Source organism: Mizuhopecten yessoensis, unplaced genomic scaffold, assembly GCF_002113885.1.
Source record: "Mizuhopecten yessoensis strain PY_sf001 unplaced genomic scaffold, ASM211388v2 scaffold716307, whole genome shotgun sequence".
NCBI classification, from domain to species: domain Eukaryota; kingdom Metazoa; phylum Mollusca; class Bivalvia; order Pectinida; family Pectinidae; genus Mizuhopecten; species Mizuhopecten yessoensis.
Genome location: NW_018480051.1, coordinates 278,420 through 350,508, shown reverse-complemented (window position 1 = coordinate 350,508; position 72,089 = coordinate 278,420). Strand labels below are relative to the sequence as shown.

Genomic DNA, 72,089 nt, shown 5'->3' with positions numbered 1-72,089 from the left:
AGTAAGCCTATATTTGGTCCATTAAATAATTAGGGTGTATGGGTAATGTGAAGACTAAAACACAACCAATTTAACTTATTTATACTGTGAGAGTGGGCTTTATTTACTTTATTTTATTTACATGCATTATTAGCAAGCCTGCAAACTCTCCCCCAGCGTTGGGAGACTCCCCCAATCATGCCCTTTTGGGGGAAGGGGGGGGGGGGGGAACTCCCCCTCAAGGCATTAATCCTTTTAATAAAAGCCAAAATTCCCCCATCCCCTCTCCCAAGACACACCCACCCCCTCACAGGAGAACAGAACTCCCCACAATGCTCTCTCATCTCCAGTCATGACCAGCAACTGAGACTATATATTGATAAACTTTGTCCTCTGACGGAAATAAATATGTTAAAATAACCATGTCTTGTCATCCCTCTAGCGACTAACTTAATTTTTAAACAGATTTTAATTTGACAACCTTTATAGGGAAGTATGGGAATACCTCAGATGAGTTCGAATTTGAGGGTTCTAAGGTCTAGGTCAAGGTCTATGGTCACTGTTGACATTGATAAGAGTTTTTCGCCGTGGATGGTATTAAAGGAAAGGCCAGAACATTTCCTATTCAGGAAAAATAACCAAAACAGTCTAAATTCCGTATTTTACAAGTTTTCTGCGCAAAACTCTGGGAATGCATCTTTAATATGCTATGCTTATACTGTTTTGCCTTAATGAAATGTAAAAACCTGCTTAATATCATCAATGTAATCAGCACAATGTTATTCGGAAATTCTACTTATTTCTATTTCCAGGTGGTTAGGAGGACACGCCAAGCGAAAGACCCCGGAATCAGAATAGCACTAGTGTCATCACTAATTACCTAAAGGAGAAAAATGACACAGAAACCAACATACGGCAACAGGAACTCCAGCTAAGGAAGGCAGAACTGGCATTACAGAAAGAGCGGTTTAACCTAGAAAAGGAAGAAAGGCAGCAGCAGGCCAAGATGATGGCAGATCTGCTTAGGGCATTGATTAATAAATAAAAGTAGCTGATATGTATTTATTTGGTTATTGCTATCAGTTTGTTAATAAGACACTGTTACTAAGTCTGTTAGCCTACTAAAGTTGTTTACAGTGATATTGGATTGCGTCCACGAAAATGTCTAACTGTCAATAGTTCTGCATAATACCTCAAACATTTGTAATGGAAAATGGAATGATGTATTTGATAGCACTTTGAACGAGCTTGATTGCACTTATTCGGCCGGGCAACTTACACTGAAAAAAATGTAATTTATTTGGATCAAATCTAATAAATGTAGAAAAATTAACCGTTAAGTGTTTTTTGGAACTCAATCCAGTATGACTGTAAAAGCTATATAATTTCCAATGTTTAAAATGATGAAAGTTCTTATTTTGCACTTTAATGTTTTAAACGTTAAACAATGACGTGTGACATGCGGATCTCTGGCGTGCCTGTCTCATGCAGTGACCTGGACTCCCCCCCCCCTTTCCTGGATCGAACGACATCCGAGTTGATGGGGATTAAAAACTAGGCATCAGCAACTTCAAGTCCACCTTTCATTTGTGAAGCTAACTGCCTACCTGGTGTCATACAATTATACGAAATGTTGTTTGCAAGCTAAATTTTTAAGACATTGTATAGTCCATAAGCTAAAATACATTCATAAATTTTACTTTTGTTGTACATATACGTATTAGTAGAGTTCCCTCAATGGGGTTCCGTGACCACTTTTCCGGGACCATGGTCTGAAAGTTGATTTTGGTCAATTTGAGGGTGCTGATCAAAATGAGATGGGGTCAACCTCGTGAAAATGTGGGCTAACTCGATCAGACGCGAAAATTCAAAACGGCCGCCACCCGGCGTCTAGTATATCATAAAAATACATATCTTTGCTTCTAGATGTCCGTTTCAAAAGATTTTTGGGTCTAAATACATGTTTTGAGGGTCAGGGATTTCATTTATTAGCACAATAACTCGATAAAAGTAAGGTTTTTTTTTATTTTGTTGCCAAAAACCAGGTTAACCGCCAGCTGACTGCAAAGGAAAATACCAGGAAGCCTCCCTTAATGGTTTGGATGCAAAGATTTCATCTTTAACCATTGTAAACTAGATAAATTCTTGGGGCAACCTTGTATGTTTCTCGGAACAAGGTCACACGCCTAGCTGGATTTTTCAGTGCAAAGCTTCGCAATCGCCAAGTCATTTGGCTACCCTGTAAAATTGAAGCCTTATCCATTGCCACGGCCATAAAGCACTTCAGTCCCTACATTATTCAGATTGATCATCGTGCTTGTGTTCTAACTGACAGTAAACCCTCGTGTATCAACATTTTTATCCATGGCCAGCAGGTATCAGGTATCTATCAGGCATGTTGCAGGTGTGGTCATTTTGCCTTCCGACTTTGCAAGTCGTAATGCCCCTGCCTGTGACGATCCTTCCTGCCAGACTGTTCATTTGTACGCTTTGCTGAGGATTCTACTGTTAGGAATGTCAACATCAAGAATGTTCAAGATGGCATCTTTAAACTACCGTTTGCCGGGAGAAGTACATGGAATTCAATACAATCAGAATGTTCTGATTTGCTTCGTGCCAAAGCTCATCTTCGTCAGGGCACCCGTCCACCAAAGACACTTACAGGCATTCGCGATGTCAAACGTTATATCCAGGTCGCGTCAACTGCCAAAGACGGTTTGATGGTAGTAAACGTTCCATTACTCCCATCCCGCGAGTGTATCATTGTTCCGCGGAGTGTCATTGATGGCCTGTTGACATCATTGCACATCAAGCTTGACCACCCTTCCGCCCACCAACTGAAGAGTGTTGTTCATCGATATTTCTTTGCTTTGGACATGGACAAGTTAATTGACCAGGTCACTCGAATATGTCATCAGTGTTCTGCCCTGAAAATGTGCCGCATACTGTAATACCACAAGAAAGCTCATCCCCTCCAGAAACAGTTGGTAGCACGTTTGGTGCTCCGCGAATGTGTCATGCATCTTGCACACAGGGGAGGCCGTCCTTAAATGACCTTAGCTGTTAATAGGACGTTAAACAAAATCAAACAAACAAACAAACAAACAAATCTTACACTGTCACTTCTCTGATAGAAAACGAGCAACGCGACACTCTCAGAGATGCCCTTCTCCAACTATGCGCAGAGTTACATCCCCTAGACCGCCCGTTTGCAGTCATTCGAACAGACCCTGCTCCTGGGTTCGTGTCCTTGTGCAAAGACAAGCTTCTGCAACATCACAGAATAGCCATAGAGGTTGACAGGGTTAAAAATAAAAACAAGAATCCAGTTGCAGAAAAATGTATCCTCGAGCTAGAAAATGAGATCCTACGTCAAGACCCTGGTTGCCGTTCTATAATACCTCTTGCATTGTCATTGGCTACAGCTCGAATGAACTCATTCGCAACAGGAGCCTTTCCTCTAGAGAAATGTGGACTCAAAAGGTTCAGTTTTTCAATGTTCAAATACCAGGACACAGACCGTATCCAACGGCAACACCACTCTTTGCGAGCCAGTAACCACCAGTCGCGTGAGCTGTCAAAGTGCCCTAGTGGTTTATACCCTTCGTCCCATCACCTCAGCATTGGAGACCTGGCGTACTTATATGTTGACAGAAACAAGACTAAAGCTCGTGACAGATACCTGGTCACCTCTACAGATGGGGAATGGTGTAACTTCTGTAAATTTGTTGGGTCACAACTGCGCAACTCATCTTATCGTGTAAAACAATCTGAATGCTATAAAGTACCCTCATTTGTTCCAAAGAATAGACGTATTTTACAGGTAACAAAAGGTCCCTCTAGGTCCCTAAAAAGTCCTTCTATGTCCCTCTAGATACCTAAAAAGTCCCTCTTGGTCCCTTAAAGTTCCTAAAAGGTCCATATGTCAGTCCCTAACAGTCCCCATCGGTTAGGAGTATATATATAGTGAGTGAGAAGAATTTTCGACGCTTTCAAAGGCACACGCTCAGATAGATCAGTTCAAGAAAGTAGCTCTAGGGAGTAGGAATACTTTATGAAAGTATTTGGATGAAAAGTACCTGAATCAGATAGCTTGGAGATGTAGGAATAATTTTGCCATTAAGATGAAAGTATTTATTTGGATGAAAAGCACTCGAAACAATGATAGCTCAGAGATGTAGGAATAATTTTGCCTTTTAGCTGAAAGTACTTGATAATATGTAAATCAATAGGAATACTTCATGAAAGTATTTGGATGAAAAGTACTTGAAACAATGATAGCTCGGAGATGTAGGTATATGTGTACCATGAAGATGAAAGTACTTGATAATATGTAGGTCAAAACTAACGCATCTAACCACACTCGATATTTGTTATTCATGAGATGAAAAAAATAGTAATTGATAAGTGAAACATTCCGTATCTATAATTATATACTGTAGGACAAATAGGTGTAAAGTAACGTACACAACCACTTTCTATTCACTTTTCACTGGACAATTAATGACAGTAGTACTGCTACAATGTGGCGTGAAAAATTTCAGCGATCTCTAATAATCCTCCACAAATTAGGACTACATCGTGATGCAACTCTACATAAGGAGCTTAAACTATGTGTGGCTACACATAGAGAAGATATGGATGCTCCTGTTTATGAAAGGGAGCATCATTTGATAATGAAGATGAGAGAGAAAAGACAAATGCTTTCCGCTACTATGATCTCCGAGACGCGTCGATGGGTAGAACAGGTGTGTCTGGAAGACCATATTTCCTATGAGGAAGCGGTAGAGCTCCTGTTCATACGGCATGGTTAACAAGAGAGACAAATGACTGACGGACGGACGGTTGACTCTAATCCAGCCTGACAATATATGTCAGACAGTCCAAAGCCTGTAAAATCACAACTATCAGTTGTGATAAATGGAGATGGTAGTCAAAAGACATTTTCACACATTTTCTCTTGTTTAGGATATACTCAATCCTCATATTACTTTAAGTTAATTACATTTAACACATAGCAAGTGTATCATTAACGTACTGAACCTTATGACATTGCTATACGAGAGAGCAGTTTTATTATCAATCAGAGAGTGTCAACTTTGCTGCTAATGATAACGACTGTGTTCTTTAGATCAATGAATAAGTAGCATCTATATAGTACAGGATCAAGTTGCTAACTGAATCAAATGCGTACATCATTTTCATACATCTTACCCATGTGTACCAACATATGTATATGGGTTGGGAGTTATACAAGTATACGACACTGCCTAATACTATTAAAGAGAGTGGAATCTTATAAATATATATAACTGAATCGCACAAGTAGATCCTATCCTTAATAGTTGCATTAGAATGATAAAACAAAACAACAGTTTCGAATTCAATCATTTATTTAGTACAGTAAATAAAAAAAGACAAACATTTTCCTGTATATGATGAATATGTATCATATATAAAATACATCTTAAGCATTGGTATAACCCCAATTTTTTTTTTAGATAATTTAAACATTGATACAATTGCACTAAAAAAATGTTTTAAAATTATCACAACATAAAATATATCTTAAGCATTGGTATAATCATATAAAAAAAAGATAATTTAAACATTGATACAATTACATTATCCTGAGTATCTTTTTCAAAATTTTCACAATATAAATATATCTTAAGCATTGGTATAATCATATATAAAAAAAAGATAATTTAAACATTTATAAATTCACCAAAAAATAGCCACATTATCCTGAGTATTTGTTTCAAAATTATCCCAGTAAAGGTACATCACTGAACTAAAAACAAATAGACACATTACCTTAAGTATCTGTATCAAAATTATCACAATATAAAATATATCTTAAGCATTAGTATAATCATATAAAAAAAATGGATATTTTAAACATTGATAAAATCACATTAAAAATTAGTCACATTACTCTAAGTATCTTTATCAAAATTATCACAAGATAAATATATCTTAAGCATAAGTATAATCATATAAAAAAAATAGCTAATGTAAACATTGGTAAAATCACACCAAAAAATAGTCACATTACACTGAGTATCTGTATCAAAAAAGTATTATGTGTTGTTGTAAATATGAAACAATAACTAAAAAATAGACACATAAATGTTTTTTGAAAAACCAAACCGCAGAAAATCTTAAGATACACGATTTCTTAAGTTGTAGGGGCTTCTTCTAGTTGTCCCCTCCATCTCCACTTCCACCTCCACCTCAACTAGAAGTTAAAAATAGAAACAGTTTTAGAAACATTTTTCAATAAAAATGTACTGAACAGAACCATTCATATATTCTTACAAGACAAAATAAGCAGTCTATCTTCAAATCAATTTTGATTGTTAGAGGAGAGGGATGTACAACATGATGTGAAGGTACTCTCCAGTTCCTCTCTAGATTCGAAAATTTTAAAAGAATAATTAGCAATAATGTTTAGTGTAACACAAGGTATTAAAATATGAAATAAAACCTAAGAAATATAAACATTTTCTAAATACCCTCAAATGAATCTTCATCCTTTACATCTGCTTCATCTAAAATGTAAATGTAACTTGAAATAAAACTATATACATGAATAAATATTATTCAAGACGTTGTAAATCACATCATCATCAATGATCATGTATCATTTAAGAACATCTACATAAAAAATCTAACTTACCTGTTGTTGGAGGTATGGTAAGATGAGGCAGGACCTCATCCATTTCGATATCCTCTAGAATTTAAATATATGAAGATTTGAATATGCAGACAAAGAGACAAAACGAAAGTGTCCTTTATAGAGAAGTGTCCTTTATAGAAAGTGTCCTTTATAAAGTGGAATGTATATTCAACAATTTAAACCAAATGTGAATAAAATGTTATTGCAATATGTATAAATCTACTCAGTTATTATATTTAAACACTAACAAATATATTAAAACAAGATTAATTTTCAATATTCATCAGACAAAAAAATGTTTAAAATAAAATGGTATCTTCTATGATAAGTTTGACTGTAAATACTCTTTTTAATAGATATGTGGTTTGAAAATAACAGAAACGAATCATTATCAATTGGAGATATGTGTATAAGAAATTAACATACCTTCATCCTCATCCTCTTTGTTTGTGACTGTGAATAGAAAAAGTAAAGGATTAAATTTTATGAAATCACAATTTATCATTTTACTTAGACTTTCAAGTCATCCCATATTCGATATCTTAAACGTCTGCGCCATCGCAGCATAGCTGCCATAGCTAGAACACCAACCACTACAATTGAATTAGTACAGTTCTATTATTGCGTATATGTCTAAAAAATATTTACTTGATTAAACATAGGTATATTGCTGAATTAAAAATCATGTCAATACAGTAAGTGATTGTAGATATTGATCGCATCACCTAACAATTATTCGTTATAAATGTAGTACAGTTATTAAAAATTTAGTAAAATTATTAATAAGTATGAGATGTTAAAGAAAATTATAAGTACCAGCCACACATAGCACCACCACCATCAATATAGCAAGAATATTACTGGTATGACTCGAGGAGGCAGGAGGAGCTTGGCTCAAAGAGGCAGGAGGAGCTTGGCTCGAGGAGGCAGGAGTAGCTCGACTCTAGGAGGCAGGAGGAGCTCGACTCGAGGAGGCACGAGGTGCTTGGATCGAGGAGGCAGGAGGAGCTCGACTCGAGGAGGCAGTAGGAGCTTGGCTCGAGGAGGCAGGAGGAGCTCGACTCGAGGAGGCAGTAGGAGCTTGGCTCGAAGAGGCAGGAGGAGCTTGGCTCGAGGAGGCAGGAGGAGCTTGGCTCGAGAAGGCAGGAGGAGCTCGACTCGAGGAGGCAGGAGAAGATCGACTCGAGGAGGCAGAAGGAGCTTGGCTCGAGGAGGCAGGAGGAGCCTGGCTCGAAGAGGTAGTAGACTCGTTGAAGGTGTTCTAAACATTAAGATCATCAAATTACAATACAGTTTAAACAAATGTCTCATCTTAAATAGCTTTGATGTATTATATTATATAATAAGTCTTATAAAAGCGTATGTACTGAGGACGTATACATTTGCTACGGAATTTATCTACATTGGAATCCATACCGTTAGTATTACTTTAACGATCATGTATCTATTCTAGTGGTACGCATCCACTACTTATATAGGACCATACCGTCGTTATTACTTGCTAGATCTTATATATATATATATATATATAAAAAACATGATTACAAACAAGCTTTCTTATATAGACATAACTGGGAAAAGATTCATATAAACCAAGCCTACTTCTCATTATACAATACAATATTAGTAAAGTGTGAAATAGATCGGTCAAATAATACAGAAACGGACTCCGAAATCCAGCACCTATAAGCATTGCCATTTTATATACTTACACAGTTCATAACCGATCCCTCCATGAGAGCACACTCCATCGCCTCTTGAGAGTATATGTAAACCTCAGGAGTGTAGCTCCCACACTCCCCCACGAGACGGTCCTGACTTCTCCATCTCTTTATAACAATCATCATCTGATTGGGGTGTGGCGCGCCACAGCACAGGGAGGATGGTGGACCACAGCATAGGGAGATTGTCTTATTCCTTCAAATCAACCAATCGAAATTCATAGTGCATGTAAACTTCTCCGTAGACGGCTGGTCGTCTCTGACACAAGCGGACAAGAATGGCGTGTTAACGCATCCCTGCACCATCAACAGAAACGACAGACTGATCATGGTGTTTGTAATACAACAGATAAAACTATCGTTCTATTTATGTTTAAACGTCGTTTGTGGTACTATTACAACATGAATTTTTAGGAATTTAATATGATTGTGACAGGTCAAGAGCGGTGATAGGTCAAGAGAGATAACTCGGATTTGTTTAATCAAGATACTTTTTTGTTTGTTTGTTTGTTTGATTTTGTTTAACGTCCTATTAACAGCTAAGGTCATTTAAGGACGGCCTCCCCTGGGTGCAAGATGCATGCGTGTAGTGTATGTGTGTGTATATTGGGAGGCTGCGATATGTTCGTGTTTGTCTCCTTGTGATAGCGCGAAACTGATGCCGACTTTATAGTGCTACCTCACTGAAACATTCTGCCGAAGACACCCAGCAGGACGCCCCACCCGGTCACATTATACTGACAACGGGCGAACCAGTCGTCCCACTCCTAATTTGCTGAGCGTTAAGCAGGAGTATAAACTACCATTTTTAAAGACTTTGGTATGTCTCGGCCAGGGGACAGAACCCAAAGCCTTCCTCACAGGGGCGAACGCTCAACAAATGGCCAAAAGTGAGGCATTGTCAAGGGAGACATTAGGAAGAAGAAAGTTATTTAGAAAGGAGAGAAGAGATAAGGTCCCAAATTTAGTCGCCTCTTACGATCATGCAATTGGGGGCAGCAGGTACAATTCTTACGCCCTACCTGCAGGGACTAATCAAGATACTAGCACTAACGAAAAATCAACATTAAAAGTACAAAACCGGCAACACTCTACATTAAAAGTACAATCATAAGGATACTCCTAATTGCGTTTTTAAAATAAAACACATTCAAAATGTAAATTTGCTATCATCACTAATTAAAGAGGAAATGCTAGAAGGCATTATGTTAAAAAAAATGTAAATATTCTCTTATCTGTATCCATTGCCTAACATCTATTCTTTTTAATGAGGGTCAGATGTGTGAGAAAAAATGATTTCATTACGATTGTCTAATGTATTTCACTAAAAACACGCCTTAAAAAAAACACCTTCATGTTCACCATTCCGTAAACGTGTTTTCTTATTGGTCGATTCGGCTTTACCTTAACACACATATAGCCAGCCATATAAAAAGCGCGCCAATACAGTTAACTGTCACTTTCCATAAGTTGGCGCCAAAATTGCTCAGAATTGTCTTTATGGAGTTGTGGATATGCGGGAATTTGAAAAATCAGATGGTGTAAAAGAAAAAAGTTTATATATTAGAGTAAACAGTCAGATAACCGTGTCAGTGAATTATTTCGATGCTAAAGCAGAGTATTTCATGCATATTACGAAAAGGGATAAACAAATACTACCTCCCACTATCGTGGACTGAAATTGACGACTTGAATTTGAAGTCCATAAAGGAACAGTTTCAAAACAAACCGTAATTGTTGGTAAGAGTCGGTTTAGTAACAGCATATATACATTCATAGAATCATATTCATATGATATGACTTGTATATTTTGCGATTCATTGAGTTACTTAGTTTATTAACTTTTTCTTTGATCATCGGAAGCAAAATGTAATGCTTCAATTTTCTCACAAATATAGAAACAAGACAACAAAGCAGAGGATAAACAGAGTGATTTCAGACATGTACGGTGTCAATCACATTTTTTTTCATTGGTATTTGTAAGCTTCAAGTCCAGTAAAAAAAATAAAAAAATAAAAATAACATAACGAATATGCATTTACGAGGTTGATTGAATATAAAAGCACATTAGATAAAATTTACAGTGTATGTCTACAATATATATTTTAGTATAAATGTCCTTGGAGATAAAACTAGTAACATAATTTCAGGTTAAGAAACATAGAATTTATATTACTAGAATTTAAAACCGATAAATCATAGACAATGAGTCTGTCGCGCTAATTGTGTTGTTATTTACATTTTATTCCTTGCTAGGTGCTGATAGATAACAAAAGGATGCATCCGTACCACCGGAACAAAACCCAACCCCAATCATCGGCTACACGCCAAGATGAATTTGATCAATATATAGCAAGTCAACATTTTCAGTGAATGTCTATAGACGCTCTTGTATACACAATCATAGTTCAAGTCAATAATATAGGTCGTTTTTTTTATATAAGCTGTAAGTTTCTAACGTTAGAACATTTTCCAATGATTGATACAGCTTATATACGATACATATTTGTCTGATCTTTCCTTTCCTATAACTATATACAGTTGCGTAGACGAGTTTGATTAATATTTAGCCATTCATATTATTGGATAGAGTTGTCTCTCATTAACTAATATAATTCACATTTATTTTAGTACAAATATGTATTGTAAAGAGCATAGCGTCTCGTTATATCGATGTCTCGTTAGCCTTCTCATTTAAATATGTATCAAAATCGTTTGGTTAAATCTGTCATAAATTCGTACGGTTATGTGGTATTAAGAGATAGCTCGTATTATGCTACTAATCTATGTTTTATCAGTATTTTATTTGGTTGTCACGAGGTCGACATCTGCAGATCCGTCATCTTTCGTAAACTCGTCAGAGCCATAAAGAAACGTTACATTGAATTAAGAAACGAAACTCATTTCTTTATCGATAGTGTAGTGGAAGTAAAATACGGTAGAGTTCGTAATCAGATGAAAAGGTTGACGAGACATCGATACTATTGTAAAGTGGAAGTCATTTTTCAACGTATGATGAGTCGGTGCTGGATTGTATATCTGAATGTAGAGAGAATTGACTAAAAACAAACGATTTTGTTTTCGCCTTTTTTTATTAATAGTCAATAACATTCATATTGAGAAATAGAACTCCTCCAATTACAACATTGTAACGTAAGTGAAATGAATACCCAACAATGGCATATAGCAATGTTATTTAAAAACATGTAATCTAATAGTTTTACCAACTATAGTATATGATACACGTCATCGAAGGCACACAGACCCGACTTGTTGACGGCATACACGTACAGTTGGTGTTTATCGCTTCTAATCGAATTCATTTTACACATTTTAATTTTGTTTTCGAATAAACAGTTCCTATACATTTCATGTCTTAGATCTCGTCTAATAGACCAGTCAGCCTACGACAAAAAAGGGCTCAACCCATACATAATTCCAACAAAGTTTGTTTTGTGTTTTTCTTGCACTTATTTATACAGAAGATAACATATCAAAAGTCTAGAAAAATCTAAATAGGGCAAAGTCTTGAAAATTACGTCTTACTTAACACTATGCCCCACTTTTTGTGCCATTTAATTGTCCATGTTCATAAACATTTTGTATACGACAGAGTTACGTTTAAGACATGATGAGTTGTTATAGTAGTATTTATGGAAAGCTTAGACCTATATTGTTATTTTGAATGTAAGTTTAAGATGTTTTACCAATTATAAATCTTGTTAAAATGACACAAAACACCCATACCCCCTAAAATTTACCCCAAAAAATGAAAAATATTTCGATATTTTCTCAATAATTTCAAATATGTACATTGCACACATGTTTTTTGTTGCAACAACAACGGGTTAATCATATGTACTAATCTAATAAAAGACATGGACAATCGATGTCTTACAAATTAGGTTTGGTTATTTTCAATGCAAATATTTTCAGACAGGGTAAATTTTGAATTTCCATAGAGATCGCCCCGGTTGTCTGATATCTGTTAACATAATGTAGTGTTATATATCATTTTTGGAAAAGCTATCCATCTATCAACGTCTTATATGTGTTTTATGTGTTTTATTATTGCAAGTGTCTTCATGGTATGATCGACTTATAGAAAACCTGACGACCATTTGCCACAACATGTTGCTCATTCCTAAACATATACATCTGCATCGCTTTGACGAGTGGGACAACTAAAACGTTATGTTGTTACGGTATTATTAGAAAACGTCATCCAGCATACATGTATTAGTCTGTTCGTAGTTCACAAAGTTTATGACACGACACATTATCTACTAGCTCAGACGAGTTTGTTATCACGATTCGTCTTTCAAGTCACTTTCCACAATAAGGATTTGGCCGTTCGAACAACTGACACCCTTGCATTCACCACAACATGGGGTACATTCCAATCCATGCTTTCTACAGCTGCATCGCTTTGAGTCGCAGTTTGTTTTACAATTGCACCGGATAACTTTTAAAAGCAGTTCCGGTGCTGGTGGTAGGTGGGTCCTCATAGGAAGCAGTCTATCATTGGCGATATACCATCCCCATTCACACGGTGACAAATGCTCGGCTGGTCGTATCCACTGCTGTACCTGCAGATAGACTCGTTTGCTGTGATTAGCAGCAGCAGCAGTTGTCGGTGGCAATGTATGCACCTGTACACAAGTTGTGCTCAACATGACTTTGTTGGAGAATTTCTTGTACCGAAGTGTGTCCAGTCCGTCGGTGTGCTCGCCGTTGTATAGTGCTACAATTACTTTTTCCCCTGCTGCTACAACGTCCTCGTGCGACGCCTTCCTACAAAACACACCAGCCAGTTCTTGGAAGTAAGAGTCACCTTGCACCTTTTTCAATGGGGCTCCTTTTCCGATGCCAAAGATTCGAGACGTGGTGTCACATCCTGTAATGGCATGTACAAATGGCATGAGGGCACACGTGCTGGGTCCAAGGATTTTCTTCGTTTTGTTGATGTCCCATATCTTCATTTTCTTAGTTCCTGATTGTACAGATTGGAAGAAAATGTCATTGGCGTCTAGATCAGAATGGAACAGCAACAACACAAGAAGATCCGTGTCCTCACCTATCAACACTGTAGCGATGTCACGGGCGCTCTCCACAGCTGTTTGCACGATTAATACATCGGCATCGCCTATCGCGTGAACTGTCCGGCATCCACTAAGTTCTAGTTTTTCGCTCAACATGTTTAGGAAGTTTTGTTTGTTTTCGGCATTGGCAAGGAAGAGTTCTTTCTTTGACCTGAAAGGCATGTTCTCTGTAAAGGCGACCTTTGCACCAATGGCTCCTCCTGTTCGTCGTACGTGGGTTATGTCCTTTGTAGACGGACCAGCCGAGTATCCATCGAACACTACTGTGGGATGATTGTAGTTTCGAATCACGTACTCCACGTACTTCTGACAAATATCGGAGAATATCGACCCTCTTGTCCAAGGAATGCGATGGAGCAGCGACCCGCCGTCAAGTACGAAATGTACTTGTGCACGTGGTGGCGTGGAATGACACTCACTCATCCAATCCCCATATGGCATCAGCGAGTGCTGGTTTCTGTGCAGGTCGTGGAAGTCCAGATGAATCGAACAAAGACGACGGGTAACTGCTCAGTTCATAGCCAAAGATATGGGAGGCGTCCTCATCAAGTCGGTTTGCTGCGGCAATAAGTCTTTGAAAAAGTAGCTGAGGGTCAACGTGGATTGTTTCACCGTCTACTTTAATTGTTGATTTGGTACTAAGGGTAACTGCCTGCTCACTTCTTTTAAAGACATGTTCCGCAACATTCCGACCTTCCATAGATTTCAAGATTTTGTTCCCGACGTCCCGAGCCTTGTCTGCATTTACCTTCAAATGTCAGGATGGGATGAGCACCGTGCCGTCTGGCTTCCTTGCTTACGAATTGTAGAGTCGAGTATATGCATGACATATCGCTGGGGTCCATGTCGATCATTGGCAGAAAGACAACTGACGATTTTCCCGGAAAATCGCCATCCTGTACCGCGTGCATCATCGCCGACCACCCATTATGGGACCGTAGAGTCCATGCGATTTTGGAAAGCAAGTCAAGTTTCCAGGTAGCGTCCTGCCTCGGAACCGCATGAATCTTCTCAAACACCAACGCTTCGAGTGGATTAGTGTGAAGTTTGAAGAAGTCTATGTTAATCTTCGCCAACGCAGTTACTTCATCCATTGTTACGGATATCCTCGGAACAGGTCGTTGGCGTGATACAGCTGGTGTGACACCAGCAATGATCCCCATTCCGTGGAAAGTGTTGTGGCCATCCAATGTCCTCAGGTTATGGTCAACATTGTCCGCAACGTACTGGATGGTGTGCTCCGGTGTGATTCCGTGGATATCAGTTCCCTGTGATGCAGCCGCACTGGTTTCAAACTTTTGTACCTCAGTATAGGATACACAAAAGCCAAGTCGATGCAATGTATCCACTAGGAATTTCGAGGCGAATTGATGATGCATTTGAATGCCAAGACCTAATTGGAGCGGGGCGATAAGGACTCTTGGACGTGTTGCTTGGACTATGGCCTGTCCAATTGATGCGATCTTAACCTGTGCGTCCAGGTCACAGAACAGCAACCGCAACAACATCTGTACACTAGCAGGAAGGTATTCAATGTTCTTTTCACCAGACGATATCTCTGACGATGATGGGTACACAACTTTCGAAGTATCCATAGACTTAATATCCCGTTTTATCAACTTCGCTGCTGTTTCGATAATACTTCTTTTTTCAGCCTCTGGGTCTTGATTCTGAGGTCGCTGATAAAAGTCACTAAGTATGTGAGATGCGGTAGCTTTAAACGTTATAATGTTGGGTTTTCCGTTTATTTCCGTGATGATAATGTCAGAGCCGAAATGTTTTACAAGTTTCCTCTTCATATGTGTTGGACTGTATGCCTCTTCTCCGCAACAGCCTTTCATGTGATCAACAAGGACTGCAATGGTGATCTGGTCTTCGGCATGCTCGCTTAGGAACTGTAGTACCCGTTGGAATCCGGACTCGTGAAGGTCGCTTGTTGGTCTTCCAGATGACTTGCGTCGTTTAGGTTTTTCGTTTGTGAAAAGCAACGGGATCTGGTAGTTGGTACGGAAGTTCACATTGCATAGCTGGTGGTAAACCGCATCGGCAGCGGGGAGATCACGAACGAACTCCAAACGTGCCTTTACTTCCTGTGCCCATTGATCATTTTTCCGGTCATCAAAGGCTTGTACCAAAGTCTCCTGGAACCTCATTGTCCGCACGGCATAGACATCGATCCCTCTCTTCTTATCAGAGGTCTTTGCAGGCTTTCCACATAAAATGCATATGTCGCAGAATCGTGTTTGGTGGTCTGTATTGGTGGAGCGTAAAGAGCGATGGCAAGAAGGGTCGTCTGTATCCCTAGCTTCCAATAGCCCAGCATCCCGCTTTATAATGTTCGCATTGCAGTATATACGCCTACACTCTGTGTGCACCACATCGCCAGCAGATGTATTGACGTTGGAATTGTCACGTGCCTTGCTGGCTTTGTTGATACCATTGCTGCCTTTTTCTCGAAGGGTAACTGTAGATTCCCCGTCTCTGACAGGCACTTTGCAAATTGCACAGCGGCTCATATTTCCTGCAATAAAAACATCACCACCATTAGTGTCTGCGTGGTGGTAATGTGGAATGTATATCACATATATAGCAAATGAAACTAATAGAGGTAAAGAGAAAACGGTTACATTGGAAGTAAAATGTAATTATAAGAAACAAAAAGCAAAAAGAAAGGTGTAAAAATAAAATATAAAAATACACACCTACCATACCTTTGTTGGCAACACTGATCATTCTGGAAGTCCGAAGACCATAGACGTCTGGTTTACACGACGGTTACTTGTTTACATTTTCCACAAAATCATATCAAAAAGAACATAATAAAAATTATAATACAAAAGATATAAAAACAAGATAATATAAATAAAATTAAATAAAACAGAAGTTGTATGATTATGAAACAAATAATAAAACACAATATTGATAATATGTTCTATTATACAGATTGCAGGTAAAAGCAGTTTGACAATATCGGATTGGGGATGGGCCATTTGATCGTATGTAGACCCCCAACCCCCCACCCCCCTATCCCCTTATCTATTTTTTTGGAATGATGGTGCTTGCAAACTTAAGTGGACAGGGAGATCTTTAGAGCTGGGTAAGTTCGGTCTATAATGGGTTTTTTAAGTAACGTATTCGCACTATTTTTTGGGAAAATGTCCTGTCTTCCATAAATAGTAAATAGTAAACAAAAACAAAAAACAAACCATTCCGTATCGTATTATATTGCTTTTGACGGTATCTCAAGCGTCTGTCCAATTAAATACCGTCAGGACCCTTATATATATATAATTCGTGGTGTCGAACTTACAGCCCCCCCCCATGCTCCCATAAAAAGACTAAGTCAATAAGCGAATAAGCAATGTCATTTGTATGTGTTTAAATGTCACTTATAATTGCAATGACGTGTATACCTGCACAACAAACTGTTAAGTACATTTAATTACCATCTACATTATGTATGTCGTAGACCGGATCAAACCAGTGTGTACGGCAACTATAGGGTTCCATAGTTTTATTTTTCGTACGGAATATACACTGGTCCAGTCATTCAAAAAATAATTTTAATCAAATAACCGTTTCTACACGGTTAAAATTAAATCGAACTCTGGTATAATAATTGTTTTGAACCCTGACATCACTTAGTTTGGTAAAATTTCAGTGTTTATGAACCTGTTGTACGGCACGGTTTTACGATTCGGGACTCGAGCAGACAACACTTTCCAACCAAGTCAAACACGTACACTCAGCATACACAATAACATTTTTATATCATGTTACATGTATATATACAGTGTAAGTGATCATTATATTTCAATGTCTGTCACCACTCACCATATTTACAACAGCTTTCTGTCAAGTCGTCATAAATAAGTCTGCTCACAGAATATAAACAAACGTGCTTGCTGGTAGGATTTATCTCCCTTTGCACCTACGGCTACACATACGCGCAATATATTATCAACATATTTTTGCACACTTTAATCGGAAAATCCAATATGTTCCCCTATTTAGATTTTTCTAGACTTTTCGTATGTTTTAATTACATATATTCTGAGTGCAATCCAACAAGAATGGTCTTTGTTGGAATTAGGTGCGGGTCAAACCGTAGGCTGACTAGTCTATAATGGTCGTCTTTGCAATGCCTTTAGCTACCTGTTTTTCTTTTATACCGTTTCATAGAACGGTGAGATTTTCTATTTCTAACCTTGATTGTACGGCATAGACGTATGAGTACATTTTAGCGCTGAGTCCTACAAACTCTGCAATGGATTCGCTTCCCGTTTCGTCTTTAAAATACCCAGTTATTTTTTTGTTCTTTGTATCGTGACAACGATAATCGACCAGATAATTGGACAGATCGAACATGTGTCTGTCCCGATACATGTCGTCATAGACGTCTGAGCATTGGACGTGGTACAAAAGACTGTCCGAATCCGTTATGAGTAACTTTATTCAATCTCCATATCTCGGTTTTAGGTACTTGTACTAAAACTCGTACATGATACACTTCAATAGATCTAGAATGATCTCCTGCCATATCTGTAAGGGGTACGTTGTGTTGGTCGTCTGTTATGTTGCCTCCTGCCATTTATGTAAGGGGTACGTTGTGTTGATCGTCAGTTATGTTGCCTCCTGCCATTTCTGTAAGGGATACGTTGTGTTGATGGTCAGTTATGTCGCCTCCTGCCATTTTTGTAAGGGGTACGTTGTGTTGGTCGTCTGTTATGTTGCCTTCTGCCATTTATGTAAGGGGTACGTTGTGTTGATCGTCAGTTATGTCGCCTCCTGCCTTTTCTGTAAGGGGTACGCTGTGTTGATTGTCTGTTATGTTGCCTCCTGCCATTTCTGTAAGGGGTACGTTGTGTTGATCGTCTGTTATGTTGCCTCCTGCCATTTCTGTAAGGGGAACGTTGTGTTGATCGTCTGTTTTGTTGCCTCCTGCAATTTCTGTAAAGGGTACGTTGTGTTGATCGTCTGTTATGTCGCCTCCTGCCATTTCTGTAAGGGGTACGTTGTGTTGATCGTCTGTTATGTTGCCTTCTGCAATTTCTGTAAAGTTAGGGTTAGGGTTTGGGTTAGGGTTTAGGTTTGGGGTTAGAACCGGGACGTCTATGTTGACAGTTCGTTGGCCTTTATGCAACATAAGTTTTGCCAAATTTCCCAAATGCAACATAAGATCATCGAATTGCAACATAATGTCAACATAACGTCCATTGCTCTTGACGCGTATGTGGTTGTTTTTTTTCGAGTTATTTTCAAGAAATGAATTTTGCTGCCCTTTTGGTCATTTTTTTAACATTAGTTTTGCCAATTGTAACCCTCTGGTAAAGTTCGAAATTTTCGAGTTTTTTAATGAGTGATGGATGTCTGAAAATATGTTATGTTGCAATTTCAATTAAATTTAACATGATGTTTATTGACTAATATGATAACTTTGTGATGAGGGTTAGGAAGTGTTGATAATCTATTTTCAAAATACAAAAAACAAATCTGTTATTTGTTCTGGTATTTGAAAGGGTTAGATTATTTTGTATGTGGTAAAAGTCCACCTTTTCCAATTGCAACATAATATAATTTTTTTCAAATCCCTATAATGACATAAAAAATTGCTCCTGTACAGTTTAAACAGTTTTAAGGGTTAGACCACAATGTATAGATAATCCTATCGCTGAAAAAACATCCAATAGACATACAATTTTTGTTCAGTTATTTTTTTGGGCTGTTTTTATTAGTATGAAGGCTTTTCCAGAAATAACTGTGTTTTGGGTTAAGGTGTAACCTGCTTTAAATGAACAGGAAATAGGTTTAGAAAGTTTTAAATGCTAAGAAAATGAAACTGTGTGTGTTTTGGGGTGAAATTATGACAGATTTCACATATTTCATTCATTAAAAAACTTTTGTCTCTAATATTTTGGCAGTTTGTCAGCTATGTCTTATTTTTCTTTGATAAACTAATAACTAGGAATTTTTTACATGCTTTTAAAATATTTTTCCGATTTTATAGAATTTTTTAGATTGACTAAACTTCGCTTAAAGGTGTCTTGAATGAAAAAAAATTCACCTAATTTATTGTGATGAGATATCACGGATTTCTCTCGGTAAAAGCCTTTAGTTGCAATTGGTTTAAAACATTTATCAGTTTCCTTTCAATTGATGAAGTATATATGGGAAAAAAATAATTTTAATATTTTGATATTTACTTGCGTGCTACCTACAGGGTTTGCATATATTGCATGCGTATTTTAGTAAAGTGCAACAAAATCTGATCCTATTGCTAATGTTGCAAAAGTCAATTTTTCTTTTAAAACATAAGCGACATTAAGTTGCATTTTTACAAAATGCAGGGTTAGGGTTAGGGTTACGCTATGTTGCATCACCTCACTCTAACACGATGCAACATAACCCTTTACCCAATGCAACATAATTCTAACCCTGGGGTTAGGGTTAGGATATGTTGCATCTGCCCATATTAACGTATTGCAACATAACCTTAACATAAGTAGTATGTTGCATTGGTACTTTTCTATTGCAACATAATATAATCTTAGCCCCAGGGTTAGACAGGGTTACATTATGTTGCAATTCTGTAACACAATGCAACATAACCTAACCTTATGCAACATAATTGATATGTTGCAAAATGTTAGGGTTAGGGTTAGGGTTAACTTATGTTGCATCTCACCATCTTAACATAATGCAACATAACCCTAACCCTATGCAACATAACTGTAATCCTGGGGTTAGGGTTTCATTTATGTTGCATATTCAATATTTGTTTAGTTTGCAACATATGCTAACCGATGCAACATAAGCTAATCCTAACCCTAACCATATGGTACTATGCAACATAAACGTATACCTAATTGTAACATAACATTTACCGAATGCAACATAAGCTAATCCCGGCTAACCCTGGGGTTAGGGTTTGTTTATGTTGCTTTTATCCAAAAAACAACTATGAACTGTCTATCTGTCTGTCTGTCTGTCTATATGTCTGTCTGTTTGTCTGTCTGTTAATGTATTTGGACCGGGAGAACTTATATTAATTTTTTTTCAACTCTGGGTGATTTTCCAGAGTTTAATCAAGACGAATCACAATGGCCAATCACTGCCTAATTAATGAAATAAAAACATAGCTATTTACACTATATACAAGGGCATTACCTAAGCGGCAATTACAAGTATCATAGGGAAGTACATGAAAGTAAATTCCCTCTGTATAGCCTAGGCAAACAAGGCTAACGCATCTTGAGAGCCCAATACAGCCAGCATATCCCTTCCAAAGATGACGGTCTCTACAAATTCGTAGCCATTCTGAACGCGGTGGAGACCGGCTTCTACCTGATCCATCATCTGATCAAACATGAATATAGTGGAAGGAACGGCCATTGTGATAATGATACAAAAATGCGCCAAATCATCATTATATGCGATTCACTAGTACGTAAAAGAAGACCCTTGAATATTACTGAGTATTTCAATCCCACCTAGACACAAAAACGCAACAAAAATGAAACACATTATACAAAGTGTTTCACATGTGTATATAGACAATGCAAACGTTACAATATTGTGTGGAGATGTTATGCTCATCTATGATTATACATATGTACAACATCCTTTTCCTTCCTGAAACAATGTAATACAGACATATGTACAAAATACATATGAAACATTTGCTTTTCTAGATATCTCTATGTAATTCAGAGAGATATTTCAAAATCAAAACAATTTAACCGTAGGATTTCTTTGCTGTTATTTTTTTAAAGATGTTTTTCAATTTTTTCAAGAAGATATTTTCCATATCTCAGTTTGATTTTTGTTCACCTGTTATACTCATCTTTCTTTACCAAATGCAACATATTTCAAACCCTGGGGTTAGGGTTAGTTTATGTTGCATCTCACTATCTTAACGTAATGCAACATAACCCTAACCCTATGCAACATAATTCTAACCCTGGGGTTAGGGTTAGGATATGTTGCATCTGCCCATATTAACGTATTGCAACATAACCTTAACATAGTAGTATTTTGCATTGGTACTTTTCTATTGCAACATAATATAACTCTAACCCCAGGGTTAGACAGGGTTACATTATGTTGCAATTCTGTAACACAATGCAACATAACCTAACCTTATGCAACATAATTGATATGTTGCAAAAGGTTAGGGTTAGGGTTAACATATGTTGCATATCTCCATCTTAACGTAATGCAACATAACCCTAACCCTATGCAACATAACTGTAAACCTGGAGTAAGGGTTAACTTATGTTGCATCTCACCATCTTAACATAATGCAACATAACCCTAACCCTATGCAACATAATTGTAACCCTGGGGTTAGGGTTTCATTTATGTTGCATATTCAATATTTGTTTAGTTTGCAACATACGCTAACCGATGCAACATAAGCTAACCCTAACCCTAACCATATGGTACTATGCAACATAAACGTATACCTAATTGCAACATAACATTTACCGACTGCAACATAAGCTAATCCCGGTTAACCCTAGGGTTAGGGTTAGTTTATGTTGCAATAACAGTTATTGTATGCAACATAACGATTTGAAACATATTCTAACCCCGGTGTAAGGGTTAGGGTTATGTTGCATTAATCCTAATTATAAGAATCATTATGCTTGTTACGCTGCATTTATTTGAATCTCAAATGTTTGCCACAGTTATGCTCCAGTTTCAATTATTTTGATAGATTAATAAACTTGTTAAAATGTCTGAATTCCATTTATGATGTTTACCGCAAAGACAACAAAACAGTTCTAATTAAGAATAACATTTTATTGAGGACATCAGTCTATTAGTCCAGGCCCGGTGCGTGGAACCTGCCCTCGTGAGCCCATACAAAACACATCCCGTGATTGGAAAGTAAAAATTGATTGACAAGGACATAAAACATTATATTAATAACATATGAAACTTTTTGTGTTGTTCTGCTTACAAAATAAGGCAAATATAAAAAGGTAATTAATGGAAACAAAACATGAATGTAATATCAAATATTAACAATGTAATTAGAAATGTTGTCTACATTTGTTGTTATATATATCTACGGAAATGAAATTCAGCTCGTTTAAATTTATGAAATGAAATTTATAAAAAGTAAACAAAACATAAATATATTGACTAAATAATAAAAAACATTATCAATGATATGAAATACTAATTCAACTTAAACAATTTATATGAATTTGACAACTTTTCAATGAATAGCAGAACAATGTAAGCAGAACTTTAAAAAAAAATAATTGTGCTCTTCATTTGTTTTTTCTGATAACCTTTCAAGAAAAAATATGATGTCCTGAATTAGAACATTTTTTAATTTTATGAAATTAAATAATGGATGAATCGATAAATGATCAATCAAAATTGATATTGAAATTAAAGTATAATATTATATATTTACAATGAAATTACAAATGTTTCCTAGAAAAACAGACATGAATATAATATCATATATTTACATTGTAATTACTTATGTTTTTTACTTTAATGTGTTATTATGTTAATAATACAAAACTAAGGGAATGAAATTCAGCATGTTTGAAATTGAAGAACTGAAATTAAAGGAATCAAGAAATCATTAAAATACTTTTTTCAATGATCTAAATCTCTAATTAAATTTAAGCAATTAAAATGAATTCTAAATGTTTCACAGGTTAATCATGTTTTAACTTAAGCCTGAAATGTTCTGTCATTATGGTTGGATTTTTTCCTTTGTTTGTTCAGGTTGGGCTAAGTCTTTTTTGTAAATTTTCCCTTGGCAAATGCTTTCCGTGCAGTTCTAATTCGGTCTGAAAGCTGTTTGCCGCTGTATGCATTTTGGAGATGTGTCTCCTATATTTGCCTCAGGACCGCTTTTTGTGTGATAGGGCTGTCCCCTTCGATTAGGTCATTACACAGGCTGAGCAGCAGATCCTTGTCTGAACGCTTAAAGCACCGCCGAGCACCAGTGGGTACGGAATCGGATTCCTCTTCTGACTGATTCTGGTCTGCTGGTGGAGTTGATCGCGTCCGACATTCTTTGTCTGGACCTCGATCAGACGGCGCACGGCTTATTTCCGGGGTTTGAAGTGGTGCAACTCCAGAAGAACCGGCCTGTGTTTGGTCTTTGTCTACGTAAATCTCGAGTAATCGGAACAGCTGGATAGGGAAGTACAAGACTGCCACTGTGTCCTCCACCTGGAACTGTCCTACCTCCATCTGTTCGATTTCTGTTCCCTCTGTGTCTTGTAACTCTACGTCATTCCCTTCCTTGTCTCTTATCTTTGTGCCTATTGACTGCTCAATCTCATGTGTTTCTCCGTTATTGTTTTCTGCTGTCTGTGTGCACTCTGCAGGTTTTTTTAGAGTTTTTTTTACCTCTTTTTTTTCTTGTCAGCACCATTTTGGCAGATTTTACCTGTAATAAAAGAAATGTTATTAAAAATGATGTTTGATTTTCTTCAATTGTTTGCAACATAAAAAACCCATTTGCAACATATCCTTACCCTAACCCTAACCTTACGTTATGTTGCAAAATACTTATATGATAAATTGCAACATAAATGTTAGGGTTAGATATGTTGCAAAACCTTATAATGTACAAATGCAACATAAACCTAACCCTAGCCACAGGGTTTCTTTATGTTGTATAAGTATAGACTAATGCAACATAAACCAAAATCCTAACCCTAATCCCAATTGCAACATAAATCTCCCTCTAACCCCAGGGTTTCTTTATGTTGCATTTTGTAAAGACTAATGCAACATAAAGCCCAAACCCTAATCCTAATCCCAAGTATGACCGCATGTTTTTTGCAACATACCGTGATTTGGACTTACTGCATGACAATCTTTCAAAGTATCAGTTTTTTTACCATCTTAACAATCTCTAGAACTCAAATGACGATATTTCAAAACGGTACTTACCTTGCAAATGTCTACTTTTCGGTGAAACAGGTTCTTAGACTTTCACTTCGGGACTTCCGTTTTTAGTGTAGGATAAAAATCCAACATAATCCAACCCTAATCACAGGGTTAGGTTATGTTGCATACTGAAAACGGTGAAGTTGATGGAATGATACGGAAGAATTTTCACAAAAAAAAATCTATCTTATTGAGGCCTGTTTTATGGGACCTTATTATTTTAAAGAAACATACAGAAAACCCAATCAGGACGTGAAGTAAAATATGGTGTTCACCAAGTCAATGACCTTTTATTTCTAATCACTTTACTGTTATATTCCAACATATTGTTTTTTCTTTACGTCAATTTTTTAGTAAAAATAGACTTTTTCAGCCAAACGTCTATTTGAAGCGATACTAGATACTTCAATGTCAAAAATAATAAATAATTGAAGTTTCTATAACCACAAATAAAAAAGACAATTTTTCAAATTTCTGAAATTTCGAACGGGGCTTACTTTGTGAATAGACCTTCCTAAAAGGTCTATAGGGTGTCAAAATTTAGGAAATCTCGCGTAGAAAATGATTTGAGGTGTCTAAAATCTCTCTCTGTACTATAAAAGCTCCAAATGAGTGAAAAACCAAAGTGGTGATATTTTTTGGTTTTGTCTCAGCATTTTAACAACTGCTAATGACCCTTTATGGTCGGAGTAGAACGCTAACTTTCTGTGTCAGTGATGTAGGTCTTAATGTGAACATTAGCAGAAAAAATAAATGAACTGAGGTATTTGAGTAATTTGTTAACAGCTTATCACAGGATATATGTTGCATCAGTCCCAAAAAAAAAAAAAAAGTGTCAAATTCAAGGTTAAATTCAGATATCGAAATCGTTTAACTTCTGCCAGAAACTTTAGACTCAATAGATTCACAGTACAAAAGGACAAAACTAACCACCATATACTTTTTCCAGAATTTAATTTTTCTGAAGGTGTCATTTTGCAACATAAAAAGGCCAAAAAAATGGGGTCTAGACTTTTTCGATTTTTCAAAATCTAGAAGGAGCAGAAACTTGATACTTTAGAAATAACAAGTACAGATATCAAGAACTTTCTGTGAAATTTCATGGAAATTGAGTGATTATTTATGAAGTTATGCAAGAGTTTCCGACAAAATAGAAAAATGTTATCGAAATGTGGTCTTCGGTTGGGTAACTACATATTACGGGGGAGAGGATTTATTTTCCGTAAATTTAAGCATATTTTAGGACTTGCAGGGTTAGCAGAAGTTCGAAATATAACCCCGCAACATAAATATTTTCAACACGTAAAAAAAAACACAGAAAAAAAGGGTATATGTCTGTAAGCTTTTGTGTACCTCTAGTCCCTTCCTAACCCCGCCTTTTTCTTCAAAAAAGAAGTCTCTAGCATTTTCCAAGACTTCAGGGTAAGTGTTTGAAAATCGATGGACGTCTATGTTGACAGGGTTAGGGTTAGTTATGTTGAACAACTAATTAGGGTTAGGGTTATTCCATAACTTTTATAAACAGCAACACTGTTTAGGGTTATGGTTATGGTTGGCCTCTTCAAGTCAGATTGAATTATGTGATATTTTAAAAGAAATTATATTTTCAGTGAAAAAAATTGCTTACTAGGATATCTTATTTGAAGTTTATGAGTACTACATAAAGCTACGTTGTAAAAATGTGGGAAAAGAGGATGTTTCTGATCTGTGATTAATCAACCCTTTCACCACTGTAGACCAAAATGGAATCATATAAATGCATGGTAGAGTCTTCTAAAGTCACATAGGGGTGAAAGGGTTAAAAGTGTGGTGTTTTTTATATTGACCTATGATAACTGTTGAATTGTCATCTTGAGGTACAACATTGCTTATGTCCGACTCGTGTCATTGAATAAAATGTACAACTAGTCATTATGTAGTCATTTTTTGATATTGTCTGAAATTTGTTTTTCACTTTTAATTATGCTATTTCTGGACCTTGTTATTTCTAACAAATAAATAATAATGATTAGAACTAAATTTGTTAAGGGATACTTAATCATGGTACCCTTTTAAGTGGTGAATATTACTTTAACACTGCAAAAACAAGTCATTGGATCCCAAGCATGCAGGACATTTCATATAAAATGTTAATAACTGTGGTTTGATGTAGACATATTGTTCAATAAGGAGAATCTTACACATGTACAAACATGTTGTAAAAACTCTCCAGCTATCTCCTGATGCTGAATGTGTATATATACTAAATACATGAATTCACGAACTGTGGAGGTTGGCAAACTCAGCTACAGGCATATGCAGATTGAATTTGGTCAAAACAGAATTAATTTTGGTGAGTTATTAAAGAAACCAATTAACTCTTTGCTTAGAGATTGGAGGGTCTCGGGATTTAAAACACAGTCTGGCCATGTAATTTCCACTCCTATTATTAGCTAGCCGGTTGTTTCATGTACTTGGTGACTGCTTGAGCTAGGGGATACCCAAACCAAAGAGGGAGGAATGTCTGCCAGTAGCTCAATTGATTTGGGTGATAGGGTTGCTATGATTGCTTAAATATCACCATATGTTGAGTAAATGTATTCTCAGGATATTTTATGTTTCTCTCTTGATAAGGGTTCTTATTTACTTTTTAGGTTGATTCCAAAAATGGAAAGAACAAATTCAGAAGGAAAATTAAGCCTTATTTCCTTGAAGATGACACTTTTCTACAATCATAGATCACTTGGTGCCTTAAGAGTTATATAGGAACATGACATTTATTATCAGACAAGGATGCAATTTTGAGAGGATGCCATTCCAGCAATGTATCTGGTCATAAATAGAGTAAATAGAACTGGGGGGAAAATGCAGAAAGGTACATTTGGCCTGATATGACCAGTGACATTAGAGAATTCATCAGAGGTTGTGATGAATGTCAGTAAAATATGTGAATGAAGAGCAGAACAATTGGGACAAATATCTACAAATGGTTGCATTTGCTACAAGAACTTGTGTCCAACGCTTTACAAAACAGACTCCTTTTTACTTAGTTAGAACGGCTGTTCTTCCAATTCAACTGGACATCCCCACAACATTGGGTAAACCGTCAGACACCTTGTCAAATGAAGCCTGGGAAAAAGTGATCACAAACAGAACAACATAATTTGTCCAACCATTAAAAGTCAGAGAAAAGGCCATGTCTTCTATAGCTGATGCTCAGAAGAAGCAGAAGGCGTATTATGACAGAAATCAGAAGAATATGCCACTTAAGTCAGGTGATCAAATCTTCATAAAAAAAACAAAGAAGCACAACAGAAAAGGAGACAAGATGGACAAGAGGTTTACTGGACAATACAAAGTGATTGAAGTGAACGGAAAAGGTGTGTATAAGCTAGAAGGCAGGAAGGCTTCACAGAACATTCAAAACTTGCGCAAGTACATCACACCTAAGAAGTCTCCCAAGATACCTACAAATACATCTACCAAGGTTGCTGCCAGTGGAAAAAGTTCAGTACCACTGATCAACACCAAAACCAGGATCCATGCCTGCAGAAAACCATCACGTGTGCTGCCTTCTTTCCGCGGAAATTCAGAGCAGGAAAGGGTCACCGCTAAATGATCCTTAAAAACCGCCATCAAGATCCCTTTAAGTGGAAAGACAAGAAAAAAAAGGAAAATTGAAGAAGCCAAAGATAAACTCTAGAAAGACAGAACCCAGTATCAACAAGAAACTTACAGTAAAGACCCTCCCCAGCAGAAAAGATTCATAAGGAAAGATGAAAAGACAGACACCCCTTTGATCACTTTCCTCAACGATATGCCGCACTCTCAGATCAAGGACCTCGTCAAGAGATGCTCATCGTATTATCTGCCCAAACTAAACAACATTTTGAGTATGGTTTTAGAATCAGGCCAATTGCCAACGCTGTCTTTGTATTTGAAACATCAGCAACAATCCCCAGACAGAGGACTTAGACAGGTGTGTCCAGTTTCTTTCAAGACTATCACCAAAGCCGTCGGCATTTGCTACTATCAGCCCATATGATGTGGTGCCATGACTGGTGGTTGCTTCCTCAGTTGTGCTGGAGTGCCTAAATCAAAAGACAGATCATTTATGCAGACTAGCAAATGTAGTAGAAAGCGTCAAACCAGACATCATCATTGGTACAGAAACGTTGTTAACACCTGATATCAAAGACGCTGAAGTATGCCCTGAAGGCTTTGTACTACATAGAAAGGACAGAATATCATCCGGAGGAGGAGGTGTACTAATCGCTGTAAAACAAGATTACAGCAGCGAACTTGTCCCAGATCTAGACACTGACTGTGAAATAGTCTGGGCCAAGATTGACATTAAAGGAACGGCGAACATCTACATCTGTTCCTACTACAGACGGCACATTTCAGACGAAGATAGTTTAATCAACTTCGAAATTTCCATCGCCCGAGCATCATCAAACAAAAACGCAGCAATTGTCTGGGGAGGGGAATTCAACTTTACAGGCTGGGATTGGAAAAACAACACACTGAAACCAAACACCGCCCATCCTCCCCTCCACAATCAATTCAGGAGTTTAATCGACAAAAACCATCTTGTCCAACACATCGAAACAAACACCAGGAAAACAAACACACTGGATCTTCTACTGACAAACTGTCCAAGCAAAGTAACAAGAACTGATGTCCTACCAGGAATTTCAGACCATGACAGTGTTTATGCAGAGGTAGATTTTAGGCCAGTGATCCACCGACAAAAGCCGAGACAAATACCCCTCTACAAAAAGCAAACTGGGCTGCGATGAAACAAGACCTCAGTGACCTCCTCCCAAACATGACTGCTATGTTTCAAGATGGCCAATGTGAAGTCACAAAAATGTGGGACTCTTTCAAATCACTCATAGAGGCAACAGTAAACAAGAACATTCCACACAAACATACGAAAACTAAAGACGGGAACCCGTGGATCGGAATGGAACTCAAAAAACAACTTAAGAGACAGGAAAGACTCTACAAAAGAACAAAGAAACAAAAATCATCCAGACAAGCATTTTGGAAATACATTGAAAACATAGTAACACCCAAGGAAGAAGACAATACCTACTCTGGAATGAAACGATTTTGGACATATATCAAACATAAAAAGAAAGACAATGTCGGAATAACATCACTAAAGCTAGATGGAAAACTCTTCACAGATGCCAAATACAAGACAAACATCCTAAACCAACAGTTCAAGTCAGCATTCTCGGAAAAAACATTATCAAATTATCATTCGAAGAATTTCGGAAATCTAAACATATGACATCAAAGGAATATCCAAAAATGAAGGAACCTGAAATCACCGCCAAAGGAATAGAGAAATTAAATTGGGAAATTAAACCCACACAAAGCTCCAGGCCCTGACAACATCTCACCCCGTGTACTAAAGGAGCTCTCCAGCGACATAGAACCAATTCTCCAGTTAATCTACCAAAAATCACTGGACACTGGAATCGTCCCAGTTGACTGGCGTTCAGCAAATGCCACCCCTGTATTAAAAAAGGACAAAAAATTCAAGCGGAAAACTACAGGCCAATATCTCTCACCTCAGTGTGCTGTAAGGTCATGGAACACATCATCGCCAGTACCATTATGCTCCATGGAGAAAACAACATCATTTATCCTCTCCGACATGGATTCCGGAAAACAGATCATGTGAAACCCAGCTCATCGAATTTGTTGATGATGTCTCCAAAAATCTTCAATCCCGCAAAAAAAATGATATTCTCATCATGGATTTCGCAAAAGCTTTAGACAAAGTCAATCATAGCCTCTTAATTCACAAACTAAAAACCTACGGAATAACTGGAAAATTCAACACATGGAAAAGCAGCTGGCGAAAAGACAGAACCAAAGAAGTTGTCATCGACAGTGAAAAATCAGACACAGTAAATGTGGACTCCGGGGTACCACAAGGATCAGTCCTAGGACCGGGACTATTTCTGTTCTACGTCAATGATCTACAGGAAAAACTAACATAATCCGTACGACTATTCGCTGATGACACGATCGCCTACCTTACAATCACCAATCAAAATGATGCCGAAATACTCCAAAAAGATCTGGACAAACTCGCGAAGTTGGAAGAAGACTGGTGTTCCGTCCAAATAAATGCACAGTGCTAACCATCTCTAACAAAAAGCAGACGATAAAACATCATTACACCCTCCATGGACACATTCTGGAAGCAGTTACATCAGCAAAATATCTTGGACTTACAATATCAAGCAAGCTAAGCTGGGACCTCCACATATATAACATCACCTCAAAAGCAAACAAAACCCTTGGATTTCTGAGGAGGAACTTGAAAATATCTTCAATAAAAATCAAAGAGCTTGCCTACAAAGCACTTGTCAGACCATTGGTTGAGTACTTGAGCTCAGTATGAGACCCCTACACCCAAATAAACATCAACAAACTTGAATCGGTCCAAAGGACAGCAGCCAGATTTATCATGAACAGCCACAGAAACCGTTCAAGCGTTTCATCGATGATCCAACGCCTAGGCTGGACTTCACTCCAAACAAGAAGACGTCATTCAAGACGACTCCATATGATGTTTAAAATTGACAAAAACCAAATAGCCATCAAAAAGGAAAACCGACTCGAAACACCAAAGAGGAGGTCCAGAAAACAACAAGATCGGTCCTACCAAATTCAGGCATGTAAAATAGACCCAAGAAAATATTCATTCTTCTCTCGAACAATAAAAGACTGAAACGAACTTGACTCAAAAACTGTGAGTTTGAGTGTTCACCTGCGCATTGTGTATCATAAACATTTCATAATCTTCGATAAGACGAAGGATGCAATTATGTGGAAAAAGAAGAAGATTCAGATTCGGTCATAGATACACTTAAAACACTGCCTTTAACCACACCACAGCTTAAAAGAAAAAATGCCACTTCTATCGAGATCGACCCGTGGACGGTTAGGAATAGGAACTACGAAGCTCGCAATGGAAGATTTCGAAACCTTAGCACCAAGGAAATGGGTCAATGACCAGGTGAGAACAAATGTGACATGAAAGATTGTAATTTGAAAACCAAATATAATGATCTAATCTCCATGCATAGATCAAATCACCCATAAAGTTGAAATCAGTTTGCTAAACTACATGCTTTTGCTTAAATAATAACCACATTTGGTCCCATAAGCACAGGTGACCACCATGCCGAGTGAAAAATACTATTATTCTTTAATTTAATGGCTAGAACGGTTTTCATTGATACACAGTTATACATATCAATTGATTAATTTTATTGAGGAGCTGTAAGTCTGTCTGAACATGTTTTAAAATTAAACAAACAAACACATTACACAAATAATACAATGCACATTTTCATAATTTAATGGATTTCTTAATCACTTTTTTCACTTAACATTTGATTTACAAATGAATTTAAGAAAAACACAACATAAAAATGTGTAATCGAACCTATCTATTAAAAATGGATTACTTTATTTTATAGTTCAACCTTTTGATTACAATCGTGGTCTTCCAACATCATGAGATATTCCTGTTTTACTTTGATATCTTGCTTAATGCCTGAATTATCTCAGGATTAACCAATTAATACTATATTCAATACTGTAATTTATTATTTAATAAAAACAATGCAACAGTATTTCATGATTTTTATACAGGTCCTTGATCAAATATGACACTCCTATTTCATTCCTAGATCAAATCTGACACTCTTATTTCATTCCTAGATCAAATATGACACTCATATTTCATTTTCCAAATAATAAAAAAGGATGAACTTTCAATCCTTTTTGTTCAGGTGATGCACCCCTTCTTGACAGTTCTAAGTTGGGAACAGAAACAGGAGAACAACCATGAAAGCCTCATCCTGCCCTGCTTCCTGGCAACCAAATGGAGCCACAATGACTACCAAACATGGACATTCCATAAGGTGAAGTTTCAATTAACAAGTTCAAATTAACATGTTCAAATGGTGCTTTAATGAAAAGATTTTACCGTACAAACGTGAAATATGTGCTTAAGTACCACTTAAATAGTCATGTGACATTTAATTATATATAGAAAAGAACAGAAAAGAGATTCTGAGCTTTTTCTTAGTTCCCTCACAAAAAAAAAAAGAAAAAGAAAAAAGATGAAGACCAACAGAGCTGGAGCCACTGTAAAAGTAAATTATATATATTTATCATCACAAAGTCAGTATTTTTTATTTTTTTTTGCTCACATATATTTAAACAAAGCACCAACCCACAATTCCTAGTTCATATTCTTCCAAGTTTTGTATACAATATTTCATGATGATAGCTTAAAATAAGTATGTTTAATAACTAAACCAAATTTATTTATAACGGGTTCCATTCCATATTTACGAGGCGATACTCCTGCCTGTATGTCATAAGGACCACTGGTTCCTTATGGTCGCCAAACCCAAACAACAGGAACTGTACATCTATGATTCACTACATAGCATTGAGAGATCAAACATGTTTGCAAAACATTGGAGGTAAGTAATCCAATTTCCATGGCATCAGCAATATTATCATAATGTTTAAAAAGATTCATAATTTCTTAGAATAATTGTATTTATGCAATGCATAACGTAATTTATATTATCTGGTTAGTATATGATATTTCCATATGTTATATTTTGTTGGTTACGGATGGAGGATAACTTTCCGTTTTTTAAACTAGTCCATCCCTTTAGAAGTAGTCACGTGATGTTTTGGTGTACTAAAGTCACGTGACCTGTGCAGAATATTTTTCCATGCTGACATTTTGAAAAGTCTCCTTAAAAAATCAGCTACCCTCCTCCTCCACTAATTTGTATCCACCTTTATGTACTATTGTGTAAAATGTAATTGTTGCACATCTTTGTTTTAAATTTTGTTTCATTTGTTGTACATATTTTAATTACAAATAGTGCGTTTATTTTGAAGCAAGCCCCATCTTTTTGGTTCTTTGTACACCTTATTATAAAAATCAACACAAATATGTATACATATGTTCGATTTCTGGCATTTAGAATAAATGCTCATTTTCGAAAATTTAAGTGTTTGTTATTTTATCGACAAAAAACATAGCAGAGTATAACCTGTGTGTGCTGTTGGGTTTAGTGCAGACTAAACACGATAATATAAGATGTGTTGTTTTGAATTAATTTTTTAAGATTGAACACCAGTGACAGCAATTTCATTATAACATTAATGTCCCGCATGATCAAGTTTCTTCGAAGTACTGTTTTGTTGTTTCATTGATGTTTGGTCTCTGCAAATGTCATGACTACAATTTTTGATGCATCAGTTATGTCTCAACTTCTTTGTTAAATTCATTTCCTGTTTTTCAATCGCTTTGTTTTCATAAAATATTTAGAAATATTCACCTATCTTCCAAAAATATACACATGTCCATATGTTCATACTTTTTTTTCTGTATACTTTTTTTTCTTTTAACTAATAATACTTTTCATTTAATAGCAACGTTTTATTTATTTGTTAAGACAGAAATTAAAATAATTAGCTAATACATTTTTTCATAAATTTAGGCAATTCCTCATTGCTTGGGGTCAAGCTCTTGGAATGGCACCAGAGACGTGCACTTGGATGGAGTCTCCTTGCTCGAGGCAAGACGACGGTCATTCATGTGGAGTCTTTGTCATGATGGTACGACATAAATTTAACTGAAATCTAAGTGAAAAATAAATAATACTCAAATACCAACTGTTTTTATTGGAAAAACTGCACACAAGTTAAGTTAATATGATGAAAAAAATTCAGAGTTCAATTTTATATTTAGGGAAACATTTGATTTAAAGATTATAATATGTTACTTATCAATCAATTTCTATAGCTATAATATATATGCATATATTTTAATGTTTCGAGAAGCAAAATGCTGTGAAATCTACTGCAGCTTAAGTTTAATTGGTCTTATATATCTACATAGAATAATTTGTATATATTATATCAGTTAACTTGTTATATTAATTCTCTCTTTTAATTATTTCAGGATGCAGCTGCAGTTATGGCAAGGAGAAAACCGTTGTTGATGAGACAATGCCATGTTAACAGCTAAAGAGTTTTTGTAAGAAAACGACTGATCCTTGGCGAATTGTGAATGTGTTCTGAACCTTCTGACCCCTTTTTATGGAGTTGTTGCCCTTTGTGGAAAAAGCCTTGTTCTGACAACTCTTCTAAAACCAAATGGGCACATGATTAACTTGTGTATGCTACCCTACAACTGTTGACTGGTCACATGATAAACTGGTGTATGTTACCCTACAACTGTTGACTGGCTACATGATAAACTGGTGTATGTTACCCTACAACTGTTGACTGATTACATGATAAACTGGTGTTTGTTACCCTACAACTGTTGACTGGTCACATGATAAACTGGTGTATGTTACCCTACAACTGTTGACTGGTCACATGATAAACTGTTGTTTGTAACACTACAACTGTTGACTGGTTACATGATAAACTGGTAGTTGTTACCCTACAACTGTTGACTGGTCACATGATAAACTGGTGTGTGTTACCCTACGACTTTTAAGTAGTCATGTGATGAACTGGTGTTTTTTTCTGTCCTATGACTGTCTACTGGTCACATGATAAACTGGTGTTTGCTACCCTATGACTGTTAAATGGTAACATGATAAACTGGTGTTTGCTACCCTACGACTGTTAACCGGTCACATGATAAACTGGTGTTTGCTACCCTACGACTGTTAAATGGTTACATGATAAACTGGTGTTTTCTACCCTATGACTGTTAAATGGTCACATGATAAACTGGTGTTTGCTACCCTACGACTGTTAAATGGTCACATGATAAACTGGTGTTTACTACCCTACGACTGTTAACTGGTCACATGATAAACTGGTGTTTGCTACCCTACGACTGTTAATGGTCACATGATAAACTAGTGTTTGCTACCCTACGACTGTTAAATGGTCACATGATAAACTGGTGTTTGCTACCCTACGACTGTTAAATGGTCACATGATAACCTGGTGTTTGCTACACTACGACTGTTAAATGGTCACATGATAAACTGGGGGTTGCTACCCTATGACTGTTAAATGGACACATGATAAACTGGTGTTTGCTACCCTACGATTGTTAAATGGTCACATGATAAACTGGTGTTTGCTACCCCTCAACTGTTAACTGGTCACATGATAAACTAGTGTTTGCTCCCCTACGACTGTTAACTGGTCACATGAGAAACTGGTGTTTGCTACACTACGACTGTTAACTGGTCACATGATAAACTGGTGTTTGCTACCCTTCAACTGTTAACTGGTCACATGATAAACTAGTGTTTGCTACCCTACGACTGTTAACTGGTCACATGATAAACTGGTGTTTGCTACCCTTCAACTGTTAACTGGTCACATGATAAACTAGTGTTTGCTACCCTACGACTGTTAACTGGTCCCATGATAAACTGGTGTTTGCTACCCTACGACTGTTAACTGGTCACATGAATATTTAAAGAGCAATGCACATGCAAAATGACGATATCATCTGACAAGAATTGAAGAAGTCATTCATGGTTGAATGGTATCCACTCGTGACCTGTGTCTACTTTTCAATGCTAAAATGAAGGCGGAGACTAAATCTGAAATACGCTCCTATACTAAAGCACAGTGTGCTTTTCAGATGCCGCCAAAACAGATACATGCCGAGTTGTATAGCATAAAATGCTGCCATATTGGGAACTGTTTTTGGATGCTGTGTACAGCATTCATAGCGGTCCTCGCCAAGCCTGGGCAAATCAAAACCAAACAACAGACTTTCTCCTTCTTCTGCAGGAAGATCTTTAAAAGCTGTGTTGATTATTTCATGGTATGATTAATGCTGTAAAATGATGAAATACATATGAAAACGGTCAATAAATCAAAGTAAAAATGTTAAAATGTTACAAAAAGGCGTGTTTTTTTCAGTGAGCATCATGAACTATATCAATCTCAGATTATTACGCTTTTTGGACCGAATAATTTCTTCACAAAAAAAACACACACTTACCTCGAAAGATCTTTAGATAATGTACGTGTTCATTATTTCATAATATAGTATGATATCAATGCTCCCCTTGGCCATCATTGCGTAGTTTCATGCTCGCGACTTGTTGAACGACTGTTTGATAACTGTCCTTGATAAAGTAGGCTTTGTGTTTTCTTTGTCTCAAAGTCTCGAAGTGAAAGAGAATGTTGACTTATACTAAAGTAGCCGTCAGCAGCTGTGCCTAACCAGTTTATAGATAGCTTCCCAATGCGATAGCAGCTGTGCCTAACGAGTTTGTAGATAGCTTCCCAATACAGTCTCTAGATAATGGTCCGATTAGTATACTACAAGTGCTTCGTGAATATAGCATTTTGAACATCAAAAATTAAAACCGTTGCTGTGAAAGCAATAATTAAGGACAGTGGTCACTATACTATTGCTGAGATAGCTCATATGGTCGGCATTTCAGAAGGCAGTACACGTACAATTCAACGGCTCCAATAAAAAAAAACTCGTAACAAACTGAAACCTTCATTATTACAAAATACTTTTATTAAAATAATTGTAAATAAATATTTGTATCTGATATATCAACAATAACATATAACTAGTGTATAAAATATAGTCACACACACACTCACAGGGATGTCATATTCATCACTGGTAATTGATGTAAGCTGATACATTTGCATCAATAAAGTGATGTCTGAATCCATCACAAACTACCTTTTTCCCTGATAATCACATGTTAACCCAAACCATCTTATTATCAATGCTATAAAACTGTTTTCCCATTGAAAATTTTTAAGGAGAAAATGATTTACTGGGGGTAGGTAGATGACTTATTTAAAAACACCTGTACGGATATCACTAAAAAACCATTGTATGTTGAGTTGTGTACTTATACTTACAATGCATACAAACTAATACAAATGCTGTCTAATGTTTAAAAGTAAATAATGCTTAAATCACGAGGAAAAATATGTCCTTAATTTTTTTTTATATGATGAATTCAGGCTCCTATTTTTCCAGGTCAGTTTCGAAACATAAACAGGTCATTTTGATCATCAAATTAGAAATTGCTTCTGGTTGCTACCTGGTAGGTTGGAGAATTTAGGTAAACATAGTCTACATGTACCTGACAAAAACTCATGATAAGTAGAATGCAAGTTTATTGCTAATTAATAATCCAACATCTTGCATATCATTATCATTAAATAGAGCAGAATAGGTTAATTGATAAATGGATTTTTTACAAATCAAAATAGCTTACCATGACCTTTACCTTTTGACACCAAAATTGTTTGCATTATTTCCTTTTTCTAAAATACAAGGCTGGTTCGGAATGTAAAATGTTCAAGACTATTGACTAGGTGAAAATAATACTGCTAATCAATGAAACATTGTAGAAAGGAATGAAATGCTACATACAATGTAACTATTAATAGGGAGACAGCATGTTTTTTTTTACATTAGTAAATAGCAATGTGAAGCAATGTGAACCCTATTTTAGTGGTGGTAGGCCCATGCCTGCTGATAAGCCCCCTCATTTCTCTCTCCCTCTCTCCTTCTATTTGTGAGGAGGAGAGGGGAATATCTTTGCTCGTAACAAGAAATATGCCAACCCCTAATTTGACCGATTTTTCGGGCACAGAGCCGAAAGACTTTATCACCGATAAAATAAGTAAAATGTGATGTATAATTTTGAGATTGATTTAAAGAAAACATAAAATGAGATGTAAACGTTATATATTTGTTGCTTTTCAAAAAAACAACATTGCTGCAATATATTTGTTATGACATGGACGGATATCGCTGTATAACAGTACCAGGTAATAAATACATCAGCTGTGAATCTGTTGAACTATACAGACACATTGTACCTAAATACACTGTTTAAAACAGCACTGTTTGAGAATTTTGGCATTCCAACCTATGGAAAACAACAGAATACTGTATATATATCATGTAAAATGTTCCTGCATTAAGCAATAAATAATTATATTTATTCACAGAAAACATCGTTTTTGACTTCCAGCAAATGCGTCTGAATGAAAGTTATATTTCAAAAATATTACTGGGTAAACTTTAAACGATTTTTCACAAATTGTAGAAGATTTCAACAAAAGGTCATATCAGAAAAGGGGAATAACTCCTATCAAAAAAGACTAATAAAAGTAGATCTTAACAGGGTATTTAATAAAGTTGGTCTCTTCTGCTTGTTTGACGGGATTTCATTTCATTAAATTACTGATTAATAAGGTAGTTTCCTTAGTGATGGACATAAACATTGAGGCATTTGATAAGGATGGCTGTGCCATTGAAATGTTGTGCCAAAAAAAATAATGAACTTTTTTAGTCTAAAAGACTGTTACTGTACAAAACAGTTAAATTACTGGGAATATCTTTAACTCATTCACCCCTGAAGACACATTTGAACTCTTCCAATTCAAAGGTTGGAATAGTTCATTATGAAACTTCAGGGGTGAATGAGTTAACAAGATAAAATCTATAAAACCTTTCTCTGTCAAAATCTGTTTCTGCCATATTGGAGTATCTGATGTATTCTTGCAAAGTAAAATGACCTTTGTGTGTATGAATAGTTTTAAAATAACATATGCTTGCTAAAAGAAATATGATATCCTGTTAAACAGTTTAAACTACTTTCATCCTACATAATTTTTCCCTGACTAAATAGCCATGGCAGTATATGACATTTCATAAGAGACATTGCTTAAAACTCCATTGTAAAATTAATACTTTCCTGACGTAATAGTTTCAAACAAAATTTTGCTTCTGATTTTATTTTATTTTTTAAAATTATGCTTGACGTTTACCAAATAAGAAGAGACTTCAGCTTAATGAGGAAAAAAACCCCAAGAGATGATGATTATCTGGGTGATCTGATTCTGGGACATTTCAAAAGAGATAGATGCTAAAAAAAATATAAAATCTTTTTGATAAAATGTGTTTTAATGAAATGTCATTCAAATTAGTGGAACCAACTAAGTATGATGAAATGCTGAACTTTCAAATATCATGGGTGACAATGTTTTGAAAGAGTAATACAATATTTGTAAAAACATCATCAGTTTCTGGGTAGTTTAGATTGCATAAATTGTTTACAGTTCATAACTCCAATATTACTGTTGTCACTGGCTGCCTCCCTCTCTGGCTTCATCCTGGATAAGAGAAGAAATATTATAAGAGAAAGAAAAAATTCGTAAAATTGATGGATTATGCTCCCCTAAAAGGTCATTAAAATAAAGAGACAAACTGACTGTGATTAGTTGAATACCCCTACTATCTGTGAAAAGTTGAATATCGAAACTGACTGTGATAAGTTGAATATTGAAACTGACTGTGATAAGTTGACAACCTCTATTGTCTATGATAAATTGAATACCCCTACTGTCTCAGTATCTCTGATAAGTTGAATACATCTACTGTCTTTGATAAATTGAATACCTCTTCTGTCTGTGAGAGGTTGAAAACCCCTTCTGTCTGATATAAGTTGAATACCCCGACTGTCTGTGACAAGTTGAATACCCCCACCATCTGTGATATGTTGAATACCCCTGCTGTCTCAGTGTCTGATAAGTTGAATACCCCTACTGTCTCAGTGTATGCGATAAGTTGAATATCGAAACTGACTGTGATAAGTTGACTACCTCTATTGTCTATGATAAATTGAATACCCCTACTGTCTCAGTGTCTGTGATAAGTTGAATACATCTACTGACTGTGATAAGTTGAATACCCCTACTGTCTGTGATAAGTTGAATACCCCTATATAGCTACTGTCTGTGATACGTTGAATACCCATACTGACTGTGATAAGTTGAATAACCCTACTGTCTCAGTGTCTGTGATAAGTTGAATACATCTACTGTCTGTGATAAGTTTAATACCCCCCTACTGTCTGTGATAAGTTGAATACCCCTACTGGCTGTGATAAGTTGAATACCCCCTACTGTCTGTGATAAGTTGAATACACCTATATAGCTACTGTCTGTGATACGTTGAATACCCATACTGACTGTGATAAGTTGAATAACCCTACTGTCGTTATACTTTACTTTTTGTCATTCATTATCTTCACTTATATAACAAATACTTAAGTTTAGCCATTAGAAAAATGAAAATCCTCAAAATCGATGACAAGTTTAAGAGAAATAATATCTGCTGTGTAATAGTCGCAACAAAAACAAACCAAAAAAATACTGTTTTTAATTTTGAAAGCCTATCATTTGTTGATTTTGCTGTTTTATGAACAGTTTTTAAAACTAAGGTTTGTCTGCATTTTTATTTGTATTTCCCACAAAGCAAAGCATGTAACATATTGTTTAAAATACATGTAGTAATGTTTATTTCCGTTTTAAGATTGACCAATCAGCTGCTGTGAAACAACCTTCTTTGGTTTCTCTCTTCAGTCTCAAACTTTATCGACTTTGATAGTCTAGGACACATGTTTCTCACATATTTTTCATACCCGTTGATAAATGTGCAAAATATTAGGTGAAAACTACCAAGAAAGCATACATATCTGTTTCCGTTGATTTAAGTGAGAAAACATATTTTGAAAAATGTTGATAAAAAGGATCCTGAGTGGATTTCAGCCAATCAGAACCTCTTTTGGCAAAACATTTGATACTTGGTTGATATAGTGTACAGAGACCAATCGGATTCCTGACCGATCCTTTTTTAATTAAAATTTCTATTTCGTTATTTGGTTAAATGGTTAAATTCAACTGTCTGTGCTTTCACACACAATCATTTTTACTGCTCAACATTTCCATGCGTACCTCTTTCAATGGAGACGAAGGGTTTGTAGATTTCTCCAGAGTTTCAATCATTTTCTTTGACTCAAGTAGAAGACGCTGCAGTTTTCTACCGGGTGAAGCTTCAGGCTGGAAAAAAATATCACCTGTTTTAATATGCTAATTAATTAGTCATTCAATATTAATACCTGGTAAGTTTAAATCCATAGAGCCATCACAAGCAATCTTCTTTTACCTGACTAACCTCAAATACTAAGTTTTGTGCATAAATAATTGCATGTTCTATGTACACTTGACATTTTAATGTGAACATCATGCCTGTCAACTGTGTCAGCTTATATTTTCAAATTCTGACATTTTCTTTAATTTAACTCTTTCACCCCTGAAGACACATTTGAACTCTTCCAATTCAAAGGTTGGAATAGTTCATTATGAAATTTCAGGGGTGAATGAGTTAAAAGGTTACAACAATCATATAGAGAACAACTTACATCGGAGCTGGCAAGATGTCTTCTGGCTGAGAAATCATCGTCAAGTTCATGTTCGTCATCTAAAAACGAAGAAAGTCTATCCTCGAAGGACACAGATCTGTTCTCCTGTGGAGAGTGAGACAGGATTACCTCCCCTGCATCAGGTCGTCTTCCACTTGCATATCTCGGTGAATTATTTCCTCCTTGATCCCCCTGAGTCAGTCTTTGTCTCTCTTCCTCTTCACCGGAACTTTGTGTACGCTGTCTTGCAGAACCTGGGGAATTACTCCGCATTGCGTCCCCTAGGCCTTGCCATCTGACTGGTTTCTGTGAAGCAGAATCTGTATTCCAGCTATCCTCCAGTGAAAGTCTGATGTTCTGTTCCTCAGGGGAATTTTTATGAGAAACACGTTTATCGTTTTTACACAATGGAGGAGTCCTAAACTGGCCATCGCTGTCCTGGTTCTGCTCAGACAGAAGTTCAAAATCGGCACTTTGTTCTTGTTCCATTTGAACAGTACTTTGTGGCTCATGTTGAACATGTTCATTTCGAGTGTCTTTGTCAATTTCATGATGACCTTGAGCAACAGGTAAAAGCTTATGAAAAATCTGTCTTCTACTTTTCGGAGAATTTGATTTTTTCTGCTTCCTGCTGAAGTTTTCCGATTCCAACAATCCCACAGGTAAACTTTCATGAAAATTTCTAGTTTCAATTGGGCTCGCTGGAACTAACTCGGGTGAATGTTGACGAAGACGGTGCTGCTCTTGCCTTTCTGATGTTCGGGAGGAATTTCCACTCTGGCGTTGTGAAGCTGATGACGGTGCTGGTATCCGGGAGGAACTGGCATTCTGCCTTTGTGAGTTATCTTGTTTTTCACATGGTCCCCCTTTCTGTGGGTATGATCTTGGTAAGTAAGCTTGGTTTTGTGTTTCTAAGTTTTGGTAGCGCGGTGATTCGTTGATGGTTGGCGTGGGAGACAGGCTACTGTGGGACTTGTTACCGTAACTGCCACTTCCTCGTGATGAGCTGAGAATTAAAACACAAAAATGAGCATTTCCATATATATGTAAACAGGAAAGGAAAATGCAACGGCCAGACAGAAATTCAAACCAAGGACCTCTACATTCTAGCCGGACACACTAACAAACTAAAATATCTGGCAATCCACCCAGTCTGTTAACAGTACACATTAGAAAATANACCCCAGGGTCAAGAAATTCACAATTTTGGTGGAGCACCTTAAGACCCTTCCATCTATGAAGAGTGTTTGATTCTACCATATCTGGGTCTTGAGAAGAAGATTTTTGAAATTTTAGTCAATTTGACCCTTTTTGGCCCCGCCCCTCAGGCCTCTGGGGGGCCGGGGACCAAACCGGCAACTATTTTTGTTGACCTTTGGCCATGGAAGGTTTCTGCAAAATTTCATTGAAATTGGTTCAGGGGTTTTGGAGAAGAAGTCAAAAATGTAAATTGTTTACAGACGGACGACGACGGACAAAAGGCGATCACAATTGGTCACTTAAAAAAAAAAAATATCACTAAAATTAAAGATGTATGCTTTAGATTTAATACAAAAAAGTCTATGCAACATTCAAACAAATCGGTAATTCAGTGACTTTTCTACCAGTAAAAATTCAAGAAAGAAAACCGTAAGACAAGCTACGAATAAAAAATTCTGACATCCCCTGGACAGTGTGAGATATATCCTTTTCTCCTACCCTTCACAGGTGTGTCTCCTGTTTTAGCCGGGAAAGATTAATAGAATCTTCCCCTACCTTGAGGATGTGACAGAGAAATCTCCAACCCGAGGGGTGATGTTTTTTGGTTGTCTAACCCGAAAAAAACATCAGCCCGAGGGTTGGAGATTTCTCTGTTACACCCTCAAGGTAGGGGATGATTATTTTTCTCTCATCCTATTATTTCAGTCACAGCTCCACCGACAGTAGTCTGCCATGTTTGTAAACAAAAACACATGTGGGGCATGCATATCGTCATTCACTTTTGATGATGTCACAATTACTGATGACGCATTTTAACGACGTCACAATCGAACACTTGCTAATCGGCACGAGGCTATCGCCCCCTAGGGGGTGACAATCTTTCCCTGGGGAGAGATAGCCTCGTGCCGACTAGCACATGTTCAATTGTGACGTCATTAAACTGTGTCACCTGTAATTGTGACGTCATCAATAGTGAATGACGATATTCACACTGCACATTTTTTTTTTAAAAAACATTGCAGACTACTGTCGGTGGAGTTGTGACTGAAATAATAGGATGGGAGAAAAATAATCCTCCCCTACTTTGGGGGTGTAACAGAGAAATTTGTCTCTCACACCCTCAAGGAAGGGGAAGATTCTTTTAGTCTCAACCTTGGGGNGGGGGGGGGGGGGGGTCCCCATTCATAACAATGGTATGAAGTGACGTCAACAATGCATCAACATCAGGTCAACCCTGAATTGAGCCTGTGGCATTAACATTACATCATGTAAAGAAATTTACATCGGGGAAAGATTCTTAAGTTGCCCCAGGAGGTGAGATATTCTGTTATTCTGTACCAGTAGTCTGGTTGACTATATATCTCCAATCTTACTTGTACTCCTCCAGACTACCCTGCTGTTTTGTAATAATCTCCTTTGTTGTGTCCAAGTTCAACTGCAACAAATTCAGCTCCCTCTGTTGGCGTTCATACAACTGAAACAAAACAGGATAAGATTTATAATAATGATATTAATAATTTGAGGTTCTTATACACCGCTTTATCACAACCTAGTTAGTAAGTTATCTCAAAGCAGTTCAAAAATTATTATCCATGGTTATGGGGCCTTTGCAGCCAGCCAATATCTTTCCCCACTCCCTGAGGAGCATACAGGCGGTGCTGTCATTTCGGCGCTCTCAGCTAGCATTCAACAATTCTAGCACTGCCCAACCATGTACTCATTTACAGCTGAATAGACTGGAACAAGCAGAGTAAAATATCTTGCTCAAAGATACAACACAGTGCTGTGCAATGACTCGAACCTGCAGTCTTTTGATCACGAGCCCGGAGTGCTACCACTAGACTACCGTTCCTCCTACTTTCAGAACAATATAGACACAGAATTTAAATCTTTTGACTATGAATGGACGAAAAGGAAATATGCCTCCCCGATACTCCAGTGCGACCCCACCCCGTCGCTCACCTTGGTGGACAACTGTGTTGGCACTGGGTTAATAGAGCTTTTACCAGAGAAGGGTGAATATTTGACTGGGCGCAAATTCCCCGGTATAGAGTATTACTTTGCATGGCATAATGAAAGGTGATTCATTGTAATCCTGTCGCTACACCATATAATTCACTACTGTATCGTGGAATATTTCTGTAATTACGCGGGTCATTAGCGTGGTCACAAAAAATATGATTCGCAGCATAATATGACCAAAAAAAATATTTGTATACAGTATACATGTAGTACCCTCACAGTTTTTATTTTTGGTAATATTAGTTTAATTTGTCGACCACCTACATGGCCTCTGTGTCTATAATACCTCTCTGACATGTCGGAGCTGATGGTCTGTTCTGCCCTGTTTTGCTCGGAGCGATTCAATCACTTGGTCCTTACACTTCTCTCGGTCATCTGAAAAAGGATTTATATATTTGTTGAAGATCAAGGATTCTCTTAAAAGATCTTTATGGTAGTTTTCAATACAATACAGTTTGAAGGATTTCTTTTTGAGTTAATTTACATTTGTCTTCTAGAAGTGTCATACCCTACAGCAGGACTTTTCCACAGGTATGATATTTTCATAATTTCGTGGATCAATAAAGAGAACGCTAAAATATGATCTGCAGAATCACATGACAAGCGTAAAAATGAGCCGCGATTATTAACATCAAAATAGTCATGATTTATCAATAGTAGTACCAGTAATACCAGTAAAACCAGATGTTTGAAAATAGATTGTATCACAGATATCCATATCCAGTAGTTTTGTTGATGATTTGTTTAACAAAATACACTTACTTGCTGTTCAATAAGCTTTAAAAAAATCTGATCATTTGACTATTTGACACTTTATATGCCAAATGTCCCGTTTCTGTTCTGAAACACTGCGAATTTTTATTCCTTCTCATGTCTACATCGTGAATTTATAATCTATGTTGATAGGGAAAGACTGTTTTGGATCATATTCATACTTTTTTCTAAAATAATGAGGAAAACTTAAAAAAACATGGGAAATTCTACAATCATACGCCATGAAGTTTAGACTTATTAAACATGATCTGCACAAAAATAGCTCAGAGTAGGGGAGGGACGTACCGAAATGGTTCAGTTATTCTATCCTGTTTTGATAACTCTTACACATGCAAGCAATTTATTTTTTGTTTTTGTTTTTGCGGAATCATTCAATCAATACAGTGATATCAATAAACAAGTATTATACAATATTCATAGACTGCATTTTTTCTTGCAATAAGCCCAGGGGGGCACCACATTATCTTTAACTTAACAGTAGGAGACCTATTACTGGAAAATAAACTAACTTTTACCGCATTTTTATTGAACTGCAATTCCGTCTTTGCGTATTGCAGAGTTATCTTCTCTTGTGAGCAGGTATTGATTGTTACGTCATTGGTTTGTGTGTGAAAATTACGTTGTTTTCTCAAAAATTGATGACGTTAATTACTCTCAGAAACAAATGACGTAACAATCAGNACTCTCACAAACCAATGACGTAACAATCAATACCAGCTCACAAGAGCAGATAACTCTGTAATACGAAAAGATGGAATAGATATAGGTGGGCTTATTTCCAGGCATGGGCTTATTCCCTAAAATAAAATATGGTATAATCTGGTAATTATTTCTGCTATATATACATACTGAATTCATCCTGTATGACAGTCTGTAGATGTTTGAGTTTATCCAGCCTCCCCGTCATCTCCTGAAACTCTGAATCTCTCTTCGTCACCAGCTCTGCCAACAGAACGTAACACACACAGTTCAAAACATCTCTTTTCTATAAACAGCTACATGTATCAACTGATTTTGTAAAGTATGAAATGTATCAATTGTCCAGGGGTTTATTACATATTAGAAGACTATCAGAAGAACACTGTTACACAAAATTCATTTCTGAATTGATATTAATACATTGTAAGCATCATGCCATGTTCAAGCATATCAATTGGAATTTTGGAATTTAATTTTGAAAAATAAAATCATCCAGGATAGACTTTTATCAAGTACTCTTGAGTTACATACAATATTGTGCTTAGGGGAAGAGGTATAATCTTTATTGAACTAATGTCATCGGTGTTTATTGGAAAACAATCATAACCCCCACAAAATATTAAAGCAGAGACGAACATTTGGTGAGATAACTCATTTCTAAAAACTAATATTTTGAATTATCAAATATGCATTTTTTGGCCCAGAGCTAATTTAGGTCATCAATATTATTTTCCCAAATTAACCTCTAAAACATCTTCACCTACTTATGATGATTGAAGGTTCATGCAGATGATCAAAATAATCAAGAAAATATGTAGTTCTTAAAAACAAAAGCACATAATAATAGTTTTTAATTGTTCTGGCAGTTTTAGAATATGATTTTCATATACTTTTGTTCGCATTTTTTATGGCATGACAAATTATCAACATGAAACTCCATTTGAAAATTAAAGTTTTCTGGACATAAATTATCTAGTAAAGAATTTATTCCAACTAAAACTTGAATAAGCATTCCTTCCTCACCCGTGGAGAGTTCCAATTCCTGTTTGAGGTTGCTGTGTTTCTGTTTCCACTGATTTGCCTGTTTGATGGCGTCCACCTCTCTGTTCTGACACTCTCTACTACGAATGTCCAGCTGTTTTAACCGGCCATTCAGCTCCTGTATATGGGCAGTTGCAGTGGTCAGGTCTTGTTCCTGAATTAAAAGTGAAGTGACAAGTTGTTATCTAGGTCAATCTGGCAGAGAGTTAGGGGATTCAGAATTAGAGCTCAGGTAGCAATTAATTAACACTACAGGTGACAAGACATCGGCAAATTTAAAAAAAAAATGATAACTGAACAGTTCAGCAATCAGGGTCATATCTGATGTCTCATATCTGATGTCAGGGTTGAATGAGATGAAATACATTTAAAACAACTTTAAAAAAATATAAAAACACTGACAGGTCAGCAAGGGCCCTGAATGTGCCTGGCCATAACCCCATAGTATATTTTTAGTAACAGTGACCTTGACCTTCAAAACTTTTTTGACCTTTAGCAGATTTATATATCACAGCGTATCACCAAATCAATTTCCAATATTATAAGCCTTCTGAGTTTTGAGATAACTTCCAGAAACGAAAGTGTGGACAGACGGACACAGTGATTACTTAATTTAATATATATGCATAACAGAAAAGGTCTTCAGTTTAAGGACCCCCATACCACTGTCAAAACTATTACTAAGTGTTGAAACTATTTTTTCCAGGATGACTACAGTTTTGATCAATCATTTCTGAAAGAAAACCATACTTTGCGGGACTTTAAGGAGAAATAATAAAGATGAAATAAACATAATACTATCAACAACAGTGTTCGGAGTGGAAAAAGAATTAAGTGGGGCTAGAACGAGTTTGTGAACACTGGACTTCAAATTGTTATACTATCGCTCTAACCAACTGAGCTATCTGGTCGTCAGAAGTGTGCTGGCCCAACAGTGATACAGATATCTCCAAACGGAAGTTATAGGGGAGGTTACTGTACATAGGAAAAACCACAGTGCAGTGGGACAGGGATACTTAATGTAACATTTAGTGTTACTATAAATTTCCCACCTTTAGTTTGACCAAAGTAATCATTTCGTGTTCCCTGGCCTGGAGTTGACCAATGGTACTAGAGAGTTCTCTCTTGGACATACTAAGTGACTGGTTCTTCTCCTGAAATATACCATGGCATAAAGGAAAATTAAGAAAGACTACAGCTATGTGCGTAATATTTTCCAGAAGACACAACTCTAATGTATATAATTAAAAATTAATGGAAGATTATACAGCTAAATAATTAATCACCTGATAAATTTCTAATAAATGGAAATATCTGAAAGATAGCTTAATAATAACAAGAATTCCATGGGAGTGGATGTGTCGCCTGCTCAGAAAAGAGTTTTAGCTTGAGTTATCGCGTAAAAGATATGGGAACTCAAGATATCGCACGGAAACCTTGTTTCGGACAACACAACCGACGCTGACGACAAAGTAATACCTATATAAAAATATACTGTATACTGCAAAATTTTTGCTGCAGTTCATTTTTTTGCTTTTTTCACCCTCCGTGATGAAGATGAATTTATTACGGCGAATACATATAAACAACACAATATACACAGTAATAAGATGTTAAGGGCGAAATTAATTTCATTGATTTCATGGGTGAAGGGCAAAAATTTCCTCATATACAGTAGTAGATTTATCTAAAGGTTAGCATGTGCTTTTGAAATGAAATGTGCTAGTTAAAATGAAAACCAATCTGATTAAAACCAGATCTTTAATTCCACTCCAACACTCTACGTTCCGGTCAAAGTGGAACGTGGAGTTTCGGAGTGGAAATAAAGATCTGGTTTTAATCAGATTGAAATGAATGAATGATTCATTGTGACCTAAGAATTTTTGTACAGAATTTCCTCCTCTTCCAAAAAAAGCAAGATGAACTTAACTTAAATTCACCAATGATTTTTGCCTTTAAAGAAGAAGGCTATGAGGCTGAAATACTGGATCTGTTATTAACAATGGCTTTATCTAATGAAATAGTTTTCATACTTTTTGATTTTAAATTACAAGGTCATTATTAATCTTGAAAAAGTTCAGGAATTATTTTTTTTTAATATATATTAATTTACCTCCAGATCATGTATGACAGACGTGTGATGGCTGTTCTCCGAGCTCAGCTTGGCTAGCTGCTCCACTGTCGACTCCAGCGTGGAGCTGTGGTTATGGCTCTCGTTCTTAAGTGATTTGAGTCGTGATACAGCATTCTTTAACTGTTTGTTTCTCTCATTTAACTCACCTGTGTAAAATTCAGGTGAAAATTAACATAATTGCCATTATTAGATCAATATATTATTGTTCAAGATTATATTGAACACTCAATTTTTATCAAATGAATTGTTGCCATGTTTTGAGCAGAGTCAAAGTGAAGAACATGTTTTTCTTAATGTTTACCACAGTAAAGCCAAATACAAAAAATGTTGTGTTTCCACTTACCTTACCTTATTGGCATTTAGTGATAGGCACTGTTAAAGTCAGAACTCCTGCTCTATGTAAGCATGGTAAAAATATTTTCCCAAATTAAAAAAATTGCCTAGTTTTTCTGAGGATGATAACGGAAACACAAGTAAATGATTGTATTGGGTCTAATTACGTTACATATATATATCAGTCGCATGATTTAATAATACTGTGTCATTTAGTGAAAACACCCATGTCATATTTATATATATATAATTATCAATTAATGACATTTGTTGAGGTCAATATGTGGTTATATGGACCTGAAAAGAATACATTAATGGAGACAAAGGCAAGGTTAACGTAACTTTTCAGGTCTATATAACCACATATTCACCTCAAAGAAATACTTTACTTATTACATAAGATATGAAATTATGCTGTTTTTATTTTAAAACAAGATGGAATGTAATAAAAACCATCAAAAAGAAAAGGCTTTCATTTGGCAGAGAGCACTGTGTTGTTACATTTGAGAGTGATGTCATATAGAGAATACACGTATAGACCTGCTGTTTCTAAAAATAGTGACTCAAGAGCTAGAGTCAATACCATAAAATATCAACCTGCACATGATCATAACCTAACCAATGAGGATGTGGTAAGAACTTGTGTCATCTAATACATTAGTGTATTTATCAATCAACTAAAAATATACATTTATGGATTTTTGTGAAGGTGAAAATGCATGATGTGAACCAACAAAAATTACAATATTGACAGCTCGGCAAAGATCATTTATCAAAAGCTCTAGATTTTTCAAGAGAAAATTTCATTGAAAAAATTCCACTGTACAGAATCTGTTAAATTCCTCACTCAGAAAACCAAACCCTGAATTAGACAGCATCGTTTCCATGTTGGTATGTTTAAATATGTGTATACAAATTTCCCTATAACCATGATTTATTTTCAAAAGTACAAACCGTCATATCTAGCACATTTCTGTTCCAACAACAGGATTCGCTGTCTGTCTTGTTCCCATGACAACAGCTGATGTTGGTGGGCCGCCATCATATCATTAAGTTCTCTGTCTCGATCTCGGAGCTCGGCGACCAACAACTGAATTTCCTGCCTTTGCTTCTTAATAGTCAAGTTCTCTTGTTCCGAGCCATTCTGATGAAGATAAAATACAACATGACATATCGTCAGGAGAATAAGTAAAGAATCTTAAACATTATACAGAAGAAAAAAATCAATATTTTCTAAAAAAAAAATCCAAAACACACAATACACAAATATAAATTACCAATACCACATATATCTTAATCTTACATCAAACCAGAGCCTGTATTCATGAAACCATTCTAATGCTCAAGCATGGATTTTGTGCTCAAACCTTGGACAAAATGTGATATTTTATTTACGTATTTTTTATTCATCACTGGAAGAAGAAATTGGGCTTGAATACAGAATCTGTGCTTGAGCATGAGAACGGTTTCATGAATACGGCCCTGAGCTAGACAATAAGGATATAGCCCAATAGTGTTAGACAGGTGAAATTTCCAGCTGGACTAGTGGTTCTAAAAACCACGAGCACAATAGACTAGACCAAATTAGATATTACTTATCTTGTTAAATGATATGATATTGGGTAAGTGGAATTTCCTGTGGACTAGTAAATATTAGAAACTATTACCCCAATTGACTAGTGGTATTCAAAATTAATTTCTAGCCCTGCACACACAGCACAAGTTAGTGCAGGTACCATTTGAGAGGGTGAACTTAACATTGCAATTGTCTTTATAGGAATGCTCGGCGATCGAGACGGAGGCAAACATTTTCAATATTTACTATGAAAATATAGGTCAGGACACCAGAACATTCCAAAATCAACTCAGAGGCTAGTATTCTAAAATTGAAAATGTACACCCCTTAATTCAGTAGAAATATCTTGTAGTCAAAATAAAAAAAATAATTGTTCACTTTACATACATATTGTAAATTAAAACTATTAATATAATTTTTAAACTTACCTGTGACCTTAGGGAGTATTTTTCATGGGCTGTAGACGGACTGGTCATCGCTACAGATACTGTCTTCATCATACTTGCATGACCGCTAGGGTAATGTCCACCTCCAGACTGACCAGGACTGGATGGCTGGACAAACCTAGTTCTCTGTCCAACTGGAGAACTTCCTTCTTCATTGTTCCGACGATTTTCAAATAAATGACTGTAGATGCTGTCAGCAGGAGGGTTTTTTGAGACGCTTCCATCAAAGGGAGGGTACTGTTGTTGAGGCATCTCACTTGGAGGCGGAGTGTGAGCTAAGGGTGCCACTCGTCCGGTAACATGGCTTCGGTCATGTGGGCGGGTCTTTGAATGGTTGGCGTGTCTCTGTGGAGGAGGTGGTGACCTAAATCCGCCAGTATGTGGTGGTACGCTGACAGTTTTCTTAACGTGAGCTTTCTTTTTGGTGGAAAATGGAGGAATGGACGACTGTAAAAAAAACCATCTTGTTTAAGCGTAAGGACTTTTCAATGTTTTCTTATAATTTGCATCTTATTCATCTTATATGACGACATATAAGTAAGTCAAAATAGCTACACATGATTAGTTGATGAAAAATTCAAGAGAAAAAAGAAATAGAAAACAATGTAGTATCAAATACAATACATGTATGTAGCATATTTAAAGTCTGATAGCCTTAAGCTGGGGTCATCCTTAAAAAGTAGTTTCATATTAGTTTCCCTACTCAGATTTTTTTCAATAGATAGCTCTAGGTAGCAAGGGATTCTTTTTTTACATTTTCAAAAATATCATGTCTTCATACAAAAAGTCTAAGTTTCAGTGATTTTTCAGCCAGATAGAAAATGTTTGCCAATCAAAAAACAAAAATTGTGTAGGTGCCATTTTTAGTGAAAGTCAGTCGGGAAACTGCACACAAACAATTTTCAAGGTATGGCCTAGTGTTATCATCTCCATCACTACCAGCTAAATCCCATCATGTGACATTGATGAATGTACAAATGTACATGTATATACTCAATTCTTACCTTGACAGGTGTGCTGTGGATAATGTCTTCTGCATTGGATACTGGCAATATACCTGTGAGAAAAAAATAGTGAACTATTATCCTTATAAGAAGAGATATTAAAGGCCAAGCTAAAAATTGTTTATGTTTCTGGTACATGTAGTGGTAACCCTTAACTTCCTATCCAGAATTTGTTTCTGCCTACACAAAAAAGCACTGTTAAAGTCAAGATCACTCTCCTTTTTAAACCACATAAAGTAANAGCAATAGGTCACTTGAGCTAAAGCTCAGGTGACCTAAAAAAGTGTGTTACCTGTACCTATTTCGTCTTTGCGTATTGCAGAGTTATCTTCTCTTGGGAGCAGGTATTGATTGTTACGTCATTGGTTTGTGCGATAAAATTACGTCGTTTTCTCAAAAATTGATGATGTTACCCTCTCAAACAAGTGACGTAACAATCAATACCTGCCCCCAAGAGAAGATAACTCTGCAATACGCAAAGACGGAATAGCTAACTACCCTATTTTTATCAAGCCTGGTTACAGGACACAGTTATTTATTGTTTGGCCTAAAAGTTTTTCACTTGTAAAAAGTGAATGGCATAACTAAAATGACATAATTGTAATAATCTCTTTTGTGTAAGTTTTGAAAATTTCACATAAGAAGAGATATAGAAGGTCAAGGTGATCATGAATTAAACAGGAATCAAATAATTATATAATTAGCGTGTCTCAAAAACCACTGACTTGTATATATATTTACATTACAATAAACTCTACCACTAGAATAGCTCCCTACTGATCAGTGAGTGATCTGTTCTTTTATGTTAATTAATGGATCATTATTTCCCTTTATTTTGCTGCTGTCTATTATTTATACCTAATAATGATATAATAAGTTGATGATCCATATATACAACTGGTAATTTAAGAAAAAGACTGATATTGGCTTAGCCTTAAGCCAGACCGGGGTTTGAATCTGGGACCCTCCAAATTCTAGACCCGCTCTATCAATTGAGCAAAATGTACCTTGTCGTTGGCAATCAATCCAGTCCAGTTCCGCTACAGTTTTATTTTTCTTATTCCCTATTCATCTATATTCTTGTAATTCTAATGTTTTATCAATAAACTATTTAAATAGCTCCCCTATCGCATACCTATATATGCCTGAAATAATACACATGTACCAACATCATACATACCTGAATCATCTAAAAATGTCCCTGGTTGAAAATCCATTCAAGAAGTCCAACATGAATACAATTCATAAATCAAACTGTACTGCAGGTTGGCATAGAGCTAGTCTTGTCAATGTTTGTTCAGTTAGAATGGAAGATTTCTAGGTTCCAACCAGTGGCTGAAAATTAAAGGGAAATAATACAATAATATGATACTGTACTAGGTGTGACAACATAACATGCTTGTTCATGGTACTTTATTTTTGTTCTTTTGTGAACAAACTGTATATTCTGAAGTTTGGTTATATTTTTCATGGTTTCGTAGTTACATTTATTTCAGCTGGAGTCAGATATGGCACGTAAATTTACCCAATAAACCCAACACAAGTGTCGATTTACCCAATAAAACCCAATACAAGTATCGATTTACCCAATAAAAACCAATACAAGTATCGATTTACCCAATACTATTTAAGTATATATATTTATATAAAGTTAAAAATACCCAATATAAGTAACAATGTTGTGCGGACCCGGGTATTTTTGGCAAGATAGTCGTTATTTGGAACTACTTAATTCAATCTATTCCATTTCAAAATATTTCATTGTTAATACAAAGATAAATACACTTATTATAGAAGAAATATAATAATACATATACAATATTAACAAAGGGACCAGACAACAGGCTTATTCTTTATACATGTAAGTCTTTTCCTATGGAGACTTATTTGGTATATCAGTTTTATTGGGTGTTCACTTGCTGTATTGGGTAGTATTGGGTTGTATTGGGTAAATCAATGTTTGTATTGGGTAAATCGGCGCTTGTATTGGGTATATTGCTGTTTGTTTTGGGTTGTATTGTGTAAATCGACGGACCCGTCAGATAAGGTGACAGTACCCAAATTGGATCACCAAACCATCATTTTATTCATTCATTGAAAATTCTGAGGATGAATTATATTCATTTATGGTTGTATCAAAGGAAGAATATTGATGGATGTTCTTACAAAAAGAATTAGCACCCGGGACTCACATGAAATATTTTTAGAACGCTCTGAAGTCACCTATCAGGGGTTCCGGTTTTTGCGAATGTCAGGACCCAAATCGTAACATGTAAACAAAACACTGACATTTGAGTTTGAATTCCTTTTTCTGGTGCTATTTGAACTTAAAAACTAATCATCTGTAGACTTAAAATGGTACATGGCTATCTATTCTAATCTATAATGCTACATCATTATTATAACTGATCTGTTGACATATTTATGGATTTAAAATTATTTTTGCATGAAGTATGTGATCCGATGTGGGTCCTGCCACCTTATACATAAATCAACGGGGCTCATTCACTACCTGGTTACCATTGATGCTCAAAGCTAGTCGGAGTTTCCTCCCGCCATGACACCAGACTTCAGACATTTTGACAGATCAATGTCTACACCAGACATCAATCTGTACTGTCAAAAGGTCTAAAAAGTCTGTTGTCAGGGCCAGAGGAAACCTGGGCTAGTTCAAAGCCAGTCTCAGAGCAAATTACTTTAACTTTTAATTATAAATATACGTTTGTCATTTTTTTAGGAAGAAACTCATATAAAACTGTGAACCATCATTTCGGAAGTTACTGTTATAAATATAAAATCAAGCACAGATATATGCAATAGATTTTTTTTTAAAAGATGAGAATTTGATAATTATAATCATACAGAGGGTACTCCCATAACATGAGAGGCCGCTGGTCGGCCTTTTTTCTATCGGATATGATTTTGCCGACTGCGACGGCGCCTGTCAAAAGTTTTTCGCCGCGTAAAACCTCTAACATTATTGGAGTAACAGAGGGGGTGATGGGGCCGGACAATGTTGGAGTAATAAGCTCTGCGATGTGCTTCACTCAAAATCAAGCATAATGCTCCTGTCTATGTCATTTAAGAATCGCATGTTTAAACATTTTGTTTAATAAAGTGTTAAGTGTATTGAGAACCTTTCATATATATTTAAAGGGTTGGTAACATTTAAAAAAACATAATAAACAAAACATGCACAGACCCATCAGCATGGGTCTGTGGGTAAGCCGGTAGGGTTTGTTTAAATGTGATCCTCGCACACATAGAAAATACAGATAAGAACAATTATAAATTATTGATTATTAGACCAACCTACCAAATATCGTCATGCAAAAGAACCAAAACACTGTAAATTCAAATAAGCTGCAGGAAGGACAAGTTTAGCCGTTTTTGAATTGTTTACAAAATTTCCCTTATCCGGTTCCTGTTTCAATGCGCATGCGTCTGTCAGCCGGCTACTACACCATTTCCGGGAAATCCATGTGAGTATATTCTGTTAAGTACTGAGTAGAACTGTTTTGTTGTAGATTACTGCTATTGATTTCAGTAATGTGTATGTTTAATCTGTACAACCGTAGAACGACTGCTAATCATGGGAGACATCCATGTATGATTTAACAGATTTCGTACGTAGCAGTGGCAAATGTCCAAAAATATTTCACAGCTGCGCTGAACACAGGGGTCTGAGATCAGAAATGAGAATAAGCTTCCATATTTGTTTGGACCTTAACCGAATGGTCCGATGGGAATGTTAAAAGACATTTAAGGAGTGTTGATTTAACACCCACACTAAGTCTAGAACGTCAAAATACTCCCTTCACATCGGAAGAAGGCCAACTATACATGATGTACATGTATCTCAGGCCCCTGTGGTATTTGCTTATATTATTACATGTTGATATATGAGTGGAATGCGACTTGTTATGTGGGCACTCGCTGATAACTCGCGCCGACGTAAAGCCTTATGCAGTCAGTTTACATATATAAAACGGCTGACACTGGGTGCTCTGAGGATGACCAACTTAAAGTGTAACGTTCCGGGGTCCGTACCCTAGTCACTTCTAAGGATCCATGTGCTGTAGGCTTAGTTATAACTTTACTACAGTTGCAAATATATACAAATATGTGTTACTACCTTGTAACCAGCATACCTATTACCTAATGCTTAATACATGATATGAACAGAATAATTACTGCACGACTATAGAACTGTTACCAAAGCTATCTGCTCTGTATCAATATAACACACTACCGTACAATCCAGGCAGTACACAACTCGACTACCTAGTCCTGGCTAGCCCTAGTCACTATAGTTGCCCTATAGTCAACTACCTAGCTATATGACCTAGTCGCGCAGATCACGACAGCCTTATACTAGTATACAGCTACGGCACTGTCTAATGACAACGACTATCCCTAGTCACGACTAGCCTGGTCACGACTACCCCTAGTCACGACTAGCCTGGTCACGACTACCCCTAGTCACGAGTAGCCTGGTCACGACTACCCCTAGTCACGACTACCCTAGTCACGAGTAGCCTGGTCACGACTACCCCTAGTCACGACTACCCTAGTCACGAGTAGCCTGGTCACGACTACCCCTAGTCACGACTACCCTAGTCACGAGTAGCCTGGTCACGACTACCCCTAGTCACGACTACCCTAGTCACGAGTAGCCTGGTCACGACTACCCCTAGTCACGACTACCCTAGTCACGAGTAGCCTGGTCACGACTACCCCTAGTTACGAGTAGCCTGGTCACGACTACCCCTAGTCACGAGTAGCTCTAACGACTATACCTAGTCACGACTACCCTAGTCACGAGTAGCCTGGTCACGACTACCCCTAGTCACGACTAGCCTGGTCACGACTACCCCTAGTCACGACTAGCTATAACGACTATACCTAGTCACGACTACCCTAGTCACGAGTAGCCTGGTCACGACTACCCCTAGTCACAAGTAGCCTGGTCACGACTACCCCTAGTCACGAGTAGCCTGGTCACGAGTAGCCTGGTCACGACTACCCCTAGTCACGAGTAGCCTGGTCACGAGTACCCTGGTCACGACTACCCCTAGTCACGCCTAGCCTGGTCACGACTAGCCTGGTCATGACTACCCCTAGTCCCGACTAGCCTGGTCACGACTAGCCTGGTCACGACTCCCCGAGTCACGACTAGCCTGGTCACGACTCCCCGAGTCACGACTAGCCTGGTCACGACTACCCCTAGTCACGAGTAGCCAGGTCATGACTACCCCTAGTCACGACTAGTAATAACGACTATACCTAGTCACGACTACCCTAGTCACGAGTAGCCTGGTCACGACTACCCCCTAGTCACGACTAGCAATAACGACTATACCTAGTCACGACTAGCACTGCACAGCCTATGTCCGTGACACCTTCTGTCTAACGGTATCTCGCTACAGCACTCAATCGTTTATTTAATATATAATCCAGGCAGTGTGTGGATCAAGGCAAGACTTATTCAGTCACTTCTATCTTTCCAACACAAAGCCAGTCTCGCATATATTAGGTACTTGCGAACCGTCACTGCTGTACACACGCCGAGATCAGAACAGAACTGGGCCGATTGCCGCTGGATTCTGACTATTTATACTCTCTTGCTATCGTAGCGACACCTAGCGGTGAGTGAGGTATAATCACTGGTACGTTTTAATTGTACCTCGAAAACTATCCGTCTTCTAAGCGTTCAAATTACAGAACATAACACAAATGATTAACGCCAAGAGATCAATGTATCTAACCTGAACAATATGCTAAATCAACGAAGGTAGGATTACGATATGTACATTCATCACACTAGGTTCTGGCGTTCTCTGGTATCTGCGCTGCATTCGACTTGGGTGCAGTCACTCCCCGGTGCACTCTGGCATCCCTAACGTCAACCCCATGCACGTCACCCTCGCCACAACCTCCACCATCACAGTCCGATAGTTATCCTCACTCCATCAAGTGTATCGTACAATATATTGTTCCATGCTTGCTCTCACCTGCATGTTGACTACTTAATCCACAGTACCAGGTCCGTTGCCCAGGGGGAGCCCTTAGGGCTTCTGTCAGCGATATATGTCGTAATCCTATACAGGTATCATTACAGATAAGATACACACTTAATAAATATACAGGTCAACGTTATACAGCAAAAATTATCGCACTCATTACAATATGCGTCCCTTGTTCAGTGTTCACAGGGAGAATCAACTCTTCCCTTTCTCACGGACATAGCAGAAACAGATTTCAATTACCATTAGTAAGACGGCCATTTTAAAAATAAGTCTTGTACAAAGATTGTCATTGTTCTTTAATATTTTGCATTAAATTTTGCTTAAATGTTTAAATATTAATGACTTTTGCACTAGGATCGAGAAGGAATTTCCCATTACACTTTACGGTTCTGATGATGGTTATTCTAGCTACCTGAAACAGCTTTGATATTGATAAATCATTTCCTGTAAAGAAAAAATATAATATACCTTGCGGGACTTTTATGAGAAAAAATGGAAAAGAAATAAACAAAATATAATTATAAACGACAGTTTTCTGAGTGGAAAAAAAAGGTCAGCACGTCTAGACCAGGATTCGAACCCTGGACTTCAGATTGTTTAACTTTCTGTCTAACCAATTGAACTACATTGTACCTGGTCAACAAAAGTGTCCTAGCCCAACTGAGCTATCCAAACTTAAAGGGAGGTAACTGTAAATAGGAAAAACTACGGTGCAGTGGGACAAGGATCTAATTGTTCAACTAATATTAATAATTATAACGACACATTAGCTTTAGTTTGTACTTCTTATAGGATTACAGCACTCACCTTAAGCATCTTATTTACTATAAATATATATAGTCCCACTTTAATTTCTAAACACTAAAATTTCCTGTCATTTAGCAACAGATGCAGTTGTCTTTACTTTGTGATTCAAGATCCATAGGCTACCCTTAGTGATTTCAGTAAGTCCTTATTCCCACTTTAATTTCTAAACACTAAAATTTCCTGTCATTTAGCAACAGAAGCAGTTGTCTTTACTTTGTGATTCAAGATCCATAGGCTACCCTTAGTGATTTCAGTAAGTCCTTATTTCAACAATCCGCCTAGTTTGCCAACATATACAGTCACAAAAGTTTAATTTACATTTAGTAGTTATATAGAAGCCACTTCAAAAAGTACTGGACACAGGTATCAGTTGAATAGCTAATTTGTAAAGGTAACCCATGAACAGCTAGTTCTCAGTGTACATGTATATATAATGTCATATGTACATTGGTCTGGTGCAGACAACTATGATTGTGCACTAATGAATTAGGCTGTCACTACTGTCTACATCAAATTCAATATTGCCAAAAGATTTTTATTATCAACATAAGGCCAAAAAAAGTATGTTCATGTATGTATGTTTCAGGTACCCAATCAACCTACTATCTACTTACCTCCAACCCTAACACCCTAGCAATTTTATCTCAATCGGATAACTAGGTTGCAAAAAATTGATGGGCAAACAAATAAGGCTGTAGCTCTACTATATCTACAAAGGCAGGTATCGAAACTGAATTCAAATCCCATATCATTTTAAAAGACATATTAATAGTTTTTGTGATTTTTTTTCATTTCTTAAATAAGCCCCCCTCCCAGAAATATAATAAAACTAAATCCTGGCTCCTTATTTTCGTCAGTCATGTCACCAGAAACATACATATTTTGTTTACCTTATTATAACATAACATACATGTTAATTGCATATATACTTGCCAACTTTTTGAAATTGTGATGAGGGAAATTGCCAGTGTTCAGAATTAAAAGCATAAATAGCATGTGTGTATATACCCCTAGGCCAATAATAACACTTTTAAATGGCATCTTTTGAGTTGTTCTTTTAGATGAAATCCTCATATCTTAAATAATAGGAATAGTTTAGCAAATTCACTGGTTTGAAAATGCTTGTTTTAGGGACCTAAATCATGAGTCTCCCTCCTAAATAGGGAGAGTTTGCAGGTATGTAATGATATAATTGCTGGCAAGTCAGAAATGGGAAAAACAATGCCAGCTAGCTAGATGACTGTCACACTGAACAATTAAATATAAACATTCCGATATAATTTCAGTAAAACATGGCTACAGCTGTACCAGACGAACCGGTAGTTATACCTGCCCCAGCCGCTGAGGGGCGTCAGTACCTGGTGTATGAAGGGCCGAGATCTGATATCACTTACCCCATGAAGGTTTTGTACTGTGGAGGTCGGTATAATAAATCATGACGGTAAAAATAATGGATATCAAAATGTGAATCAATAAATAGTAAATATTCACAAAAATTATTATATATTATGTTTGAGAAACAAAATGTGAATCCGTACATATTTGTTGTTTGAAATATCAAAATGTGAATCAGTACATATATGTTGTTTGAAATATCAAAATGTGAATTTGTTATGATTCCTAAAAACAATTACGTTGTATGTTTGAAATATCAAAATGTGAATCAGTACATATATGTTGTTTGAAATATCAAAATGTGAATTAGTAATGATTCCTAAAAACAATTTTGTTTTATGTTTGAAATATCAAAATGTGAATCAGTAGTGTCAGTAAATATTCATAAAAATTAAGGATCTTTAGTCTGTCTAGCCTGTAGGGTGCCTTTACTGGGAAACTTTCTCCCAGTCAAATATTCGTCCTTCATCGATAAAAACCTTGTTCACGTAGTGTTTATTTCTTCCTTCTCAAGTAATTAGATTACGATAAATTGTATGTTGTATATATTAATATTTGATGTCATGATAAATTCCCCCTCATTGAGGAGGACGAAAAAGGTGGAAGTTAAACTGCAGTGAAAATTTACCGAGATGCAGAAGCTTTAAGTTAATTAGCAGGTATTAACAACGCTCACCATTTTTTTTAATCTTTACTATACATGTGTTTAAATATATATTTGTAAAAGTTTAAAAAAAAAAACACTTTTTGTTTCAGAATGTTCCATGCCACTTGAGGTGAGTTTTTAAGGAATATTTCTATGCAAAAAAGTACACATTCTGTTACGACAACAATTTAATTACTGAGTTATCATGGGTCAACATATTTAGTCACAAAGTATTACAGTACTAATGAGTTATAACATATAGAGTCACACCTGTTAATTAACAATTTACCAACATTGTATGCTGTTAGAGGTTTTAGGGGTAAACAATTTCGTTTTAATATACTAGGCTGTAACCAGATTTTGAAGAAAAAATAATACAGATACTTGCTCAGCCTAATAATTTTATATTAAAAAACGAATGTACATAATATATTTTGTCTTTATTTATCTGATCAGATTCTTCACTATGTCTGTCTTGGTAACAAGACTTGTAAGAGTTGTTTCCCTTTGAACCTGAATCTTGTGTATGGTAGGAGCATTATTTTTCTGTTTTCAGTTCTGCGAGTATTACCCAAACTATGAGAAGTGTAAGAAGTGGCTGGAGACAAACTTGCCCGATCAGTTTGAAAAGCTAAAGGCTGGTATGTTCATTTATTTCTGTCCAATATTTTGTACCCACTACTTATCTTTTAGTTTAACTCATCAAATCTGTATAACAGGGTTTGATATAGCTATTGTATATTTCTGGCATCAGTTTCACAATGTTCTTTGAAAGAAATTCCCAAAGTTAGAATTTTCTACAGGAACATTTTACTGACTTGAGATGTTCCTTAACCTCTGTAGGCTTTCTTAAGGAACATTTTATGCTAAGAAATTTATTTCTAAAGTTAAGAAATGTCTGTTTAACACTTGGGACAGGAAAATCATCATGAACTCCTTCACCCGTACATTTTTTAATTGGACTTGCCCAGTCTTTGATATGGTAAGGTTCAAATGTGACTATAGGGACTAAATAAGGTTTATGATATGCAAATATGATCAGCTTCATAGCACTTATCCTAAAGACATTATTAAAGTTTGTGGGCTTGTTGAAGGCACATGTTCTCCTCTAAGTTTGAGGAAGTATACTACTTTCATAACATGCACCATATGTTCTGCATCACAATTTAATGTACATACTAAAAAATTATACCAAAAATTCAGTCATGGGTGGTAGATTTAGAGGGCTAAAAAAGTTCACAATTTAAAGCTACAGTTTTTGGTAGTCGTGGCACAGGGATGCTTAAATTTGGGACTTCTAAAGATATTTGAACAAAATACTTTGTGCATAGACATAAATGTATCGCCACTTTGTGCTTACGCCTGTGTTTTATTCCAGAGTTCATTTCAGAATCCCTATCTTAGTGTCAATTCTGTTGCAGAAAATTTATCTCAAAAACGCTCTCTCATATACTCTTTGACAAATATAGCTTTATAACAATCATTTTTTGAGATAGTGAGGATGGAGAGATAAAAATAGTGTTCTCTGTTTAGATGGTGAGGATGGAGAGACTGGAGATGCAGAGAAGAAAAGACAGAAGAGAGGAGGGAAGGGACAGGTAAAAGCCAAGAAGAAGGCCGAACCTCAAGGAGTCAACCTGGGATACATTAAACGTGGAAAGAAGAAGAGCACAATTATTACTGGCCTCTCAACCTATGGTAAATTGTCTTATTTTAGATAGACAATCAAAAGGAAATCTTGATAATGACATGAAAATTACATTTAAAAAAAGGTTACGATGAAAAGAATTTTATTGAAAAAAGGGGGTGTAATTTTGAAAGGAAAAAGAGAGAAGAAAAATTTATAAAGAAAAAACAACAACATACAATTAAAATTTAATATAAAAAAATAATTGATTAAAGCAAACTAAGATTTTTTTTATAATGATTGGGGCTACACGTGTGACCATATCATAATAAACATATTTTGTTAAAGAGAAAAAATTGGTACGTGGAAAAACTATAATAGTCATCGGGTTATCATGATATCTGATATCGTCATACCAGTAAGTGGGTTTCTCTGTATAACAAAATTTATTAAAACTAACTTTAAGAAAATCTTATGAAAAGTAACATATATCTGAATTTTAGTGCTGTGATGGGTTTCAAAACAGCTTCAAAAGTAGTAAAATTGTTTTTTTTGTCAAAGTACATAAGATGATTTATTTTACTGTAAACCAAACTTTTCACATCTGTTGCAGAAATTGATCTGAAGGAAGCCAGTCAATTCTTCTCCAAGAAGTTTTCGTGCGGCTCATCCGTGGTTGCTGAAGATGAAATATCTGTCCAAGGAGATAAACGGGACGATCTGTTTGATATTCTCTGTGAAAAGTGGCCTCAGGTACGTGAACTCATGAATTATGTCAGCAATATTATTGTCAAACTGTTTAAATTCCAGCACAAATAAATAAACTTTCAGGCATTTCATGTAGAAATAGAAGACAAACCCAATTAATCACCCAAGGCGACAAAGCAAAGCTATATTCAATTTCGATATATCAATTATAATATGATAAATTCCTGGAACTTGAGTAAGTCTACCGTTGGGCAAAAGATAAACTCAAATTTGTACAGGTCTGAAACTAATCTTGATGTTAAAATGTGGTCCCTCTTTGAATGTCCACTGTCATGTGCCATGTCAGAAATAAATCGCCAGAATACAGCTTTTCTATTGCACAAAATCATGGTATGTACTATAATTCATCAATTTTGCTTATTTCAATTAACGCACTGGAAAGAATTGGTGCAGCATTTCAATGGGGTTGCACTCTAAAGTCACCATCAGAGCCATGCTATCCCAAGGAGTCAAATACACCAACATACCACCTCAGTACACATACCTACATGTACGCATACGAAAACACACGTTGAGGGCAGTCTTTATATGACCGTATAGCTGTTAATATAACATTAAAGAAATTAAACCAAACTTAACTTAAGCTACAGATTTATACTTGCTAAGTGGTGTGAAATGATACACCTATTCATGTGCGTACAGGCAATGTTAACTCATTCACCTCTGAAATTTCATAATGAACTATACCAACCTTTGAATTGGAAGAGTTCAAATGTGTCTTCAGGAGTGAATGAGTTAATCTGGTCGATTTCACAGGCAAATGAAACGGACAACACTTGTTGGTTTCATAGTGTCCAACTTGAGGAGAAACTGAAGTATTGATCTTTGATAGAAAACAACTGTTTAAAACAATTATAACGATTAAATCTTATATCAAACTTTTCTTTCTTTCAGATTGATGAAGATGGTATAGATGACATTGGTGAAGTAAAGAGATGATGAAAATATTTAAATAATTTATCTTTATATTTGAATGCCATTAAATCAAATACACACTCTTTCATTGTTTTGGTTATTTTTGTATTGCTGAACATTTATTTCTGTAAATTCATCCAAAGAGTGTTCAGATTAAATGAAATTTATAAAAATGAATTTGAAGGCATACATTTCTGCTTACTTGGAATACTGTGTCAATGGTTTGGGCAAAAAGAAGAAGAAAAAAAGAAAAAAATAAATTGGTGGAATTTTATGGTCAAAATAAAAAGTACGGTAAACTTAAGTAATGCATATTTTTTAGCCCACCATCATCTGATTGTGGTTTATTCAAATGTCCTTTTGTCCTGTGGTCTGTCTTTCTCAAAGGTCATAGGTAGGTTACCTGTGGTCTGTAGTTGTGCAACAAAATGGCCAATAGGTGGCCATCATTAATTTTGACAGTGAAGGTTTGTTATCACTATTTCTCGGGAAGTACTGCAGTAATCTTTCTTAAATTTCATATGTAGATTCTCCTTGGTCCTTAGTTGTGAATGTTTTATTTTGAGAGCGATAATAAAAACAAGAAGGCCGCAGGAAGTACTTAACCGATCTTTCTCTTATTGCAATGATTGGTTCTATTTCTTTCACATTAGGTACTGTACTAGTAAATATGTGAAATGACAAACTCACTTTGAAGGTTGGCTTTTATACACAGCAGCATGAAGTTTAGATCAAAATTACCTAAAGGTTCATTTACTGTATAAATGACTCGATCAAACAGATAAAAGAAAATAACTGACAGAACTAAGGAAGATGGTGGGCCCAAGATCCCCCGGGGATCTCATGTTTTAGTTAGACAAAACGTCCTGTGTCATATCTGAGTCTTTTGGAAGTAATCCAAATTTTTAGCTCACCTGCCCGAAGGGCAAGTGAGCTTATGCCATGGCACAGCGTCCGTCGTGTGTCTAACTGTCAACTTTTCCTTTAAACCGCTACTAGTCCTGAACAGCTAAGTAGATTTTGACTAAATTTGGTCAGGGTACTCAATTTTGTATAACTGGTGGGTGTGGACCCCTGGGGGTATAGGGGTAGGGCCCTATAGGGGAAATAGAGGTAAAGCCTTTAAAATCCTTCTACCATAGCGATTAAGGGATTTTATCCTAATTTAGTCTGGAGCATCCTTGGGCCAATGGGACTGAATGGGTGGGGGGCAGAGGGGCGGGACCCAATAAGGGATATAGAGGAATGGCTTTAATATCCTTTTTCTTCCATTGGGATGAAGGTATTTTGACCAAATTTGAACAGTAGCATCCTTTTTGGAAGGGAAATCAATTTTGTATTAATGGTGGGTCTGACCCCCCCCCTGGGGCCTGAGGGTTGGGGCCCAATAGGGGTTATTTAGCAATTTTGAAAAAATTCTTCTTCTTCTGTAGGAATGACAGAATTTTGTCCATTTAAAAGCATCCTTTGGGGAAGAGGACTTAAATTTTTATAAACGGTGGGTCTGACCCCCCTTGGGGTAGAGGGGTGGGGCCTAATAGGGGAAATATTGCAAATTTTTCAAAATCCTTTTTCTTTTGTAGGAATGACAGGAATTTGTCCAAATTTTAGATGCAGCACCCTTGGGTGAAGGGGAACTAATTTTGTATAAACGGTGGGTCTGACACCCCTTAGGGCAGAGAGGTGGGGCCCAATAAGGGATATAGAGGAATAGCTTTAATATCCTTCTTCTGTTGGGATTAAGGTATTTTGACCAAATTTGACAGTAGCATCCTATAGGGAAGGGAAATCAATTTTGTATAAATGGTGGGTTTGAACCCCCTGAGAATTAGCTTTAAAACCCTTCTTTCTGTAGGAATGACAGGATTATGTCCAAATTTTGTCTAAAGCATACTTGGGTGAAGGGGGCCTAATTTTGTATAAACGGTGGGTCTAACCCTCCTGGGGGTAGATGGGAGGGGCCCTATAGAGGAAACATAGCATATTCTTCAAATCCTCCTTTTCCTGTAGGTATGACAGGATTTTGTCCAATTGCATATAAATATAATCCCTGACTAACCATGTAATACTTGTACACTTTCAGCAACATTCAACATCGTTCTATTTCAACTTCAATTTTGCTAACATTTCCAGGTGAGCGATACAGGCCCTCTGTGCCTCTTGTTTTTCTGCAAATGGATACGTAAAACATGGGAGTTTCACAATGGTCTGCCATAGGTCTCGCAGTGTATTTCATTTATATAAATAATCAATATTTGTTCTCGGAAGTTGCAAAATGTTCAAAATAGATACTATAGAATTTAACTACATGTGCAGATCCTACTTCAATTTAATATCCTACGGTGTGTTACGTAGTTGTTGAAACCACATCTAGAAAGATGTGTGAATTTGCACATAGGAAGGTATACTGGAAATTATTTTACATATTACACGTCATGAGCTCGATAAAACAGTTATTTAAATCAGAAGCAGAAAATACATGTATGAGTAATAATTGATGATATCTTGATTGTGAGGAAACTGTAGTATTCATTAAAGCTTTAAAAAGAGGACATTTCAAAATGAAAATGGCTCAATTTCCCGTAAATCGGTTTATACGCTTTTTGCCGCTTTCATATTTTATTTTTAACCCCAATTAATAGGATTTAATAGGATATTAGTGGACGCAGGCATTGTTACCTCTATATCCACATCAATATAGTTTGAATAACAACGTGGTAAACATAAAATAAGCCTACACACCTAAGACGCTGTGTGATGGTACTCGAACTCGAAATCTTTCTAGAATTCGTCCCAAGTTTTTCTCAAAGTCAAATACATTACGAGATGGGGAAAAAATCATCTTGTGAGAGACTATTCCAGATACCAATCATTCTTTGATTAAAATAATGTTTCTAATATTTAAATGACAGTGTTGTTTGAGTGTATTTTTACTGTGTCCACGAGCTTTTCCTTGAGCGGCGAGAACGAACAATCCCTCCACCAAATTCGGATCAAATAGCCCATATCTCCGCGCAAGCGCCTGTAAGTAGCCAATAGTCTTAAATCTCCTCGTCTTAAACCCGGGGAGTAATTTTGTATATCTTCTTTGAACGTTCTGCATCATATTTGCTGTCACATTTATCATTTGACTGTGGAAGTAGAAATTTTCGAGTGTGGAAATGTTCGCGTATTGGGATAAAGTGCTACAAAGTATGCTTTAACTCAAGGTCACAAAGGTCAAATGTGTAACCAGAAGACCCAGGGTGACGATATCTGGCAAGTGGAATGCTGGGATGAAGGGCTACCAAGTTTGTTTAAAATCAATGACATTGACTCTTGTTCTAGGTCACATTGGTAAAAATGTTAAAATCATTCAACAACATCTTTTCAATACCAGAAAGTCCAAAAGTGATGAAATTCGGCCAGTCACATGCCGAGATGATGTGCTATCTAGTTTGTTGAAACGAATGACCTTGAGTCATTTTTTAAGTTCAAGGATGTGGAATAAATTTACGAAAGCGAGTTTAAAATTTATGTAACAGCTAAGAGAGTTAAAACCATACGGCTAGACCGGGATTCGAATCAGGGATATCCAAAGGCTAGACAGACGCTGGCGATCGCCCTAGTCATTTCCGCTACATTTTTGTACAAAGAATCCATCTTCCCATGTTTCATAGGTTTTCTGAGTGTGACCGATAAGGAATTTCCTTACAGAAGGAATTAATTTACCATCTTTCGTCGCCACAGGAGAGACAAAAATGGGAATAAACAGCCATCAGATACGACTTGATGAAGGACTGTATACCACTGGGTCAGATAAGACAGGTTTCGCTGTATAAAACATTGTCATATTTCACTGCAAATAGTCTTCCGCACGAATACAAATGTAAGGTTTTATTGTTAAGATAACAAGTTCCAACAAGCTAACTTCCGTAAATCGAACTTTGAATATTCGAATTTCTCGATGTGTCGAAGCTATGACGAAGGCCGTTTTTTCCGAAATAACACTACTTACATTTTATTAATGAATAGAACTATTAGTCAAATCTATCGCTTTTCGACGTATAATCATGGTCCGTTGCTTATGAAAACATTAAAAATTACAACTGATAAATTAATAAGTAAAATAAAAAAACAACATTATCACAGACACAGACTTTGAAGTTTAATCCGTAAACAAACCAATATTCATTTTGATAAAATCACCACACATACTTCGGAGTATGAATAATGATGCTGTTCTCATTACTGTGAATTTTATATTTACAGATTTTTAAGTAAAATTCCTTAGCCAATATTTCATCATTTAAGAATCCCAATCGGTCTCTATAGCATGTATGTACAGAATGTCAATGATGTTCGATGTTCAACATTCGTGAGTGAAAGTTCCGATGTTTCGAGTTTTTTCTATATGGTCCGGCAAAGTTCGAAACATTGATGCTTGAATGGATAATATTAGGACGGTCACTAATGTTAAACATTTGTTTTAATCCTATTCAAAAGGAGTATTCCATAAAAATCATAGCAGATGTTGCGATGCATAATACGGAATCATAGTTGTTCCAAGGGCGAGGGCCGCATGCATATAGCCCCAGCCCCTATATGTTAGGGTCCAGGGCCGAGGCTCGGATGTCGGACAGGGACGGGGCGGAGCTCTCTAGAAGCTGTAGAAGTTAATACAGATATAAAAGCATGAACTTTACCGGGGATTTCCTGGGTTTTATTTTTTCCAGCATCATCCCCAACTAAAACAGTTATATTAAAACAAATTTCACTGTAAATGATTAAATAGTTCTGCCGAGAATAGCGAGGTGATATTTTCTTTTTTTTTAAACAAACAAATCGGACGCTCCTAACATATTTGTACCCCACTTCTTACAACGAACTTGTGCCCAATCCTGCTTTCGTATGACAATGAAATATGTTTAAATTAAACCTCTTACAAAATACATAAAAACTTTTTTAAAATAGTGTGTAGAGATGAAGAGAGAAACAGATATCCATGTTTAATTTTTAATGTGTCTTTAAACTTTTTTTTTTTTTCCCTGTAACCTTTTGATATTGTTTTATACGATAAAAACAATCATACACGAATTACTAACCTCGCCAGTCCCTGAATGATTGCTTACAGATGATGGTAATTCTGTACCATCACTGATGTCATTCTTGTTGCGAAGCCTCATTTGACGTCATCAGGTGCTGGTCAGCCCTCTTCAGTAATCACTACATCCTCCGGCTGGTGGGTCAGTAGTGGTGGCCAAACCACTACTCGTCTATGTCGGCTTCCACATCGGTTCTTCTCGTTTGTGCCATAGCCAGCACGATGCTCTCTCTGCAGCTTCTCCCAATCGTCTGATGGCGATAGCTCTTGTCCTCCCAGTGAGTCTTGTCTAGTGTAGTGTCCTCCACACTGACTGTGCGGGGAAACCTCTACAGCCAACCTCCACACTGGAAAGAGCCATACTGTCCATCCTTTGCTCCTGCACTTTTCCATTAGCTCATCATGCTTCGCTTTCTTCCTCTCGTGGGCTTCCTTGCAGCCTCCCTCCCATAAAACCATTATTGACAGAACAGAGCCAACTTAACAATCAGCTACTAGAACTGTTTATCCAATTTATTTTCTTTCGTGTGAAATGTTATTTTTCAGTTAAAGCTTTTGGAAGATCGCATTGAATTTCAGTATTATCAAGTCTCGTATTTCAAGTTTCAACGGAGTGTCTCTGATGCTAAATGTCATAGTACAAATTAGAAACTCATTGATATCGTCCAATTCCACCAATCCAAGGACTCACATACACGTAGGTACCTCAAATGCTCGTCTAATCTGAAAATGTGTCTCTAGTTTTATTGACTTCGACATGATAGATTCCATTGCATACAGACAACAGAACCAAAACAAGGATTTGTATCTCCTTTCAGAATCATACATTGTATTTTGTCGATGATATTCAATTTAAAGCTCACTTTCTGGAGACTTAACGTTTCATCAAGCTGAAGCAGATTGACCAATCCCACAGAAGAGTTGCATCAAAAATAAGTGTGTATATATGATATTTTGTTTATAAATATTTAAAAATATATATTAAAGTATATTTTAAGATCATGTTCATTACACTTGTAGTGAATTTGGGGAGAGTTATCTCCTTTCGACTGCTGACCACGCCGACACTATCGCTGTGACGTTTCGGCCCTGTCTCTCTTGAACAGAATCATTTCTCTTCTTGATACAAATTTGACCACATTTCATATCAAATTTGTCTCCATGCCAATTGAGGTTTATGCCCCCACAAGCAAATACAACGAAAATATTGATAATATCGAGCTAATGCAAAATTATAAAATAACATTATTATTCATTTGTAAGTTACATCCTTAATTAACTCAAACACAAATCACAATTTTCGTCTTTCCGGGGCAAACGTATGGTTTTGTTTGTGGTTAACATCCTATTAACAGCTATGATCGTTCAAGGACGTGTCAGGTTTTGATGGTGGAGGAAAGCCGGAGTTCCCAGGGAAAAACCACCGACCGACGGCCGGGGTGAAAAGACGAAACAACTCAATGACACAAGTCCGGCGCCACCGAACATTGGCTTTAAATCTACAAATATAAACCACAACGATAAGGGGTTTGATACATAATAGCGAGGTTGAAATGATAAATATCTTTGTGGTTCAACGTCATGAAGACAAACAGGACAACGAAATCACTAACTGATGTCTGACTATCTACAGTACTAGTAAGGATAACGCAGTTAGCGTTATACAGTGTAAACTGAATGCCAAGTTATCTTCAGATTGGTTGATGAATCCGTTTCACAGCATACGAATATGGTTTTAGACATAAACCAGAACATAAGGTTGACGTGACTAGTGGCGCAGGAAATGCTAGCTACGGTTTATCGGGAAAGGTATTTAGACTGGTTAAGTAAATATGTTAGTAATAGACGACAGCTTTTATTGATAATGATACGTCTTCTATTAAAACTAC

The 72,089-nt window shown here is 36.6% G+C and overlaps 3 protein-coding genes across 3 annotated transcripts in view; 2 read left to right on the top strand and 1 right to left on the bottom strand.

The window, feature by feature from the left end:
• LOC110442870 (vicilin-like seed storage protein At2g18540) overlaps positions 1-1,024 on the top strand; it is a 2,388-nt gene extending 1,364 nt beyond the window's left edge. Inside the window, exons 3-5 of the mRNA XM_021486712.1 lie at position 1; positions 469-515; positions 800-1,024. The exon at position 1 is cut by the window's left edge and continues 166 nt beyond it. Of these exons, the coding sequence (XP_021342387.1) occupies position 1; positions 469-515; positions 800-1,024 (273 nt within the window). The remainder of the gene's footprint in view (positions 2-468; positions 516-799) is intronic.
• A 35,985-nt stretch (positions 1,025-37,009) lies between these two features.
• Positions 37,010-56,333, bottom strand: LOC110442875 (trichohyalin-like). Its single transcript, XM_021486717.1, has 14 exons — positions 56,247-56,333; positions 54,111-54,265; positions 52,931-52,983; positions 51,909-52,373; positions 50,859-51,048; positions 49,551-49,717; positions 48,490-48,591; positions 47,420-47,591; positions 46,547-46,639; positions 45,210-45,298; positions 44,275-44,375; positions 41,702-42,707; positions 41,235-41,339; positions 37,010-39,611 (listed from the first exon to the last, which is right to left on the bottom strand). Exons 2-14 carry the CDS (start codon positions 54,145-54,147, stop codon positions 39,582-39,584), a joined length of 2,610 nt encoding a protein of 869 aa, XP_021342392.1. The 5' UTR covers positions 54,148-54,265; positions 56,247-56,333; the 3' UTR covers positions 37,010-39,581.
• Positions 56,331-65,202, top strand: LOC110442876 (density-regulated protein homolog). The gene is made up of 7 exons (XM_021486719.1): positions 56,331-56,412; positions 61,053-61,185; positions 61,918-61,937; positions 62,364-62,448; positions 63,341-63,505; positions 64,048-64,187; positions 65,097-65,202. The coding sequence occupies exons 2-7, from the start codon at positions 61,059-61,061 to the stop codon at positions 65,139-65,141; spliced, it is 582 nt and encodes a 193-aa protein (XP_021342394.1). The 5' UTR covers positions 56,331-56,412; positions 61,053-61,058; the 3' UTR covers positions 65,142-65,202.
• Positions 65,203-72,089: the final 6,887 nt, after the last annotated feature.

Coding starts and splice junctions, on each gene's coding strand:
- LOC110442875 (XM_021486717.1), bottom strand. CDS start 54,147: ATGGATTTTCAACCAGGGACATTTTTAGATGATTCAG. Junction 52,984..54,110: donor GACATTTTTAGATGATTCAG/GTATGTATGATG, acceptor TTTTTCTCACAG/GTATATTGCCAGTATCCAAT. Junction 51,049..51,908: donor AATACTCCCTAAGGTCACAG/GTAAGTTTAAAA, acceptor TATCTTCATCAG/AATGGCTCGGAACAAGAGAA.
- LOC110442876 (XM_021486719.1), top strand. CDS start 61,059: ATGGCTACAGCTGTACCAGACGAACCGGTAGTTATACCTGCCCCAGCC. Junction 61,186..61,917: donor GAAGGTTTTGTACTGTGGAG/GTCGGTATAATA, acceptor TTTTTGTTTCAG/AATGTTCCATGCCACTTGAG. Junction 64,188..65,096: donor TCTGTGAAAAGTGGCCTCAG/GTACGTGAACTC, acceptor TCTTTCTTTCAG/ATTGATGAAGATGGTATAGA.